Source organism: Amblyraja radiata, chromosome 30 (assembly GCF_010909765.2).
Source record: "Amblyraja radiata isolate CabotCenter1 chromosome 30, sAmbRad1.1.pri, whole genome shotgun sequence".
Taxonomy (NCBI): domain Eukaryota; kingdom Metazoa; phylum Chordata; class Chondrichthyes; order Rajiformes; family Rajidae; genus Amblyraja; species Amblyraja radiata.
Genome location: NC_045985.1, coordinates 7,520,492 through 7,592,142, shown reverse-complemented (window position 1 = coordinate 7,592,142; position 71,651 = coordinate 7,520,492). Strand labels below are relative to the sequence as shown.

General features: G+C 47.8%; 2 protein-coding genes across 6 annotated transcripts in view; one reads left to right on the top strand and one right to left on the bottom strand.

Moving 5' to 3' along the window:
• LOC116990107 (zinc-binding protein A33-like) overlaps positions 1–16,858 on the bottom strand; it is a 37,492-nt gene extending 20,634 nt beyond the window's left edge. The window contains exons 1-6 of one of the 4 annotated variants that reach the window (XM_033047639.1): positions 16,414–16,850; positions 16,226–16,321; positions 15,378–15,611; positions 13,944–13,966; positions 13,736–13,854; positions 9,369–9,406 (exon numbers count right to left, since the gene is read on the bottom strand). In XM_033047639.1, the coding sequence (XP_032903530.1) occupies positions 9,384–9,406; positions 13,736–13,854; positions 13,944–13,966; positions 15,378–15,611; positions 16,226–16,321; positions 16,414–16,824 (906 nt within the window). In that variant the 5' untranslated portion in view covers positions 16,825–16,850 and the 3' untranslated portion in view covers positions 9,369–9,383. Of the gene's footprint in view, positions 1–9,368; positions 9,407–13,735; positions 13,855–13,943; positions 13,967–15,377; positions 15,612–16,225; positions 16,322–16,413 lie in introns of those variants that run through there. The other 3 variants (XM_033047637.1, XM_033047638.1, XM_033047636.1) reach the window with 3 other exon arrangements.
• Positions 16,859–44,403: 27,545 nt separating this feature from the next.
• On the top strand, positions 44,404–57,401 carry LOC116990108 (prostate stem cell antigen-like). 2 transcript variants are annotated; one of them, XM_033047642.1, is made up of 3 exons: positions 44,404–44,588; positions 56,171–56,278; positions 56,970–57,401. In XM_033047642.1, exons 1-3 carry the CDS (start codon positions 44,537–44,539, stop codon positions 57,149–57,151), a joined length of 342 nt encoding a protein of 113 aa, XP_032903533.1. In that variant the 5' UTR covers positions 44,404–44,536; the 3' UTR covers positions 57,152–57,401. The 2 variants fall into 2 exon arrangements, with proteins under 2 accessions (XP_032903533.1, XP_032903532.1); XM_033047641.1 differs by lacking the exon at positions 44,404–44,588 and adding an exon at positions 54,898–55,129 and having other exon boundaries at positions 56,970–57,398.
• Positions 57,402–71,651: the final 14,250 nt, after the last annotated feature.

Sequence of the window (71,651 nt, the reverse complement as noted above, 5' to 3'; positions counted from 1 at the left end):
AGTTCTTCCTGATGTTCCTCGCACTGAAGTTTACTTTCCTTCTCTGTCCGATTCAGGCTCAGTGTTCGAAATTTGTCAGACAGTCTCGCCAAGGCCCGACTAACCCTGAGGGTGCGGTCTGTAAACACCTCTCTACATTCCGGGCAGGAGTTTCTCCCCTCCCTGTCCCAACTCTGTGTGATACAGGACCGGCAGAAGTTGTGCCCACACTCCAGTGATACCGGATCGGTGAAGAAATCCAGGCAGATGGGACAAACTACCTCCACGGTCCAACTCTCGACCTGATCTTTCGAAGCCATTTTAACATTTGATTTTAACCATCCATTTCCTGGTTTAAAACGCATTCCCATTCGCTGAAACTGCTGACACTGCGCACGCAGCCGTCTCGGGGAATGAATGTAATTCGGCTGCAAGTGTTCAGTGTGAAGTTGCAGAAACAAGGCCGAGGGGAGGCGGAGCTCAACCCCGTCAATCACAGCCCTGACCAAAAAGCCGATGTCATTTGTAATCAGCTTCGGGTAAATTTCATTCCCTTAAACTAAATACATCCGTGTTTCCTCTCGTGAATTGTTCATTAAATTAGGCTGCACAATAATATTCGTTCTATAGCAAACACTGTTATTTTATTTAACAGTCTCATGTGCAAACTTGAATTCAACTCAATGATTCAATTATACTCTATTGTCACATGTATCAAGGGACGGTGAAATTCTTTGTTTTTCCATGTAATCCGTTAAATACAGACCTCACCCAGGCAGTACAGAGAGAGTCGCCACGTTTCTAGCGCCGACAAAGTTGCGATAAGTTCAGTGAATTCAACGTTATTTTCCTCTCATGGATTATTTTTTTCCAATTTCATTCCCTGCTCCCATTTACATATCCTCAATAAGACCTGTACTGTCCTCGTCTGATCAACATCAACACCAATTCATTCACTCTGGTTCAGCGGACTCGTAATTCTTCTAAGTTTCAGACATGCCAAACTTCCTCGGTCTTCGGAGGAAGTAGAGGCGTTTAGATGGAAAGGAGGCCACATCGAGAGAACCGAGTGCCATAGACGAGGATGGAGGAGATGTAAGTGAATCTCTGCCTCCCATGAAAGGGCTGTTTGTGTTCCTGAATGGTGGTGAGGGTCGAGGTGTAGGGACAGAGAGGCGCCTCCTCTGGTGGGTTGTAGGGGAAAGCGCCTGGGGATGGGATGATGGGGTGAAAGATGAAGACCAGGGATTTCTACGCTTATTCAATCTGGAGGGGAGGGAGGTGAGATCTGATGTGCGGATAGTGGGTGGAGATACAAGTGAGGGCACCATCAATAGCAGTAGAGTTGAAGCCCTGTTTCCTGAAGAAAGAGGACACCTCCGATGTCTTGGAGTAGAAGACCTCTCGCTGCTCCCCCTCTGTGATCCTGAACCAGTCTGAAGAAAGGTCTCGACCTGAAACGTCACCCATTCCCTCCCTCCAGGGAGGCTGCCTGTCCCACTGAGTTACTCCAGCTTTTTGTAACCCAGTCTATCCTCGGTTTAAACCAGCACTGCATTTCCTTCCTACACACTTCTTCTAGAGCACTGATGTAGCGGGGACGGAGGAACTGAGAGAAGGGGATGGCATCCTCACAGGAGGCTGGGCGGGAGGAGGCACAGACTGGGTAGCTGTTGGAGTGAGTGCGTTTGTGGTCAATGTTCCGATGTCCAAGGAAAAATGGAGCCCACAAGAGAGTGGTGAGTATAGGAGCAGGGAGGTTCTACTGCAGTTGTGCAGGGTCTTGGTGAGACTACACCTGGAGTATTGCGTACAGTTTTGGTCTCCTAATCTGAGGAAATACATTCTTGCCATAGAGGGAGTACTTAGAAGGTTCACCAGACTGATTCCTTGGATGGCAGGACTTTCATATGAAGAAAGACTGGATAGACTCGGCTTGTAACTGAATCAAGGAATATGGGGAGATAGCAGGAAGAGGGTACTGCATTCAGATGATCAGCGAATTATATGGGCAGAATGGCCTACTCCTGCACATAATTTCTATGTTTCTACGTTTCTATGGTAACATTTTGGAGAGTGGATCCATTTGTCTGGGATGGAACAAGATTTTTATGAACTGGGCCAATGTGTGGATTAAAGGATGAATTATCTAACTCGGACAAATGTGATGCAAGTTGGAAAAACAGGCCAGGGCACATTATACACATTTAAACGTTACGCCCTGTGTTATTTTTAGCAGACTAGAGAGACATTGGAAAGCAGACACACAGCTCCATGACAATTGCACCGCGGATGGGCAGGGTGGTGACGAAAGCGTTTGGCACATTTGCTGGGTCCGTGAGGGTATGAAGTACAGGATTTAATACAACTGTACAGGCCAATAGTAAGATGCACACCTCCAGATTCAGGGACAGTTTCTTCCCAGCTGTTCTCAGGCAACGGAATCATCCTCCCACAACCAGAGAGCTGAACTACTATCTACCTCATTGGTAGATCTGCATCACACAACAGCCTGTCCGTCTTTTCATCTTTTTTATTATTATTTTCAGTGTGTTTCAAAATTGTGGGTTAATCTTCTCTGGTGTCTTTAATGTGGGGGGTGGGGGAGGGGTCGGGGAAAACTTATTTTCAATCTCTTACCTTGTCGGAAATGCGATTGTTTTCCGGATCATATCTCCGGTCGCTCTGCGGCCTAACATCATGGAGCTGGCGGCCTAGCTTATGATTATGATTATTATACCCTGTAATGGTTCGATTGTAATCATGCATTGTCTTTACGCTGACTGGAGTGCACGCAACAAAAGCTTTTCACTCTACCAGATTTTAAAACCAAGCTCTAAAGTCCATACAGTTTGGGGAAAGCACTTGGCATCAAATTCGAATAAACAAGTCTTATCTATTAGGTTATTGTGCATTTTACTGGTTGTGCAAATTATCCAAATTCAACAAAGGGGGGTTAATCTATTAATCTATTAATGTATTAATTCGTCATGTTTAGGGGGTCTTTACCCTCAAAGAAGATCCGCTCATAGCTGACACAAATGCTTCTTGATCAATTAAATTCTACCAGAAGTTCACGTCTCGCTCCTGCATTGAGGGTCTCTCCACTATTCCACCTCATGCATGCGCCGTATCTGCAGACTCTGTCCCAGTGAAATCTGGACACCAACAACGATGACCCAAGTATTATAAATGATTACATTAAACAAATCACATTCTTGTAGAACTTCAAAATAGCAGAATATGGTTAAAAAATATGCAGCACGTCGAGAATGTTAGCACAAATTTCATGCATGTTCAGTTCAGTTCAGTTCGCTGCAGTGCCGCTTTCAACTGATGCCGAGCTGTTTAAATGTTTAAGAAAGAACTGCAGATGCTGGAAAAATCGAAGGCAGACAAAAATGCTGGAGAAACTCAGCGGGTGAGCAGCATCTATGAAGCGAAGGAATAGGTAACGTTTCGGGTCGAGACCATTCTTCAGGCTGCCCCACCCGCTGAGTTTCTCCAGCATTTGTGTGTACCTCCGAGCTGTCTAAATGCTTGCGCGGCGCAGGGTCCCCACCCGTTGCTAAAAATCGATATTGCGGAAACGGACGATATGCCCGTGGGGATGGTGAATCTGGGGCAGAGAGAATGAACAGATTCCGATGCTGGAGGCCGGCATCGACATGGGAGCAGCGGCGGTGACTGAGACACAATCCGGCATGACGAGAGAAACGAACAGGAGAGACCGCAAGCGCTACCGGGTTGTCTAACTTGAGTAATACACTGTGCTGTTAATGTGTGTGTGTGTGCGCGCGCGTGCGTGTGTGTGTGTGTGTGTGCGTGCGTGCGTGTGTGTGTGTGTGAGTCTCTGTGTGTGTGTGTGTGTGATGTCTGTGTGTGAGTCTCCGTGTGTATGTCTGTCCGTGTCTGTGTGTGTGTGATCTATGTGTGTGTGTGCGTCTGTGTGTGAGTCTGTGTCTCTGATCTGTGTGTGTGTGTGTGTGTGTGTGTGGGGCCAGAGCGAGCGCGTGTGTGTGTGTTTGTGTGTGTGTGTGTGTGTGTGTGGTGCCAGAGCGAGCGCGCGTGTGTGTGTGTGTGTGTGTGTGTCTGTGTGTGTGTGTGTGTGTGTGTGTGTGTGTGTGTGTGTGTGTGTGTGTCTGTGTGTCTGTGTGTGTGTGTGTGTGTGTGTGTGCGCGCGCGTGTGTGTGTGTGTGTGTGTGTGTGTGTGTGTGTGTGTGTGTGTGTCTGTGTGTCTGTGTGTCTGTGTGTGTGTGTGCCTGTGTATTTTTTTTTTAAACCAGCATCTGCAGTTCTACTTATTGCTAGCAAATGGAATCAGCAGTGAGGCATCGAGGGCGAGATGGGCCGAAGGGCCTGTCCCTATTTCCCCCGTCTCTGGGGAAACACAGAGTGCTGGAGTAACTCAGCGGGTCAGGCAGCATTTGTGGAGAACATGGATAGGTGACGTTTCACAGAGTGCTGGAGTAACTCAGCGGGTTAGACAGTATCTCTGGAGAACGTGGAGAGGTGACGTTTCAGTTCGAGACCCTTCATCTTCTTACAAACCAGCATTTAAACTGGAGGTGGTCAAGGGAGGGCTTAAGCCAGAAAGGGTTATTGGGAAGAAAGAGCTACTTTAAATTTAGTTGCATCTGGTTGGGTAACTATAATTGGGTGGAGATTATTCCATGCTTTAATTGTGCGGGGGAAGAACGAATTGCTGTACACATCTGTCTTTGTAGCTGGGATCACAAATTGGATCGAATGCCCTCGGCTGCTCCTAATTGGTTTGGGTTTGGTGTAGGTCTTGTAGTCTATGTCGAGCTGACCATTTAACATTTTGTGAAAACAGGTCAAACGGTGAGCTTCACGTCTGTCTTGGAGAGGGTTCCTTCCACCCCAGAGAATTCAGGAGTTTGGTGACACTCGCTTCTCTCTCATAGGTGTTAGTAACAAATCGGGCTGCCTGTCTTTGGACACGTTCGATGGAAGAAATGTTTTTATTTGTGTATGGGTCCCATGCTGCAACTGCGTAGTCCTTTCTCTCCAGAGATGCTGCATGACCCGCTGAGTTACTCCAGCGCTATGTGAAGCGTCACCTGTTACTTGACCCGCTGAGTTACTCCAGCACTTTGTGATTTTTGCTCCAGAGTCCAGCGCCTGCAGTTCCTGGTGGCTTGGTTTCCTCGGTGGAGGGTGAGGGAAGCTTCTATGTTGGACTGAGAAGATCCAATATGACCCTCAGCGTATTCTCTCAGGCTCAGTCCGTGGAGCGACACCACCACCTGCAGGTCACGGCCGGTGCTGCAGGGGCCAGTGGGGACTCTCAGGCTCTGTCCGTGGAGCGACACCACCACCTGCAGGTTACGGCCGGTGCTGCAGGGGGGAGTGGGCTCTCTCAGGCGCTGTCCGTGGAGCGAAATCACCACCTGCAGGACACGGCCGGTGCACAGGGGACAGGATCTTGTGCAGTGTGGGCGGAGGTCTCTGTGGTTTCCCCGTTGACCCAGTCTGTGTTTGTCTCCCACAGACCCCGGTGCTGCCTCCCACCATTCCCGACCAGGAGCGGCTCTGGAAACTCGAACGTGACCGGCTACAGTTCAACGAAGGCAGGTTCACCGTGTGTTGGCTGCACCGGGGAGAGGTTGGGGGGGGGCTGGGAGAGGGATGGGACTGGGGGGGTCAAGGATGGGGGACGCGGGGCGGAAGGAGGGGGGGGGAGGGGAGAGGAGGGGGATGGAGAGAGGGGGATGGGGGTGGGGAGGGCAGAAGGGGGGGTGGGACGGGGAGGATGGGGGTGATGGAGAGGGCTGGGGAGAGGGGAGGGGAGGGGAGGGGGAGGGGAGACGGGGGGTGGGAGGGGGGGGGGGTGGTGAGAGGGAGTGGGGTGGTAGATGGCGATGGGATCAGAAGGGACGGGCAGAAAGCAGCCTCGAGATCTCGCGGCGAGTTAGAGTGTCTCCCCCTTCTCATTGTACCCTCCTACTTCCCCCCCCCCAATCCACTTTTTCTCTCTCCCCCACAGGTGTGCTGTACAACAGTTCTGTCGCAGGTGGACTTTGAGTTGCTGCGTGACTATGCGCGGGACCTGGGGGTGCTGGTGTGGGAGAATCCCCCCAAGCGGCTGATGGTGGTCACCCCCAACGGCCACCCCGACGTCAAACGCTTCTGGAAACGGCAGGAACACAACTGACCACCCGGGGTATCTCCCCCCATTCCCGCCCCCCCCCCCCTCTCCCCCATTCCTGCCCCCCCACCCCAAAGCCCAGACTAGAGTAACTCTCCCAGCTTTGTCTCCCCCTCCCGCACGTTCAGTCTGAAGAAGGGTCTCGAACCAAACCGTCACCTGTTCCTTTCACTTCAGAGACGCTCACAAGTTATAGTAGAATTAGGCCATTCGGCCCATCGAGTCCACTCCACCATTCAATCATGGCTGATCTCTGCCTCCTAATCCCATTTTCCTGCCTTTATCCCATAACCCTTGACACGCGTTAAGGTTACCTGACCCGCTGAGTTACTCCGGCACTCTGTGTCCTCTCCATGTTCCCCAGAGATGCTGCCTGACCCGCTGAGTTACTCCGGCACTCGATGTCATCTCCATGTTCCCCAGAGATGCTGCCTGAGCCGCTGAGTTACTCCGGCACTTTGTCTCCATCTCCCACCCATATTCCACAAAGATAGGCACAAAAAGCTGGAGTAACTCAGCGGGACGGGCAGCATCTCTGGAGAGAAGGAGTGGGTGACGTTTCGGGTCGAGACCCTTCTTCAGATTTGCCTCTCCAGCTGAGTTACTCCGGCACCCTGTGTCCTGTCCATGTTCCCCAGAGATGCTGCCTGGATCCTCCCCTACCCCCCACCCAGGTCACGGGGAGGATTGTTGGGGGTGGGTGGGGGTGTCCACTGGGTCCAGTCCCCAGCACCCCCTCCCCAAGTTGGGCTGGGCAGCGGGAACCGTCCCACCCTCCCGACCACGCGTGATCATGGGACCGGCGAAGTTTCACCATCGACAGAGGCGGCCGCTGTTTCTGTGTGTTTTTGCATTTTCTTAATAAAAGGTGGATGAAGAGAAGTCTGTCTCAGTGCACGTTGCCAACGCCAGCCCAGAGAGCAGAGAACACGTTGTAAAATAAAACTTCATTCACAGAAGTATTCACGTGTACACACCAGCGCCCAGCGTTCAACACATTCATATTATGCCGGAAGGAACCGCAGATGCTGGTTTAAACCGCAGATACACACACACAAAATGCTGGAGTAACTCAGTGGGACAGGCAGTATCGTTTAGTTTAGAGATACAGCACGGAAACAGGCCCTTCGGCCCACCGGATCCACACCGACCAGCGATCCCCGCACACTAACACCATCCTACACCCACTAGGGACAATTTGTACATTCACCAAGCCAATTAACCTACAAACCTGCACGTCTGTGGAGTGTGGGTGGAAACCGAAGATCTCGGAGAAAACCTACGCAGGCCAGGGGGAGAACGTGCAAACTCCGTACAGACAGCGCCCGTAGTCGGGATCGAACCCGGGTCTCCGGCGCTGCATTCGCTGTAAGGCAGCAACTCTACCGCTGCGCCACCGTGACCGATTTGTGGAATTCTCTGCCTCAGATGGCAGTGGAGGCCGATTCACTGGATACGTTCAAAAGAGTTAGATGGAGCCCTTAGTGCTGGTGGAATCAAGCGATATGGGGAGAAGGCAGGAACGGGGAACTGATTGTGGATGGCCTCCTCCTGCACCTATTGTCTATTTATCGATGTATCCCATCTTGTCCCCCTCCCCTAAACCTCTCCTCTTCCCCCTCCCCTCCTTTCTCACCTCTCTTGCCCCCCACCCCTCCTCCCCTCTCCGCTTTCCCACCCTCCTTCTTCGCCCCCACCCCTCAGCCATCCCCCTCACCCACCCCCACCCCCCTCACCAAGGAAAGGTTTCGAGGATAGACACAAAGTGCTGAGTAACTCAGCGGGTCAGGCAGCATCTCTGGAGAGAAGGAGTGGGTGCCGTTTCGGGTGCAGATCCTTCTTCAGACTGAGAGTCGGGGGGAGAGGGAAACGAGAGATATAGACGGTGATGTAGAGAGATATAGAACAATGAATGAAGGATACGCACAAATAGTTTGCATGATACGGTGTTGTGCAATGTGTTGTGAGAATTGAGTAACGGACGAGGTTACGCCAGGTGGCAGCCTGTTTGAACTTCCTCATTCGGGAGGAAGTGGATGTACTTGTGGATACAAAGTGCTGGAGTAACTCAACGCTTTGGGTGTCATTCTTGGGGGAAACCAGCTGAGTTACTCACTTTGCACTTTGCGAAATTGCTCGCAATTTGTTTAATTTGACGACACAGAGTGGAAACGAGCCCCTCGGTCCACCAAGTCTACGCCGACCAACAATTTCCGCACACTAACACCATCCTACACGCACTTCGCGTAACTCTAACAATCTCCCTCATATATACCAATTTCTAAAACACCTCTATCCATCTATCCGCTATAAATATTATGTCGGATCTTATTTGTAAATACATTTTAGTTTATATCTATATCAAAAGTAAGATCTTGACCACTTCCGATGTTATTCCGCCCTTCTATCTCCACCTATCCCCAAAATCGCCTTTACGCCGCTGTTGAATTCCGCACCAACACCGCTTGTGTCGCGTTGTTACTCGGGGGGGGGGGGGGAGTTTCGGACCCGGGGGAGCCCGGAGCTCAGGATCCGCCGCCCACCCGCGGCTGCTGCTGAACCCGCGGGAAGGGAGATTGTTTCAATCTTTATATTTTCACTAAAGTAATTTCTGTTCCGTTGCCGGACGCGGTTAACGCGTTAAAATGAACGGATCGACAGACAAACAGACAGCTCTGATTTCAGTTGCTGATTATTTCACTCTTCCCACATTTACATTATTTTACACACCCGGAGTGGAACCGGAGCAGATTCTCAGCCAGTTTCTATCCCAAGGCCCGAAGAAAGGATAAATTTTCTCCGTGAATTTATTCCCAGTGAAGGTGTAGAGATGGGACTTGATGTCCGCGTCGTAAAATGAAACTGTCCCGGACTCGTAACTGAGATAAACTCCCACCCTCCCGGGGATGAGACGGGCGGGGAGAGGGGATGGAGGGGAGGTGAATGCATCAAACCCGTCACCCCGCCCCCGCCTGATGCTCCAGACTCCAGTCTCCGGGGTCATGTCGACCGGTTTCTTCCTCTCCACAGACTCTGCGGCGACTCCCAGACACCAGCGCCCATTCCTCGCCACCTCTACCTCCCAGTAATGTCTCCCCGATGTGAATCCCTCCGATCCCAGCACACACTCCCAGCCTGTAAACCTCTTCCCGCTGTCAGGGAGACTACTCCCGGTCCGGGTACATCTCACCCTCTTCCGATCCTCAGACACCTCGAGCCGCGGATACGCTGTTTACACATCCAGGGTGACGGAGACTGGGGGGAGAAGCAGAGAATCAGAGAGTCCCCGGGGGTCGGGGGGAGAATCGGGCAGCGCGGCCCCGGGACCGGGGGAGAAGCCGCTCGGCCTCAGGCACAGGTGGGCGGACAACTGAAACCTTGCCCGGGGTTTCACCCACAACAACATCCGGTGGACAACATACATCTTTCCCAGAGTCTTTATCCAGGGAAGGAGAGGGGAATTTCGTGAGGTGGGGGAGGGTGGACGGGGAGGACGAGTGCGAAGAGTGAGGAGAATTGTGAGATTGCAGTGGGGATGGAGAAATGAAGCGGGCTATTCAGATATGGAGGCAGATTGGAGCAAGAGGAAATTCAGGTGAGCGGTAGTTTGAGGTTGTTAAATAGGAGGTAGAGGTGTGGGGTGGAGTCACCATGATCATAGTGAATGGGAGGGGGAGACATGAGGGGCCAGAAGACCTGCCCCTGTTGCTTTGAGTGGAGGGTTAGGGGGGGGGGAGGGGTGGCTTGGACCATGGAAGGAAGCAGAGGTTGAATGATCGGGTGTTGGACAGAATGGGTGGGGACTTATGGTTGTAGGGTCGCTGAAAGAGAGGGGATTCACGGGTGGATTTGATGGGTGTGTACAAGACCACATTGATCTCATTGTGAAACAATTTATGAAATTCACTGAGGGGGCATGACAATGTTGCGCATGTAAGGCTGGTCCAGAAAGTGAAGGCAGGTGGGATCCAAGGCGAGCTGGTGAAATGGATCCACAATTGGCTTGGTGGTTGGAGGTAGAAGGTAGCGGTAGAAGGATGAGTTTTCTGCTTGGAGGTCAGTGACTGGTGGAGTGCAGCAGAGATCGGTGCTGCAGCAGGGATATCAAATCAAGAGTGCAGGTTTATCTAGAGAGCAAGGAATTTTAAAGTGGTTCTGAGTAGTAAGTTTTCTTTACACTGAGAGTGGTTGATATCTGGAACATGCTACAGAGGAGGCGGTGGTGAGATATAATCATTATATTTGAGGCACTTATCTAGGTGAGGTGCAGAAGAATACCAATGTAATGTGGGCAAATTGATTAGTAAAGCTGGGAAATAGGTGAACATGGACGTGATGGGCCGAAGGGCCTGATTTTGTAATGTACAACCATGGCTCTCAGCTCCAAGAGCACTGAATAACTGAATCACCACAGCCACCTGTGCAGGGAATTCCAAAGGTTCTCCAGTCTCTGCGTGCAGTAATGTCTCCTTATCTCTGTCCTACATGGTGCAGCCCACATTCTGAGAGGGTGCCCGTTTTCCAGACCCCACAGACAGGGGAAACATCCTCCCTGCATCCAGCCCACTGAGCCCTGTAAGAACTTTGTGTTTCACTGAGGTCTCCTCCAATACACCCAAACACTCGAGTACACATGCCTAGTCTACTCAATCTCACCCCGCACAGCAAAATCATTGTCCCAGGAACAAGTATTGTTAATCTTTGCAACATTACCTTGGTGTCAAGTCTGTCTATTTATCGGTATACAGGAGCATAGGAACACAAGAAAACAGAAGCAGGATTAGGATCCGCTCCTCAGGCTTGCCCCTCCGTTCAATATGATCATGGCTGATCTAAGCTGGCACCAATTCCTCTTCTGTGTGAGTTCCCCATAATCTTAAATATTCGATCAATCAAATATTTATTTGTAGCCAAGTTGCACATATCCAATAACTCAGCCTTTTACCACCACCTTGGGCACAACATTCCAGATATTCACTGCCCTCTGAGAGATGCAACTTCTACACACCGCATGAGAGGCCGCTCAGTAAGGTTGGATCTCATGGAATCCGGGGTGAACTAGCCGATGGAATACAACATTTACCTGAAGGTCGCAGACAGAGGATGTTGGTAGAGGATTGTTTTTCAGACTGGAGACAGAGTCCACTGTTGTTCCTTATTTATATACACGATTGGGTGTGTATGTAGGTTGCACGGTTAGTCAGTTTGCAGATGTAACTAAAATTGGTGACATTGTGGAGAGTGAAGAAGGTTATCTGAGAGTAAATGGGATCCCTGTGAACTGGGCCAATGGGCTCAGGAACGGCAGGTGGGATTTATTCATGTGAAGGTGTGGTGATGCACTTTGCTGAGACAAACCAGGGCAGGACATACACAGTATAGGGGGAACTTTATAGAACTGAGAGATCTCGGGCTGCAGGTACACAGTGCCATGGAAGATGCAACAGGGACAGGCAGGGTGGTGAAGAATGTGTTTGTCACTCATGCTTTCATAGGTCAGGATATTAAATACAGCGTTTGACACAATACTGTTATTAGCAAATTAGAGAGGGTGCAAAATGATTTACAATAATTTCCTCAGGTCTGAAGGGCTGGGTTATAATGAGACGTTGGACAGACAGGGACATTTGTCTTTGGAGCCCATCCGGCTGTTTTTATAGATGTTTTCACAGATAGGGTGAATAGCCTAGTATTTTACCCAAGGTAGGAGAGGCTAAACCCAGAGTGCATCAGTTTAAGGTGAGAGTGGAAACAGTAAAAAGGAGCAGCTTTTTCAGTCAATGCGTAGTGTAGCTGGGGTCCCAGTTAGTTTCAGTCAATGCGTAGTTAGACCAGTTAGTCTAACATCGGTAGTGGGGAAACTGCTAGAGTCAGTTATTAAAGATGGGATAGCAGCACATTTGGAAAGTGGTGAAATCATTGGACAAAGTCAGCATGGATTTACAAAAGGTAAATCATGTCTGACGAATCTTATAGAATTTTTCGAGGATGTAACTAGTAGCGTGGATAGGGGAGAACCAGTGGATGTGGTGTATCTGGACTTCCAGAAGGCTTTCGACAAGGTCCCACATAAGAGATTAGTTTACAAACTTAAAGCACACGGCATTGGGGGTTCAGTATTGGTGTGGATAGAGAACTGGCTGGCAAACAGGAAGCAAAGAGTAGGAGTAAACGGGTCCTTTTCACAATGGCAGGCAGTGACTAATGGGGTACCGCAAGGCTCAGTGCTGGGACCCCAGCTATTTACAATATATATTAATGATCTGGATGTGGGAATTGAAGGCAATATCTCCAAGTTTGCGGATGATACTAAGCTGGGGGGCAGTGTTAGCTGTGAGGAGGATGCTAGGAGACTGCAAGGTGACTTGGATAGGCTGGGTGAGTGGGCAAATGTTTGGCAGATGCAGTATAATGTGGATAAATGTGAGGTTCTCCATTTTGGTGGCAAAAACAGGAAAGCAGACTATTATCTAAATGGTGGCCGACTAGGAAAAGGGGAGATGCTGCGAGACCTGGGTGTCATGGTACACCAGTCATTGAAAGTGGGCATGCAGGTGCAGCAGGCAGTGAAGAAAGCGAATGGTATGTTAGCTTTCATAGCAAAAGGATTTGAGTATAGGAGCAGGGAGGTTCTACTGCAGTTGTACAGGGTCTTGGTGAGACCACACCTGGAGTATTGCGTACAGTTTTGGTCTCCAAATCTGAGGAAGGACATTATTGCCATAGAGGGAGTGCAGAGAAGGTTCACCAGACTGATTCCTGGGATGTCAGGACTGTCTTATGAAGAAAGACTGGATAGACTTGGTTTATACTCTCTAGAATTTAGGAGATTGAGAGAGGATCTTATAGAAACTTACAACATTCTTAAGGGGTTGGACAGGCTAGATGCAGGAAGATTGCTCCCGATGTTGGGGAAGTCCAGGACAAGGGGTCACAGCTTAAGGATAAGGGGGAAATCCTTTAAAACCGAGATGAGAAGAACTTTTTTCACACAGAGAGTGGTGAATCTCTGGAACTCCCTGCCACAGAGGGTAGTCGAGGCCAGTTCATTGGCTATATTTAAGAGGGAGTTAGATGTGGCCCTTGTGGCTAAGGGGATCAGAGGGTATGGAGAGAAGGCAGGTACGGGATACTGAGTTGGATGATCAGCCATGATCATATTGAATGGCGGTGCAGGCTCGAAGGGCCGAATGGCCTACTCCTGCACCTAATTTCTATGTTTCTATGTTTCTATGTATGTATGGAACAAATTGACAGAGGAAGTGGACAAGGCAGCGACAATTACGACATTTTACAGACAGTTGGTTAGAGACATGAATAAGAAAGACTTGGAAGAATATGTGTCAGACTCAGGCAAGTGGGACTAGCTTGGTTGGGTAACTTGGTTGGCATAGTCATGTTGGGTTAAAGGGCCTGTTTCTGGGCGACATCTCACTCTGATTCTGTGATGCTTTTCTGCAGCGGTGTTTGGTGGAAAATCAAATCTTCAATTTCCCTTCAGTCCAAAATACCATTAATGTTTGCATCTACACATTAACTTAAAGATTCCAGAAACAAAAACAATGCAAAGGGAAGAAGCTTTACCTTGCTTGATGCCATCAGGTGTTTCTGCCAATACCGTGTTGTACAAAAAAGGATGATCAAATTTTTCAATCGGCAAGTTAACATCTACCACCGACAGTGGTTTGGCTTCATCACGAACCCTGCAAATATTTAACAGCGGGATATCATCTGATCATTAGAAATATATTCAGCAAAACCTTACAATGCTGCCATCAAGACAATTTCCTACCTTTGCTTGCGACCAGCTTCCTCCTGAAATAAATAAAACACAAATCTCAATTGACTGAGGGACCAAATTTCTACAACCCTCTGATAATTCCCATTTTCCAACTCTTATTGCCGTTGCCATGCAGAGATAAAGCGGATATTGCCGCAGAGATGTAGAACGATGGGGGAAAGCACAAGGAATGTTCATGAGAATGACGCCATAACTGAGAGGATGGAACTCAATGCAAAGATCGACACAAAAAGCTGGAGTAACTCAGCGGGACAGGCAGCATCACTGGAGAGAAGGAATGGGTGACGTTTCGGGTCAAGACCCTTCTTCAGACTTCGGGTCCCAACCTGAAACGTCACCCATTCCTTCTCTCCAGAGATGCTGCCTGTCCCGCTGAGTTGCTCCAGCTTTTTGTGTCTATCTTTGGTTTAAACCAGCATCTGCAGTTCCCTCTTGCACAGAACTCAATGCAAAGACTGGGCAGGTCATGGGATTTTATCTGGAGAACATGTCAGGAATGATGAGATAGAATTTAAAATTATCAGTGGATTTTAATGGGTGGGGGTGAAATAATATCTCTACTTGTGGGGAGACCAAAAATCAAAGCTGGAATGTAACGGTATTCAACAAGTACTGAAAAGAATGCAGTGTTGGGAACATGGACCTCACTTGCATTGGAGGGACTGAAACCAACAGCAGAGATACATTTAAGTGCAAGCGGGATAAACACATTAGGGCTCCTGGAATTTGGGGTATTGTTACCGGGTGTGGGGAGTAGATGGGAGGGATGATGAGTGGAGCAGAAAACTTGACTGGCTAGGATGGGCCAAATGGCCTGTCTATGATGTAGAATGTGATGTCATTCTATGGTGAAACAAGATGGACAAAACAAACAGAGCAAATTCTCCCAAGGTGACCACCCACTGCTGATGGGAACCGGATATAGATGATCAATCTGATGTGTGCGCCACGTTCTAGATTTCAATGTTAATCCCCACAATGTGGTCATGGCTGATCTAGACCAGGACTCAACTCCTCCTCTTTGTCACATTCCCTTCAATTACAATCCCCCGAATGTTTAAAATGTATCTTCCTCTGGTTTAAATACGTCTCACAGGTTAAACCTCTCAGAGTCTCTTGGTTGGAGAATCCCAGAGATTTACTGCCCTCTGTCCATTCGTGGTCCTTGGGATCAGATATAGGATCACCTGTCTTTGTTCTGAACGCTAAAGAATACAAACACCTCTCTACATTCCCGCCAGATAGTCCTGAGATCCCATAGATTCAGCGGGAGGCCAATTAGTTTGAGAACAACAAAAGCTGGAACTGATGAAACATTTACTCAGTTCTCAATTACTGGTAAATGCAGCATTTATTTCTGAAATGTCACCCACCATTTTGGGACTGTGCACTTTCACTTCACCAAACTGTAGTGTAACCCCTCACCTTCAGAAACTCCGCACTGCCTTTCTGATCCATCTGATGCTGCAACTTTAAGAGTTCCCCCTGAATGGAACTTAAATTCTCCTGAATATTTCCAAGATTTGTCTCCATTGTATTTAGAATCTTCTTCTCTTCCTCCCGGATATCTGCCAGTGTGCGCTGCTCTTTCTCAGTGAGAATCTGGTGCAGTTCAGCATACTGGGATGTGATCTTGGACTGATGGTTGAGTGACTGTTCCTGTGAAATAAAAGGTGAAGATCAATATATAATGTCACTGGTTGTGTTTCCTCACGACTTTAACGGTGACATTTGGCCTGTGCATTTTTCATTTGCTTTGGCAATTCAATAGTTTGTGTAATGTAGACAAAAATGCTGGAGGAACTCAGCGGGTGAGGCAGCATCTATTGAGAAAAGGAATAGGCGACGTTTCGGGTCGAGACCCCTCTTCAGACTTCAGAAACATTTAGATAGTTTGTCTAAAAGCTTCTGAAATGTCGTGAGGGTAATGTTATAACCCATCAATCCTCTACCCCAATACAATTCCATGCTGCCTATTCCTTTTCACATGCCCATTAATTCCCATTCATCCGTCCACCACCCACTTTCCCAGGGATTATAACAGTCACCGATTGACCATTGAACCAGCGTGTATTGGGGACGTAGAAGGAATCCGACGCGGTCACAGGGAGAAGGCGTGAACCACACGGGCAGCACCCGAGGTCAGGATCGAACCCGCTCACCAGAACTAGGAGACAGCAGCACTACTTGTGTCACTGCGCTGCCCTATTATTACACGCGTCACAGCGATCAAATCTACACAAGATCAGGAAATCGAAACTTAAAAGCCTCACCAGAACTCCAGAAATCTTCTGTTTCTGTTGCTGCTCCATTTGCTGGATCTCTGATTCCTTTTTTGTGAGAGACTGGAAGGAATCTTTAACCTGATCCTGGGATTTTGTTTTAAAATCAGAGAATAAAAGTGTTAGACAATAAAAACAGGAATTAAACAATGATGCGATCAACATCGATTTGCTTTTACCTTGTAGAATTCAGCAGCTTCTGCTATCAGCGTGAAGTTGTGAGACTTGTGTTCCTGCCCGGCTGCACAAATCACACAGATCAGCTTCTTGTCAGTTTCACAAAACAGCTTCAGTTCTTCCTGATGTTCCTCGCACTGAAGTTTACTCGCCTTCTCTGTCCGAACCAGGCTCAGAGTTCGAGCTTTCTCAGACAGTCTCGCCAAGGCCCGACTCACCCTGAGGGTGCGGTCTGTAAATTCCTCTCTACATTCCGGGCAGCAGTTTCTCCCCTCCCTGTCCCAACTCTGTGTGATACAGGAGCGGCAGAAGTTGTGCCCGCACTCCAGTGACACCGGATCGGTGAAGAAATCCAGGCAGATGGGACAAATTATCTCCGCGGTTAGACTCTCGACCTGCTCTTTCGAAGCCATTTTAACATTTGAATTTAACCATCCACTTCCTGGTTTAAAACGCATTCCCATTCGCTGAAACTGCTGACACTGCGCACGCAGCCGTCTCGGGGATTGGATGTAATTCGGCTGCAAGTGTTCAGTGTGAAGATGCAGAAACATGGAACTGCAGATGCTGCTTCACAACAAAAAAGCACAAAGTAGTGGATTAACTCAGCCGGTCAAGTAGCACCTCTGGAGAACATGGACAGGTGATGTTTCGGGTCTGGACCCTTCTTCCGACTGATTGTAGGGGCGGTGGGTGGGAGATGGAAGAACGATGGAAGGAAGGGGGCAGGACAAAGCCTGGCTGGTAATAGGTTGACACAGTTGAGGGGGAGAGGGGGGAGTTGATCGGCAGACGGTTGGACAAAGTCCAGAGATGAAAGGCAGAAAGTGTGTGACAAAATGATCGAGGACTTGCGAATTGTGTCCTGATCTTCAAACACTCTTCTCCTCAGACGGTCAAAGGTTGTGCAGGTGCACTGAAGGCGCTGGTGAATTTCACCATCAATGTCTGCCTTCCTCTGGGAAGAGGAGCGCCGGCCACAGGACCCGAGGGCCACCATCGTTACGACCATTTTAAAGGATGGAGGCAAATCCACCCGCGGAAACTATGGAGGGTTCTTCTCCCGCTCTCTACCACAGGGAGGGGTCAGTTACACGTTAAACTGTCCTGAATATAGATGACAGCGGAGAGTAGCGCTTGGGACAATATAAGGCAGGATAAAGAGCTGGGAAAACTGCAGAGTAGATTCACGAAGTTGGTGCCAGGATTTGAGGGCCAGAGCGAAAGGGAGAGGTTGTGCAGGGAAGGATTTATTAATTGGAGCGCCGGAGGCTGAAGTGCATGGGATTAAGAGGTGAATGGATAGGGTGAATGCACAGTCTTTTACCCGGAGTAGTGGAATCGAGAACTAGAGGACACAGGTTTGTGGTGAGAGGTGCAAGATTTAATCGGAACCTGAGGAACAATATTTTCACACAGAAGGTCGTGGGTGTAGATCAGTGCATGCTCCTTCAACATAGTGACCTCACCACTACTAACCACTCCCCATTGTCTCTTGTATAATTGTAGCTTCCCCACCTCCAGCTCACTCTCTAGCTCCAGTGATGACCACGGACAGCTAGGGCATAGTGTGTGTAGTGCCTATAATAAAGTTATGTAGTAAAATACTTTGTGTGTCAAGCAAGGCCTTTTACATGGTGTCAGCGCGGTAGACTTGCGTCTCCTGTTCATCGGCTTTATTTTATTATTTGTTTATCCTAGTTGTGTCCCCACCTCAACATTTTTACTATGTCCAACTCGTGTCGTCGTCCCGACACGCTCGTTTTTGACGCGGACTGCGTGCACCGCTGGACTGTCTTCCAGCGCGACTACGAACACTATATCGCGATCGCTCATCCTGGTGCCATTCCTGCGGTACAGGCTCACCTACTACTCAACCTGGCTGGTCCGGAGGCAATGGAACATTATGCCTCGTTCGAGTTCGCCCCTCCGGAAGACCGCAACGACCCGGTATGTCTCATAGCCAAATTCACTGCCCTGTGCGATATACCCACCAATAACATTATTGAGCGTTTTAAGTTATTCCAAAGGCGTCAGACTCCCGGTGAGCACATTGACGCTTTCATTGCCTCTTTGCGACATATGGCTCGGCGGTGCCGCCTTGAAGCGATTACACCGGACGAAATGATCAGGGACGTCCTGGTCAACGGTCTCCTAAACTCTAAGCTGCGTGACGAGCTCCTGATGAAGCCTGATCTAACGCTAAGGGATGCCATGCATGCCGCTCGCATGGCCTCTGCTGTTGGCTCCGTATCTCAACCGGTGTCCCAGGACATCAATTTCACCGGTACCACTGGCCGCCGGCGGATCAATTGCCCGCCACGCCGGTTCACCCTCTCTGCACCCGCTAAGGTCACCCCTCGTCGCTGCCCAAATTGCAATTTCTCTTCCCACCAGTTCAACGTTTGCCCAGCGCAGGGTAAAACTTGTAATTCCTGCCGGAAGCTGAACCACTTTTCTGCGGCTTGTCGATCGCGTGGGAAACCTGTCCCTGCTCCTAGAAGGAGTCTAAACAACCTTGCGGACTGTGATAGCGCGCCTGGTTCCCAGTACCAGCAAGATGAACTCCCCGATTCGGATACGAGTTCCTCCCGTGGTGATTCAACTGTGTTTTCGCTTTTGGGTGCACCTGCATTGATAACAGATCCTTCTGTACATGTTACTGTCAATGGACACTCCTTCCCTGCGAAGGTCGATACTGGTGCGTTTGCCAATGTTATGTCTGTTAGCCTCTTCAAGCAGATAAGCTCGGGGGAGAGGGTGACTCCCGATGACTCCCGCCTTCATGCCTATGGGGGAGGTATTCTGGTCGCCGTGGGGAAGGCCACGGTTATCTGTACAGTTCTTGAGACCTCTCGGCCCCTCACTTTTCTCCTGCTGGAATCTGAAAACGTCACCCTGCTGGGCGCCCGTGCATGCCAGGACTTTGGTTTGGTCTCTTTCCACCGCGACATCCACCTGGTGCAGGCTCCCATGGACCCCCTGATAGAGTATCCCGACCGTTTTGACGACGTTCTGGGCAAACTGCCCTGTGCCTACAAAATCGTTGTTGACCCGGGGGTCAACCCGGTAATTAGACCGGCCCACCGTGTGTCTTTTGCCATGAAGGGCCGCGTGGAGTCCATACTGCGTGACATGGTGGCCACGGGCATCCTCAAGGAGGTGAGCGATCCCACCCTGTGGGTCTCCACCATGGTCGTCGCTGCCAAGAAGGATGCGAGCGAGATCAGGATCTGCATCAACCCGAAAGACCTGAACCTTGCTATCAAACGCCCGCACTACCCCATGCGGACGGTGGAGGACGTCGCTGCACAGGTCGGTCCGGCCACAGTCTTCTCGGTCCTAGATGCCAAGAGTTCCTTTTGGCAGATCCCTCTGGATGAACGTTCCTCCTTCCTGACTACCTTTAGCACACCTTTCGGCAGGTTCCGTTTTCTCCGCATGCCTTTTGGGATCAACTCAGCAAGCGAGGTTTTCCAGCGCACCATGGAACAGCTGTTTGCCGGGTTGCCGTGCGCTATCATCGTGGATGACATCCTGGTGTACGGGAGGGACGTCGCTGAGCACGACCTGCACCTCCGCCAAGTCCTGGACAGGGCTCGTGAGATCAATCTCAAACTTAACCCGAAGAAGTGTCGGTTCTGCGTTCAGGAAGTCACTTATGTAGGTCACGTTTTCACGGCCGGGGGACTAAAGCCAGACCCCCAGAAGACGGCAGCGGTCACCGAAATGCCCGCTCCCACCGACGTGCCCGGCCTGCAGCGCTTTCTGGGCATGGTCAACTACCTGGGGAAGTTCATACCCGACCTCAGCGAACTGAGTGCCCCCCTGAGGGAGCTGACCAAGAAGGACAATGCCTGGGTCTGGCTCCCGCACCACCAGTCGGCATTCGTAGCCCTGAAGTCCAAGCTCGCACGCACCCCGACTTTAAAGTACTTTGACCTGAACAGGCCAATTGTCCTCACCTGCGATGCATCTCGGTTCGGCCTCGGTGCCGCCTGCCTGCAGCTCTATGACAATCGGCAGCTGCCAGTTTCCTATGCCTCTCGCACCATGACCCCTGCTGAGCAGAGCTACGCTCAGATCGAAAATGAGCTCCTTGCCGTGGTGTTCGCATGCTCAAAATTCAAGGACTACATTCTGGGCAACTCCTTCACCATTGAAACTAACCACCAACCGCTGGTCTCTATCTTGAACAAGCCAATCCACGCGGCCTCTTCACGTTTGCAGCGAATGATGCTGCAGCTCCAACGTTTCACATTCGAAATTGTGTACCGCAAGGGCAAGGAAATGTTCGTGGCCGACACATTGTCCCGTGCGCCGCTCCCTTCCGTTGCCCGCCATCCATACGAATCGTCTGACCTGATGGTACTGAACGTTAACATTGTTCCCTCTTGGCAGATGCAGTCCCTGGTCAAACACACTGCCGCTGATCCTGCCCTGCAACAGCTTGTGGGCGTCATCCGCCGTGGCTGGCCTGACCGACGCTCTTCCCTACCGGCTGGTGCCGTGCCCTACTTCCTGGTTCGGGACGAATTGGTGCTGCACAACGGCGTGGTGATGAAGGGTCACAAGGTCGTGGTGCCGGCCGCGCTGCGGGATCATTACTTTCAAACCGCCCACAACGGCCACCCCGGGGTGGAGGCCACTTTGTCCCAGTCCCAAGCCCAGTTTTACTGGCCTGGCATGGTTCAGGACATCCGGGACAGGGTCTCCGCCTGTGCTGCCTGCAACAGTCTCCTGCCTCATCAACAACGCCAACCTCTCATGCAGCAACCGGCTCCCGAGTTGCCGTGGATGGCTGTCGCCACTGACATATTCGAATGGCTTGGCAAACACTTCCTGGTCCTGGTGGACTCCTACTCCAGCTGGTTCGAGGTGAACCAGCTGCCTTCCCTCACGTCTGCTGCCGTCATCGGGAAGCTTCGCCGCCACTTTTCGACCTTTGGTTCCCCGGTGACTCTCCAATCCGACAACGGCAGCCAGTTTACCAGCGCGGAGTTCGGCGCCTTCGCCAGCCGATGGAACATTCGCCACATCACCAGCAGCCCCGAGTACCCGCAAAGCAATGACCTTGCGGAGCGCGCTGTCCGCAGCGCCAAGCAGCTGCTGGAACATTGTCGGCTTGCTCATTCTGACTTCTACCTTGCCCTCCTCAACCTCCGCAACATTTCCCGGGACCCCGCACTCGGTTCGCCTGCCCAGCGCCTCATATCCCGCACCACTCGACCCCCTCTCCCCGTCTCTCAGCAATCCCTAAAGCCCGCGGTCCGCAGCCCTGCCGCTGTCAAGGAGCGCATCATCGAGAAGCAGGTCATCCAGAAGCGCTCCTTTGACAAATCTTCCCGTCTGCTTCCCCGTCTGTTCCCAGGCCAGGTTGTCCGGATGAAGTCCACCTCCGGTCATCACCGGCTGGCCGTTGTCGTTGGCAATGCTGACTCTCCCCGGTCATACCTGGTTGACTACGAGGGCACCGTGTACCGTCGGACACGCCAGCACTGCCTAATGTGGATTTCCTTCAGTTCCTCTGTCACCCCAGATCATATGGCCACTACTATACCAGGGAGATTGTTTGTGTCCTCCTTAGTGAAGACAGATGTGTGGTGGAGTTGCCGTGATCATACTGAACGGGAGGGGACTGGACAGGTGAGGCAATCTACTGCTATTTACTTGCTTTCTTTAGTGTAGGGTGGTTTGATGCGTCTGTACAACCAAGAACACTATAATCTCATTGTGAAGCAATATATGAACTTCACTGAGGGACTTGACAATGTTTTGCATGCAAGGCTGGTCCAGAAAGCGAAGGCAGGTGGGATCAAAGACAAGTTGGTAAAATGGACCCACAATTGGTTTAGTGGTTGGAAGTAGAAGGTGGAGGTTGAAGGATGATTTTTCTGCCTGGAGGGTCTGTGACTGCTGGAGTGCAGCAGAGATCGGTGCAGCAACCATTGCTGTTTATTTTATGTTTTCATGGCTTGGATGTGAATGTAGGAGGTGTTTGGGAAAATGGCGGCGCACCTGAATGCAGCGGCTTTGCTCTCCCCCGTGTGGATGTTGTTGTTTTTGTCTGTCTTGTCCGTCTGTCTGTGGACCTGCGACTCAAAACACAACCGGCAGGACCTTTTGAGGATTGGGACGCAGTGTAGCGAACTAGAGTTCGCGAGGAGCTCCCACAACGACGAAATACCGGCAGAAATCACCCGCCCAGCGGAGTCCGAGGGGATCATCCTACCGAAAGGACGGTGCGGGAGGCGGCGCAGGCAGAGGCGGCAGAAGCGCGGTTGTCGAGCCGGCATTCAAGCTAGGCTAAAGAAAGATCCTTACAGACCAGCGCTACCCAGCATCTTTCTGACGAACGCCCGATCGCTCAACAACAAGATGGACGAGCTGGAGCTGATCACTGAAGAAAACAAAACTTTAAAAACCTGCTCTCTCATGGTGGTAACTGAGACCTGGCTTCACGCTGGGATCCCGGCCGAGGCCATCAGTCTGGTAGGTCGCACAGCATACTGGGCCGACAGGAGCAGTGACTCTGGTAAGAGCAGAGGGGGGGGGGGGGGGGGCTATGTATTTACTCCTATGACAAGTGGTGTACGAATGTAAACGTTGTCGAGAGACATTGTTCACCAGACATGGAGTTTATTACACTGAAATGTCGACCCTTCTACCTGCCGCGGGAGTTCACAGCTGTTGTTATTCTGGCTGTTTATATTCCACCAAGTGCCAACATCAAGCTAGCACTGAACACCCTGCTAGCATCAATCAACAAATTACAGACTGCGCATCCTGATGGGATTTTCATCGTGGCTGGAGATTTCAATCAGGCTAATCTAAAAACTGTCCTCCCTAAATTCCACCAGCATGTCACGTGTCCGACGAGAGGTCAAAATACACTGGATCACGTGTACAGCAACATTAGGGATTGATACAAAGTCCCCTCTCTCCCTCACCTCGGCCAGTCTGACCATCTATCACTCTTTCTCACCCCGGCATACAGACCTCTCATTATGAGAACCAAGCCCAGTGTGAGAAGCATAAAGACTTGGCCCGAGGGCGCTGCCGCCCAACTTCAGGACTGTTGTGAGCGCACCGAGTGGGACTTGTTTGCAAACCAGGACATACATGAATATACATCCACAGTCATGTTCTATATACAGAACTGTATTGACAACGTCACTGTCAACAGGGAGGTCAGGTGCTACCCAAACAACAAACCATGGATGACCAGGGATGTCAGGAACCTGCTGAGAGAACGGAACTCAGCCTTTAGATCTGGCAATGATGAATTGTACAGCACTGCCAGATCTAAACTAAAGAGAGACATTAAAGAGGCAAAGACAGCCTATGGAAGAAGTATAGAGGGGTATTTCAACGAGAGGGACCCTCGGCGTGTCTGGCAGGGCATTCAGCAACTCACAAACTATAAGGGCAAGGAGGGGGCGATCATCTGCAGCAGTAACAACTCGCTAGCTGAGGAGCTCAACCATTTTTTCGCCCTTTTAGAGCTGAATGAGGCGGAGCCTGCACCTGCAGCCGCACCCAGCACTGACAACCCGCCACTCGCTGTGAGTACGGAGGACGTCAGAAGAACACTCCGCAGGGTCAACCCCAGGAAGGCTGCTGGACCAGATGGCATCCCAGGGAGAGTATTGCGGGACTGTGCAGACCAGTTGGCGGAGGTATTTAGCAAAATCTTTAACCTCTCTCTGTTAACGTGCACTGTCCCTAAATGCTTTAAGACTGCTACCATCGTGCCTGTACCCAAACAAACAGCCATTACCAGCTTGAATGACTATAGACCTGTTGCTCTCACTTCAACGGTGATGAAGCGTTTTGAACAGCAGGTCCTGGCCCACATTAAGTCCTCACTCCCATCCACCCTGGATCAGCATCAGTTTGCATATAGAGCTAATAGGTCAATGGAGGATGCCATCAACACAGCTCTACGTTATGCACTGGCACATCTGGAGCGTCCTGGCTCATATGTGAGGATGTTATTTGTAGATTTTAGTTCTGCATTTAATCTTATCATCCCCAGCAGAATGGTGGACAAACTGTCTGATCTGGGTGTTAACGCAAACACATGCGGATGGATTAAGGACTTTTTAACAGACCGCCCACAGACTGTCAGGATGGGGTCCAATTACTCCCCAGTCCTGACGTTCAGCACAGGAGCGCCACAAGGATGTGTGCTGAGTCCCATCTTGTATATAATATACACTTATGACTGTATCCCAACACACAGTACAAACAGGATCATCAAGTTTGCGGACGACACGACTGTGGTGGGACTGATAAACAACAACGACGAGTGTGCATACAGGGGTGAAGTCCAAAAACTGACCGTCTGGTGTACCAAAAACAACCTGGTACTCAACCCATCAAAGACAAAAGAACTGGTCGTCGACTTCAGGAGGAAGAGGAGAGAGGAACCTGCTCCCTTATACATCAAAGGAGACACGGTGGAGAGAGTCACTGGCTTTAAGTTCCTGGGAATACACATCTCCCAGGACCTCAAATGGCAAATGAACACCGTCACTCTCGTGAAGAAGTCTCATCAGCGGATGTATTTCCTGAGGTCTCTGCGGAGAGCAAACGTTTCACAGCCGCTGCTGTTGTCCTTCTACCGATGCGCCGTGGAAAGTATCCTCTCCTATGGCATCCTGGTGTGGTTTGCTAGCTGTACTGTGGCTGAGAGGAGGGCGCTGCAGAGAATTATAAAAACTGCACAGAGCATTATAAACGCTAATCTGCCCTCCTTGAATGATATATACAGGGCCTGATGTTTGCGTTGGTTCACAAACATCAAGCAGGACACATCCCACCATGCCAACCACCTTTTCACTCTGCTACCCTCTGGGAGGCGATACAGGTCTCTGTAGACTAAAAAATAGTTTCTACCCATGTGCGATAAAAGACTACAAGACCTACACCAAACCCAAACCAATTAGGAGCAGACGAGGGCATTCGATCCAATTTGTGATCCCAGCTACAAAGACAGATGTGTACAGCAATTCGTTCTTCCCCCGCACAAATAAAGCATGGAATAATCTCCACCCAACTATAGTTACCCAACCAGATGCAACTAAATTTAAAGTAGCTCTTTCTTCCCAATAACCCTTTCTGGCTGAAGCCCTCCCTTCACCACCTCCAGTTTAAATTCCATTTGGAATATTTTGTAGAACCAAGAAACCAAGAACTTAACTCTAACAGAGAATACTGGGGGAAGCACAATATAATTTGGGGTGCAAGATAATGCGCTATATTCTTTTAAAATATTTTTAATACCTATTTATTATTTTCTTTACTGATCTTGTATACATGTGAGTCAATGGCTGTTGTGTTTTGTTCTTTTTTAATCTTTTATCCTGTGTCTTCTATGTACACACCGAATGAGATGCAATAGAATTTCGTTGTACAGTTGTTATGCAATGACAATAAATGTATTCTATTCTATTAATCGAATAATTTGCCATTTAGTTCAAAGATTCAAAGATAAAAGGTGACAATATTGTGCAGGAGTTACCCAAAGCCCAAAGCTGTTGTGGAGGTTCCGCCTCACAGCGCCAGAGCCCCGGGCTCGGTCAGGCAGTGGATGTGAAAGTGGGATAACATAGAACTCGTGTCAGAAGGTCATAAGTGATAGGAGAAGAATAAGGCCAATCGGCCCATCAGTACTCCGCCATTCGATCGTGGCTGATCTATCTCTCCCACCTAACCACATTCTCCTTCCTTCTCCCCATAACCTCTGACACCTGTACTAATCAAGAATCTGTCAATGTCTTAAAAATATCCAATGACTTGGACTCCACAGCCTTCTGTGGCAGTGAATTCCACAGATTCACCCCCTCTGACTAAAGAAATTCCTTCTCGTCTCCTTCCTGAAGGAGCGTCCTTTAATAAGCGAGTTCGGTATCTCGATAAACGCAAGGAAACATGGGATTTGTCAAAAGTCATTCGGGATAAACAAGCGGGCTCAATGCTGAATAAACAGTGTATAAATTGTGAACTATTCTACGAAGGAAGTAATCTAGAATTCTGTCAACTTAACAGCTTCCTGTCCTTGTTCTGTTTAAGAAAGAACTGCAGATGCTGGAGAAATTGAAAGCAGACAAAAATGCTGGAGAAACTCAGCGGGTGAGGCAGCATCTATGGAGCGAAGGAATAGGTAACGTTTCGGGTCGAGACCCTTCTTCAGACTCCTTCTTGTTCTGCTGTTCACACACTAATCACACAGTCCCAGTTATAGTTCAGTTCATTCATTTGCAATTATGAGATATTCATAAAGTTAAAGAATTTATTATTTTCATTTAATCCTTGATGTGTTTGCTACTGGAATAAGAAAATATTACTTGTGTTTGAAACATTTTCTTATCTTTATTCATAATTTATGTGTAAAAATATATTGAATCTGAGGCAGGCAGCGACTGTATCAGTGTGATGTGGGCTGTTGCTTCACCTACAGGTGGTGTGGATGTAGATGCATGAGACCTGGGTGTAATGGTACACCTGTGGCGGCTCCCAAGGGTCGTGCCATCATACTGTCGAACCCCTCGGCACGGGAGTGGTTCAGTCCGGAGGCTGCCATTAGCCAGAGGGTTTAAAGGCAGGGGTTTGGGTGCCATCTTTCTCTTGTTTGGTCTTCCCTACAACCGGGAGGAACATAATAAAAGGTGCCTCTCAAAACACTGGACTTCGTGCTTCCTTTTGAGACCCACGCACTACACACCAGTCATTAAATGTAGGCATGCAGGTGCAGCTGGCAGTGAAGAAGGCGAATGGTATGTTAGCATTCATAGCAAAAGGATTTTAGTATAGGAGCAGGAAGGTTCTACTGCAGTTGTACAGGGTCTTGGTGAGACCACACCTGGAGTATTGCGTACAGTTTTGTTCTCCTAATCTGAGGAAAGACATTGTTGCCATAGAGGGAGTACAGAGAAGGTTCACCAGACTGATTCCTGGGATGTCAGGACTTTCATATGAAGAAAGACTGGATAGACTCGGTTTGTACTCGCTAGAATTTAGAAGATTGAGGGGGGATCTTATAGACACTTACAAAATTCTTAAGGGGTTGGACAGGCTAGATGCAGGAAGATTGTTCCCGATGTTGGGGAAGACGAGAACAAGGGGTCACAGTTTAAGGATAAGGGGGAAATCATTTAGGACCGAGATGAGGAAAACATTTTTCAAACAGAGAGTGGTGAATCTCTAGAATTCTCTGCCACAGAAGGTCGTTGAGGCCACTTCATTGGCTATATATAAGAGGGAGTTAGATGTGGCCCTTGTGGGTAAAGGGATCAGGGGGTATGGAAAGAAGGCAAGTACAGGATACTGAGTTGGATGATCAGCCATGATCATATTGAATGGCGGTGCAGGCTCGAAGGGCCGAATGGCCTACTCCTGCACCTATTTTCTATGTTTCTATGTTACTCTTTGTTTCCTGTCTGCCAACCAGCAGTGTGATGCTTCACCTACATGTGGCGTGAATGTACCTTTAAGGCAAAGATTCATCTCCGAGGAAAACAGAGTCCAGTGTTGTCCCTGTGAAGGAGCCGCCAATCTGATGTAAAACATTTAACTGTGAAATGCCTGCCCTTTAGTATTGGATAGATTGAGTGGAGGGTGTGTGTTGTTCCTAGTTTGCGGTGGGTGTGGTGCGTTTCCCCCAGCCATCTCGCCCAGTGCACGTTGACCGGCACAGTTCACCAGCCCTTGTTAGCAGAGGCTCTTGGTGCAGGTGTTACCCGAAGCACAAAGGTTTTGTGGAGGTTCTGCGTTAGGATCGGGCACGCAGCGAGCTAGCGAGAGGGTGGTCAGATCAGATCAGCCCAGCTTGCCGAGTGGCCGAAGGGCAGATTTTAATGTGTCGTTATTAAACTGTTCCATTTGTGCGGCATCTCTGGAGAACACGGATAGGTAAAAAGTGCTGGAGTAACTCAGCGGGTCAGGCAGCATCTGTGGAGAACATGGATAGGTACAGAGTGCTGGAGTAACTCAGTGGGTCAGGCAGCATCTGTGGAGAACTTGGATAGGTACAGAGTGCTGGAGTAACTCAGCGGGTCAGGCAGCATCTGTGGAGGATACAGATAGGTATAGAATAGAATAGTTTCTTTATTGTCATTGTAACATGAACCATGTACAACGAAATTGTAAAATGTCAGCCAGTCAGTGCACCATTCAAACATTTCTAAAAGCTAACGATACATACAAAGTAAAATATTTAAAAAGATAAACAACTAAAATAAATATCATAAAAATAGCACGCATAAACACCCAGCCCTACATCCTTCTGTCGATTTCATGTATGCATGTATCGCCCCTGCGTTCCTTGGCGGCTACATTTAGTGCCTTTATAGCAGTGGGGTAAAAACTGTTTTTAAGTCTGTTTGTCCTTGTCCTTGTAGATCTGTACCGTCTGCCTGACGGTAACAGTTCAAACAGGTAGTGTCCGGGGTGGGAAATGTCCTTTATAATACTCTGGGATTTTTTGATGCAGCGGGAACTGTGTAAGTCCTCCAAGGTAAGGAGAGGGCATCCGACAATCCTCTGGGCGTTGTCAATGGCCCTCTGGAGCGCTTTCCTCTGAGCCGCTGTGCAGCTGGTGTACCATACGCATACACAGTATGTTAGGAGGCTCGCAATGGAGCACCGATAAAAGGACAGCAGCAGTCTCTGAGTGATGTTATTCTTCCTGAGCACCCTCAGGAAGTGCAGTCTCTGCTGGTCCTTTTTCAGCAGCGCAGAGGTGTTCACGCTCCACGTCAGGTCCTCCTCAATATGGATTCCCAGGAAGCGGAAATCCGCCACCCTCTCCACACAGTCCCCTCTGATAATTAATGGTACCATGTCCGTTTTATTCTTCCTGAAGTCTATTATTATCTCCTTGGTCTTTAAGGTGTTAAGGAGCAGGTTATTTTCTCCACACCACACTGTCAGCTGCTCCACCTCATCCCGGTAGGCGTACTCGTCCCCCCCGGAGATGAGTCCCACCACCGTAGTGTCATCCGCAAATTTGACAATGGTGTTTCTGTGGTGGGCGGGGATGCAGTCATGTGTGTAGATGGTGTAGAGCAGGGGGCTCAGCACGCAGCCCTGTGGAGAGCCGGTACTGAGGCTGAGGGCCGTGGATGTGTGATGGCCCACTCTGACTCTCTGGCTGCGACCCGACAGGAAGCTATTTATCCACATGCAGGTGGAGTGTGGAAGTCCCAAGTCCCCCAGTTTGTCCACCAGTTTGTGGGGAAGGAAGGTACAAAGTGCTAGAGTAACTCAGTGGGTCAGGCAGCATCTCTGGAGAACATGGATAGGCAATTCCGTTCAGGACTCTTTTTCTGACTCCACCAAGTGCTGGAGTCACCTGTCCACATTTTCCAGAGATGCTGCCTGACCCGCTGAGTTACTCCAGCACTTTGTGTCTTTTATCCCAAGCCACGTGAACAATCTTTTTGCTGCTTTCAGTTTTGATTCAGATTTCCAATTAGTTTTTCTTGGAACAGATCACATCTCCGCGAGGCAGACTACCTTGACTGAAGGGCTGTTACACAACACGAATAACACATTTCCAAGCTGCCGGAAGCAATCTATCTCTGTCCTGCACCTTGTTTTTACACTTGAACAGATATACAAGGGGATTAAGGGCAGCACAGTGCAGCAGCGGTAGAGTTGCTGCCTCACAGCGCCAGAGACCCGGGTTACATCCTGACCACGGGTGCTGTCTGTACAGAGTTGGTACATTCTCCCCGTGACCTGCGGGGGTTTCCCAGCAGTTATTTGAGCTGCTTCGAAGACATCGTTGATGGAACATTTCAAGTTTCCAGATGGCGTCACTTTGTACAGAACCCTCGTCAGGGGCCGGAACCCTGTCATGTGAAAGTAGACCTGGCTGTTGACAGTGGTCAGTTGTCCAGCTTGTGTTCTTCAGATGCCCGTGTAGTTTAAATTTTGTCTCACTACATTGGTGACCCCGACGGTCTGAACGTATTCGGATCCGCCGTTATGGATGCAGCCAATAACCTCGATTCCAACCCAGCCCAACAAAATGCAGTCCCACTAAAGCTGTGATTCCTTTGAGCCTTTAGGGGACTGTATTTGGAGCTTGCAATAGACAATACGCAAGAGTCAAGAGTGTTTTATTGTAATACGAGACTAAGTGGGACCTTAGTGAGGATAAATGGGGATACTGTGGATAGGGTGAGCTGTTTTAAATATCTGGTAGTCCGCATCTCTGAGGATATGACATGGACATCACACGCCGCAGCACTCGTGAGTAAGGCAAGGCAGCGCCTTTACCACCTCAGGCAATTGAGGAAATTCAGAGTGTCTCCGAGGAGCCTCCAGTGCTACGCAGCGGCTGTGGAAAGCATCTTGCATCTTTGGGAATTGCTCTGCCCAGGACAAGAAAGCTCTGCAGAGAGTAGTGCGTTCGGCCGAACGCACTATGGGAACTTCACTCGCCCCCCTGCAGGAACTATACATCAGGAGGTGCAACTCCAGAGCCAATAAAATCATGGAAGACCCCTTCCACCCCTGCAACGGACTGTTTCAGCTGCTACGGTCAGGCAAACGCCTCCGTTGCCATGCGGTGAGAACGGAGAGGTTGAGAAGGAGTTTCTTCCCAGAGGCCATTCGGACTGTAAACTCCTACCTCACCAGGGACTAACTCTACTGAACGTTTTTCCTTCCATTATTTATTATGTAAAAGAATATGTGTGTTATGATTGTGTTTATAGTTTGTTTGTTTGTTTGTTTGTTTGTCTTTTTGCACAAAGTCCGCGAGCATTGCCACTTTTCATTTCACTGCACATCTCGTATGTGTATGTGACGAATAAACTTGACTTGACTTGACTTGGCCCATTGCGTCCCATGTTCGCACGGGATGGCTGGTTCACTAACGTAATATTCCACCTCTACACCACCTCCAATATTGGTGGCCAGTGGGGGGTGGGGGGGGGGGGCTTTCTGGAGTGCTAGCATGGGTGTTGTGGGCCAAAGGGACTGGTTTCCAGAGGGCTAGTATGGACATTGTGGGCCCAATGGATTCTTGGGCTGGCAGCTCAGTCACTCGGGCCTGATGGGCTGGCAGCTCAGTCACTCAGGGCTGGTTGGCTGGCAGCTCAGTCATTCAGGGCTGGTGGGCTGGCAGCTTAGTCACTATAATTGCGCAAAAACAGTACACGGTGGTGGTACAATCTTTGCACCACCTTATTCATCATTGTCCTCGTGATGTGCACAAAATAGGTTTTGCTCAGATTGATGCCATATTTTGCAAGTTATTCACGTTTAAAACAAAAAAACCTGTCTTCCCCTCATCGGTGTTCCACCCCACAATGACATCACAATGGGATCTCTTTTTTTGGAGGGAGGGAGTGTGAAGGAGGAAAAGGGAGATCAAGGGTTAATGCTCACGTGACCAGGAGCTAAGTGTTGAAACATGGCATAACTAAATTGTGGAACTATAGAAACTTACAAGGCTCACATCAGGCTCCGTTAGACCACGAGAGGTAATATCTGGACACAGGACAGGGAACTGTTACGAGAATAGGGAAGTGACACAAGAACATAGATGTACAGAATATAGATAGGTTCACATAGGTCCATGTTGGGATCTCAGCTGCCAATCAACAGTGTTCCAGCCTGTGCAATGAGAGATTTCTTACATTGTTGTGAGGAGAGGGGACGGAGTGTGTTAGGGGAGGAGGAGAGGGGAGAGAAGAGGGAGGGTGAAGAGGAAGAGGAGGGAGTGTTGGGGGATGAGGGGATATGAGCCACATCTGCACAGTTGGGGGCTATGGGTGAGTGGTGGAATATTACGTTGGGGGAACGGGGCCCAACGGGTCCCACTTGTTTGTTCTATATCTCGCTACATCACCGTATATTTCTCTAATTTCCCTTTCCCTGAATCACAGTCTGAAGAAGGGTCTCAATCCGAAACATCTCCTACGGGTCTCACTTAGTCTAGTTTATTGATAAATCTCATTGAAATGAATATGCAGGTCCGTACACACACAGTCGCTCAGCTGGCGAGAATGTTTATCCCGCATGAACTATGACCTGGGCATGCGCATTTGTAATAACGAGTCCGCTTATTAAAGGACGTTCCTTTAGGAAGTAGAGTTCCTTTGAGGGTAGAGTGCTGACACGGATAGAAAATCGGTTGGTAGACAGGAAACAAAGAGCAGGGATTAACGGAACCCTTTCAGAAGAGCAGGCGGTGACTAGTGGGGTACCGCAAGGCTCGGTGCTGGGACCGCAGCTATTTACAATATACATCAAGACAATGCAAGAGACATTTATTGCCACATGTACCAATTGGTACAGTGAAATTTGTGGTCACCATACTGCCATACGAATAAAAATGAACACAGAACAAAATAGTCTTTAACATAGACATCCCTACACAGCAGAATCAAAGTTTCCCACAGTGAGGGAAGGCACCAAAGTGCAGTCCACCTCCTCTGTTGTCCTGTTGTTCAGCCGTGGTCGGGGTCCCGAACCCTCCGTAGTCGCCGCTATGGGTGACCCCCGGCAAAGGGTTCCCAGGACTCATGAGAGTGTTGGTCAGCGCCGCCCGTGATGGGAGCACCGCAAACCACAGTTGCAGCAGGCCCAACACTCCGGAGCTTCAAACGGCGATCCAGGTAAGGCATCGCCTGCTCCACGATGAATCGAGTGCTGCGCCGCCGCTGTGGCTCTGGTCCGCTCTCCGGTCTCCGGTCCCCGGCATGAAAGGATTCGCCAATCCAGTTGGTAGGTCGCGAGAGGGGGGCGAGGACCAGATTCTGAAAAGAGTCGCTTCCTCGCCAGGAAGTGACTTGGAAATGGTTTTCCCCTTACCCTACCCCCCTCCCCCACATAGAAAAACTGAAACAATCCTCCAGAACATTTTTTTAACAAACTAAAAATTAAAAAAAGTTAGAAAAACAAACAGACTGTAGGCAGAGGCTGTCATCATGTGGCATTAAATCCATGATTTGAATGAAGGGATTTAAAGTAACATTAGCAAATTTGCAGATGACACAAAGCTGGGTGGCAGTGTGAACTGAGGATGCTATGAGAATGCAGGATGACTTGGACAGGTTGGGTGAGTGGGCAGATGCATGGCAGATGCAGTTTAATGTGAGGTTATCCACTTTGGTGGCAAAAACAGGCAGGAAGATTATTATCTAAATGGTGTCAAGTTGGGAAAAGCGGAGGTACAACGGGATCTAGGGGTCCTTGTTCATCAGTCAATGAAAGTAAACATGCAGGTACAGCAGGCAGTGAAGTAAGAGAATGGCATGTTCAGAACAAGAGGAGTTGAGTACAGGAGCAAAAAGGTATTTCTGTAGTTGTATGGGGCCCGAGTGAGACCACACCTGGAGTATTGTGTGCAGTTTTGTTCCCCTAATTTGAGGAAGGACATTCTTGCTTTTGAGGGAGTGCAGCGTAGGTTTACAAGGTTAATTCCCGGGATGTCGGGACTGTCATATGCTGAGAGAATGGAGCGGCTGACCTTGTACACTCTGGAATCTAGAATGATGAGAGGGCATCTTATTGAAACACATAAGATTATTAAGGGTTTGGACATGCTAGAGGCAGGACTCGTTTTCCCGATGTTGGGGGTGTCCAGAACCTGGGGCCACTGTTTAAGAACAAGGAGTAAGCCGTTTAGCACAGAGATGAGGAAACACTTTTTCACACAGAGAGTGGTGAGTCTGTGGAGTTCTCTGCCTCATAGGGCGTAGGAGACCGGTTCACCGGATGCTTTCAAGAGAGAGCTAGAGAGGGCTCTTAGAGATAGCGGACTCATGAATCATTCAGTTATCCCTAATGGCCCATGACCTGGGCAGTTCGAATACGGAGTTTGCTTATTAAAGGACATGCCTTTAGGAAGGAGATGAGGAGCAATATCTTTAGTCAGAGGGTGGTGAATCTGCGGAATTCATTGCCACAGACATCTGTGGAGGCCAAGTCAATTGATATTTTTTAAGGCATAGATAGATTCTTGATTAGTAGGGTTGTCAGAGATATGGGGAGAAGGCAGGAGAATGGGGTTAGAAGGGAGAGATAGATAAGCCACGATTGAATGGCGGAGTAGACTTGATGGGCCGAATGGCCACATTCTGCTCCTTATCCCTTATGACCTTCTGACACGAGTTCTATGTTGTCCCACTTTCACATCCACTGCGTGATGGAGTCCGGGACTCTGGCGCTGTGAGGCAGCAGCTCTACCCGCTGCATGCCGTGGAGCAAATGTTGAAATCTGCTGTGTGTTGCATGTGTATGAATCAATAACCTGGCCGTTCATCGTGTGAAATGTGACCACACCCAGGCTGGATGGGAGTAGTTGTTGGATTTTACACGTTGTATGTTGAGACTTGTACTTATCCTGCAACACTTAGAGATAATTTAGAGATATATTCTTAGAGATAAAAAATATTATATAAATACAGGGATCTACCATGAGAGCATGAGCTTCACCTTGGGGAGAGAAAAGACCGAGAGATAGAGGAAAAGCTTGGACCATGATGTGTAGACAGGAGACTCGAATACGCAGAGGGGCGTAAGAGTTATTTTGTATTGTTTCTTTATTGATAGTTTTTGTGTTTTAATTGTGTTTGCTTTAATAATTAATAATTTGTGCTCTTCAAGACATTTGGCTCTTTGTGCTAACGGAATCAAGGGATTTGGGGGAAAAGCAGGAACGGCAGCAAATCTTGTGCCACGTTCCCTAAAATCTGGAGAAGTGACCCGTCACCAGTCTACGTTCTCCAGAGATGTCGCCTGACCACCCGAGTCACTCTGAAACTTTGTGGGAGGATATTTGTTACCAGTACCAGCAGTTCCTTGTATCAACTTCCTTGATTCCTTCTCTCCACATATGATTGGTTTGGTAATTTTAGCATTTCGTGCAAATCTCTTTCGCAATTACCAGAGCCAGGATGTTTTGGCACTAAACAACTCTGAAATAGGCAGGCAAAAAGGCATAATAAAAATCACAAAAAGGCATTTATTTACAAGCAAAGGCATGTATTTCCACCACCAAAATATGGCTAAAAATGATAACATAAAGGTATACTATATTTAATGATCAAAGTTGCCTGATTGCACATAATTACTAGCATTTTTTTCAAATTATCTGCTGTTAAACTATGCCATCTGCCAGACAGAATATTCTTCAGTTGAGAAAAACGTCTTTCTACCTCAGCAGAGGTAACTGGTGCATACCTGAAACAAGCTACAGACTATATTCATGTCGATATCTTATGCATTACAACGACCTTTGAGAACTTTAGCTATGAGGAAAAAAGATTCCAAGGGGAGTAAGGGGCTGACAAGGGACGTCAGGGACAGCATAAAAATAAAAGAGAAGTAGTACAACGAAGCAAAGATGAGCTGGAAGCAAGAGGATTGAGTAATGTTTAATGAGCAACGGAAGATAACTAAAAAGGCAATAAAGGGAGAAAAGATGAGTTATGAAGGTAGGCTAGCCAAGAATGTAAAGGAGAATGGTAAAAGCTTCTTAGGTATGTGTAAAGGGAAAAAATAGTCCAGACCAAAGTTGGAGCCTTGAAGACTTAAAGATGAATTTATTATGGGGAACAAGGAAATTGCAGATGACAGGTACTTTGGATCTGTCTTCACTAAGGAGGACACAAACAATCTTCCTGATGTACCAGTGGCCAGAGGATCTAGGGTGATGGAGGAACTGAAGGAAATCCACGTTAGGCAGGAAATGGTGTTAGGTAGACTGATGGGACTGAAGGCTGATAAATCCCCAGGGCCTGATGGTCTGCATCCCAGGGTACTGAAGGAAGTGGCTCTAGAAATCGTGGATGCATTGGTGATAATTTTCCAATCTATATTACTAAAACTAAGATCTTGACCGCTTTCTGACTTTCTGTTTCATGATTTCAAAAGAACACGCGACTTACGGCTGTCATTTTTGGCCACCTCGCTCAGTCCCCCTCCGCCGGATTGGACTGGAGGATTTTTCCCATTGAATAAAAATCAGAGAGTTATTAATGTTTTTTTAAATGCCGCCATTCTCTCTGCTGCCCCCGCTGGCGGCAGGGGGGAGGGACTATAAACCCGGAAGTGTCGTACCTGACTCAGTATCTGCGAGACGGAGGAAGCGAGAGGGTCACGGCTCTCTGAGCTGCGAATAACACTGAACGCACGTCTACTCAACGGTGAGTCCCCTCGATCTGCTTGTAAAGTGTTTGCCAAATTGGCTGTCTTTGTTTTTAAAATCGTTGCAACAGTTTTCGGATGGATAAAGCGTGAATAAATATTTTATTAGTTCAGGACTGGGTTTAAGTGCAAAATCGGCGCTCATTCCGTGACTTCTGCTTAGTGGCAAGATGGCGGCGATTACGTCATTTCCAGTTAGCGGCAAGATGGAGCTGAGAGCGTCATTTCCGGTTAGTGGCAAGATGGCGCTGACTGCAAAAGGCACAGATTGAAGACGCCATTGAATAATTCAAGAGAGCTGTCTGCTCTGTCTATGGTGAGTGGCATTGTTGGACGTTATTTAAAGCACTTTTTGCTTCAGCAGCAGCCTCCACAGGAGGCTTTAAACGTTTGAATCATTCGGTTTACACACTGTATGTTTACCATGTTCTGAAGTTACTTGGCATTTTAGTGTTGGATTAGACTAAGTGGGACCCGTTGGGTCCCAGCATCACACGGGCGGGCTGGTCACCAACTCAATATTCCACCTCTCCACCAATTCCAATATTGCTCGCAAGTGGGGAGGGGGGGGGCTGTCTGTTGCGCTAGTATGGGTGTTGCGGACCGAAGGTACTGGTTTCGAGAGGACTAGTATAGACATTGTGGGCCGAATGGATTCTTGGACCGGTAGCCAACTGTTGCAACAATTTTAAAAGCCAAGGCGAGGCCAACAATTGGGCTGCAGCCACCTGACAACCAAAATTCATTTTGTGAACACAAACTTTTTTTAAAAGGTGGGGCAAACAATTGGACTGCAATCACTTTCCAGCCGCATCGAGGGGACTCACTGTGGAGTAGACGTGCGTTCAGTGTTATTCGCAGCTCAGAGAGCCGTGACCCTCTCGCTTCCTGGGTCTGGCAGAGACTGACTGAGGCACGACACTTCCGGGTTTTATAGACCCCCCCTGCCGCCACGGGGGCAGCAGTGAGAATGGGGAATATTTAAAAAACATTAATATCTCTCTGATTTTTCATCGATAGGAAAAATCCTCTGGTCCAGGAAGACGGAGGGGTCTCTGAGATAAGTGTCCAAAAATGACGGTCGTAGGTGGCGGCGTTCTGTTGGAAATCGCCGCCACCTGGAGGGATGGAGGGAGTGATTGAGGGCACGGGAAAGGAGAGGAAGTGAGAAATGAAGGAGGGAGTGGAGGAGGAGAGGAGGAGGGGGGAAGGAAACATAGAAACACAGAAACACAGAAAATAGGTGCAGGAGTAGGCCATGGAGAGCGTCTGTGAACAGCAAATTTCAAGTCTTGCCAGAGATTCTCAATTGGATTTAGATCTGGACTTTGACTGGGCCATTCTAACACATGAATATGCTTTGATCTAAACCATTCCATTGTAGTTCTGGCTGTATGTTTAGGGTCGTTGTCCTGCTGGAAGGTGAACCTCCGCCCCAGTCTCAAGTCTTTTGCAGACTCTAACAGGTTTTCTTCCAAGATTGCCCTGTATTTGGCTCCATCCATTGTTCCCATCAACTGCGACCAGCTTCCCTGTCCCTGCTGAAGAAAAGCATCCCCACAGCATGATGGTGCCACCACCATGTTTCACAGTGGGGATGGTGTGTTCAGGGTGATGTGCAGTGTTAGTTTTCCGCCACACATAGCGTTTTGTATTTAGGCCAAAAACTTCCATTTTGGACTCATCTGACCAGAGCACATTCCTCCACATGTTTGCTGTGTCCCCCACATGGCTTGTGGAAAACTGCAAACGGGACTTATTATGGCTTTTTTTCAACAATGGCTTTCTTCTTGCCACTCTTCCATAAAGGCCCGATTTGTGGAGTGCACGACTAATAGTTCTCCTGTGGACAGATTCCCCCACCTGAGCTGTGGATCTCTACAGCTCCTCCAGAGTTACCATGGCTGCTTCTCTGATCAATGCTCTCCTTGCCCGGCCTGTCAGTTTAGGTGGACGGCCATGTCTTGGTAGGTTTGCAGTTGTGCCATACTCTTTCCATTTTCGGATGATGGATTGAACAGTGCTCCGTGAGGTGTTCAAAGCTTGGGATATTTTTTTATAACCTAACCCTGCTTTAAACTTCTCCACAACTTTATCCCTGACCTGTCTGGTGTGTTCCTTGGGCTTCATGATGCTGTTTGTTCACTATTGTTCTCTAATAAACCTCTGAGGCCTTCACAGAACAGCTGTATATATACTGAGATTAGATTACACACAAGTGGACTCTATTTACTAATTAGGTGACTTCTGAAGGCAATTGGTTGCACTGGATTTTATTTAGGGGTATCAGAGTAAAGGGGGCGGAATACTTTTGCACGCCACACTTTTCAGTTTGTTATTTGTAAAAAAATTTGAAAACCATGTATCATTTTCCTTCCACTTCACAATTATGCGCCATTTTGTGTTGGTCTATCGCATAAAATCCCAATAAAATACATTTACGTTTGTGGTTGTAACTTGACAAAATGTGGAAAAGTTCAAGGGGTATGAATACTTTTGCAAGCCACTGTATGTGTGTGTGCGTGTCTGTGTAATTGTGATCACGGAACCACTCCAAAACGGTTCCCAATAGCGCTAAAGAAATTGCACCACCTTATTCACAATTGTCCTGTGGTGGTTTGTATCAAGTTTCGTTCTGATTGATGTGATATTTCACAAGTTATTTCACTTTTTTAATAAAAAAAAACATATTTGAGACACATTCTTCCCTCTGCAGCTATGACTTCACAATGGGATTGTAACCCTACCAGTTACAATGTTGTGATCCTTGACACTCAGTCCTGCCAGCACTAGCAAGTGTAATGGCAAGCTACAATATTGGAATCCTTGACACTCAGTCCTGCCAGCACTAGCAAGTGTAATGGCAAGCTACAATGTTGCAATCCTTGACACTCAGTCCTGCCAGCACTAGCAAGTGTAATGGCAAGCTACAATATTCGAATCCTTGACACTCAGTCCTGCCAGCAATAGCAAGTGTAATGGCAAGCTACAATGTTGCAATCCTGGGACACTCAGTCCTGCCAGCACTAGCAAGTGTAATGGCAAGCTACAATATTGCAATCCTGGGACACTCAGTCCTGCCAGCACTAGCAAGTGCAATTGCAAGCTACAATATTGCAATCCCTTTTAAAAATATCCTTGCAGCAAGTATATTCCTGGCAGTAAAGATATTTTTAAAGTACAATTGCATTTTTTTAAAGTCACAGTACACCGAGTTCTGTCAGCTAGCAAATGCAATTGCATTATTTTAAGTTTAAAATGAGGGAGGGTAAATATGACAAATTTAGCAGCCCCTGCGAAGTTGGAGGCTATGGGTGAGTGGTGGAATATTGTGTTGGGGGAACGGGATGCGTGGGGGGACCATGCCTCCCATCTTCCAGGTGTCCCACTTGGTCTATTATCTATACCATTACTAAAGGTCTCATCTTGACCACTTCCTGACTACGTTATCAATACATTTTAGAAAAAACGCTACCATATATCACTATGATTGTTTTGTGCATCTTACCCGCTGTCCTCGTCCGCTCCAACCCCACAAGTATTTTTACGATTGGTGAAATTATTTTTTTTAAAAGAATGTTTAAAAAAGATTGGTCTTCTCGCCCGTCAGTCACCATGATGAAGGTAACGCCCCTTCCTGGGAGGCCAGGAAAATAAAGCCACATGGCTGGACGTTTGTCAGTCACCAGTAAGATGGTGAGTGAGAGTTGAGTCCAGAACTGTGATTCTACGCTGTAAGTGAACTGAATTGTGAGTCTGCACTGTGCCTGAAATGAAATGAATTGTTAGCCTACCCTCTGCTTGAAATGAAACGAATTGTTAGCCTGCTGTATGCTTGAAATAAAAGGAATCGTTATCCCACACTGAGCTTGAAATGAAATGAGCTTTTGGCCTGCACTGTGTTTGAAATGAAATCTATGCTTGGCCTGCACTGTGCTTGAAATGAAATGAATTGTTGGCCTGCACCATGCTTGAAATGAAATGAATTGTTGGTCTGCACTGTGCTTAGTCCAAAGGTCCCGCTCACTCCAGAAGCCGCGTGAGTAGATTCAAGAGAGCTTTACTGTCCTATATATGTTGTGTGTTAGTGTGTGTGTGTGATGGATGGTGTGTGCGCGAGTGTGTGTGTGTGTTTGGGTGTGTGTGTGTGTGTGTGTGTGTGTGTGTGTGTGTGTGTGTGTGTGTGTGTGTGTGTGTGTGTGTGTGTGTGTGTGTGTGTGTGTGTGTGTGTGTGTGTGTGTGTGTGTGTGATGGATTGTGTGTGTGCGTGTGCGTGTTTGGGTGTGTGTGAGATGGCTGGTGTCTGGGTGTGTGTGGCAGTGTATGCGTGTGTGTGATGGATTGTGTGTGTGTGTGTGAGATGGAGTGTGTGTGTGTGTGTGTGAGTGTATGTGTGTAATGGAGGGTGTGGGTGTGTGTGCTTTTGAGAGTGTGATTGTGTGATGGAGGGTGTGTGTGTGTGAGCCCACAGGCATGAGTCAACTGCCAGCCGTAAGTGAGTGAGTGAACTGCCAGCCCACCAGGGCTGAGTGAATGAGTTGCCAGCCCACTAGGCCAGAATGACTGAGCTGCCAGCCCATCAGGCATGAGTGACTGAGCTGCCAGCCCATCAGGCATGAGTGACTGAGCTGCCAGTCCACCTGGCCTGAGTGACTGAGCTTCCAACATACCAGCCATGAGTGACTGATCTGCCAGCCCACCAGCCCTGAGCGACTGAGCTGCCAGCCCACCAGGCCTGAGTGACTGAGCTGCCAGCCCACCAGGCTTGAGTGACTGAGCTTCCAGCCCACCAGGCCTATGACTGAGCTGCTAGCCCACCAGGCTTGAATGACTGAGCTGCCAGCCCACCAGGCTTGAGTGACTGAGCTGCCAGCCCACCAGGCCTGAGTGACTGAGCTGCCAGCCCACCAGGCCTGAGTGACTGAGCTGCCAGCCCACCAGGCCTATGACTGAGCTGCCAGCCCACCAGGCTTGAGTGACTGAGCTGTCAGCCCACCAGGCCTGAGTGACTGAGCTGTCAGCCCACCAGGCTTGAGTGACTGAGCTGCCAGCCCACCAGGCCTGAGTGATTGACGTACCAGCCCTAGAAACCATTCGGCCCACAATCTCCATACTAGCCCTCTGTAAACCTGTCCCTTCAGCCCACAACACCAACACTAACGCTCCAGAAAGACCCATCTCCCAATTAGTCTTTTATATTATTAAATCTCCCATCTTGTTTCTATATTTCTGTGCCTGTTTGTACCTATAATTGCACAAAAACAGTACACGATATAGGTACATTTTTGCACCACCTTATTCACCATTGTTCTGTGATGTGCAAAAATTAATTTTGTTCCGATTTGTGCCATATTTTGCAAGTTATTCACGTTTAAAACAAAAAAAAAACACGTAAAGAAACCTGTCTGCCGCTCCTCAGTGTTCCACCCCACAATGACATCACAATGGGATCCCATTTTATGGAGGGAGGGAGCGTGAAGGAGGAAAAGGGGAAACAATATTTAATGCGTTCGTGACCAGGAGCTAAATGTTGAAAAATGGCATGACTAAATTGCTGAACTATAGAAACTTGCGAGGCTCAAGTTAGTCTCCGATAGACCAAGAGTGGTAATATCTGGGCACAGGACTGGGAACTGATACGAGAATAGGGAAGTGACACAAGATTCAAGATTGAAGGGAGCTTATTGTCATGTGTCCCAAATAGGACAATGAAATTATTTCTTTTCTTCAGCACAACAGAATATAGTAGGCACAAATAAATACAGAATAGATCAGTGTGTCCATATACCATTGAAATATATATTGCCGATTTCTGCCGTTTTTCTAATCCAGGCATGTTGGCCTTCATAACAACAGGAGTCGCGTATAGGAGCAAAGAGGTCCTTCTGCAGTTGATAAGGCCCTAGTGAAACCATACCTGGAGTATTGTGTGCAGTTTTGTTCCCCTAATTTGAGGAAGGAGATTCTTGCTATTGAGGGAGTGCAGCGTAGGTTTACAAGGTTATTTCCCGGGATGGCGGGACTGTCATATGCTGCGAGAATGGAGCAGCTGGGCTTGTACACTCTGGTGTTTAGAAAGATGAGAGGGGATCATATTGAAACATATAAGATTATTAAGGGTTTGGACACGCTAGAGGCAGAAAACATGTTCCCGATGTTGGGGGGAGTCCAGAACCAGGGGCCACACAGTTTAAGAATAAGGGGTAAGCCATTTAGGACGGAGACGAGGAAACACTTTTTCTCACAGAGAGTGGTGAGTCTGTGGAATGCTCTGCCTCAGAGGGCGGTGGAGGCCGGTTCTCTGGATGCTTTCAAGAGAGAGCTAGATAGGGCTCTTAAAGATAGCGGAGTCAGGGGATATGGGGAGAAGGCAGGAACGGGGTACTGATTGGGGATGATCAGCCGTGATCACAGTGAATGGCAGTGCTGGCTCGAAGGGCCAAATGACCTACTCCTTCACCTATTGTCCATTGTTTTGTATTTCTTCAAGATCTTTGTGGCCAAAATCACTCTCTCACATTTTCCTTGTATGTCTTTACCTCAATCGCCAGGAACTTTACGAATATCGTCAGTGATTTTGTTGAAAACCTGCAAGTTATTCGCTAATGTTTCGCCACGTTTCTCAAGGGAAGTGGAAGCTTGTGGGAAGTTTGCAAAATTGGAAGCAATTAATAGACTTTGGAGAAGACTGAAGCAACGGGCAGCGGCACGAATGAACGAACGATCGACGGTGGGGTCCCCAGTTTCGCCCTGGTGATGGAAATGTTCTTGTAATTAACACGTTAATAATAACATTAATAATAATGTGTTAACATAGAAAACGTCATTTGGAAAGAAAACGTCAAAAGGATTTGTGTATAGGAGCAGGGAGGTTCTACTGCAGTTGTTCAGGGTCTTGGTGAGACCACACCTGGAGTATTGCGTACAGTTTTGGTCTCCTAATCTGAGGAAATACATTCTTGCCATAGAGGGAGTACAGCGAAGGTTCACCAGACTGATTCCTGGGATGTCAGGACTTTCATATGAAGAAAGACTGGATAGACTCGGTTTGTTCTCGCTAGAATTTAGAAGATTGAGGGGCGATCTTATTGAAACTTACAAAATTGTTAAGGGGTTGGACAGGCTAGATGCAGGAAGATTGTTCCCGATGTTGGGGGAAGTCCAGAACAAGGGGTCACAGTTCAAGGATAAGGGGGAAATCTTTTAGGACCGAGATGAGGAAAACATTTTTCACACAGAGAGTGATGCATCTCTGGAATTCTCTGCCGCAGAAGGTAGTCGAGGCCAGTTCATTGGCTATATTTAAGAGGGAGTTAGATGTGGCCCTTGTGGCTAAAGGGATCAGGGGGTATGGAGAGAAGGCAGGTACAGGATAGTGAGTTGGATGATCAGCCATGATCATATTGAATGGCGGTGCAGGCTCGAAGGGCCGAATGGCCTACTCCTGCACCTATTTGCTATGTTTCTATGTTTCTATGTCATTGTAATCACAGTACAACTAGAGAAAATAGCACGATCTTTTAGCAAAACGGCAAAAAATGTCTGATTTAGGCACTGGATCGTGATAAATGCGTCATCTTGGTGAAATCATCAAAAAAGGCATGAAAAGGCACATGGCATTTATGGCAAATCCTGGCTCTAGTAATTACCGTTACATTATCATCTCTTCCAGTAATTCATGTTTTCTTGCAGTCATCACAAATTCGATCTTTTCCTTGCCTCCTCCCCCTGCCTCTGTAAGACCTTCCCACAGTCAAATTCACAAGGGATTTTCAATAAAGGCTCAGAGTGCTGGCGTAACTCGGCGAGTCGGACAGCATCTCTGGAGAACACGGACTGGTGACGTTTCCAGTTGGGATCCTTCTACAGATTTCAGGGAATTTGACGAATTCTGTTTCAAAATTTTACCAGTTCTCTCTCTTGCCCTCGAAGCTCAGCTGTTCAAATCCAAAGATGAATTACCTTGTGGTCCTGGTAGTTGGTCTCATTCTCAGTGCCTCTCCCGGTAAGGAAATATAACTATGTTGTTGTCCTCTAGTTTAACTGTGGAAAGGCATTTTAGATTCTCAAGTGGGATTGGAATTCTTGGTTAAACATTTAGCTGTGTGTTCGTTCACATGTAGAGAGTTTGTTACTGAATATGGAGTTAGTTATTGTCAAGTCCAGAGTGTTTTATTGTTATTTCGCTAGAATTTACAAGATTGAGGGGGGATCTTATAGAAACTTACAAAATTCTTAAGGGGTTAGACAGGCTAGATGCAGGAAGATTGTTCCCGATGTTGGGGAAGTCCAGAACAAGAGGTCACAGTTTAAGGATAAGGGGGAAATCTTTTAGGACCGAGATGAGGAAAACATTTTTCACACAGAGAGTGGTGAATCTGTGGAATTCTCTGCAACAGAAGGTAGTTGAGGCCAGTTCATTGGCTATATTTAAGAGGGAGTTAGATGTGGCCCTTGTGGCTAAAGGGATCAGGGGTATGGAGAGAAGGCAGGTATAGGATAGTGAGTTGGATGATCAGCCATGATCATATTGAATGGCGGTGGAGGCTCGAAGGGCCGAATGGCCTACTCCTGCACCTATTTTCTATGTTTCTATGTTATATGTCCCAGATAGGAATGGTGACGTTTCATGTCGATACCAAAGTTCCCTCTAATGTTTAATAGTTCGTGTGCGCAGAAATCTTGCATAGTACAATTTTTATGCTGTATTGCCATGTTTTAATCTAATACAAATATCATATTTGTAGAAATATGAATCAATTTATGAAGTTATGTGTTCAGTTAAGATTTTATCCTGTACTTTGAAGTTTGAACTCATTTATTCAGTTTGTTGTGCCATTAAATAAAATATCAATGAGTATTTGTTCTCCTCCCCCTCTCTCCTTCCCTTTCCCCATACCCACTCCACCCACCTCTCCCTTTACCTCATCCGCTCCCTCCGCACCTCCCTCTCCCTCCTCTCCAAGGTCCAGTGCCGTGTATTCACTCAGCGGGACTGGCAGCATCTCTGGAGCGAATGAATAGGTGATCGTTTGGGTCGAGACCCTTCTTCAGACTGAGAGTCAGGGGAAATGGAAAGGACAGAAATAGACGGTGATGTAGCGAGATATAGAACAAACAAGTGGGACCCGTTGGGCCCCGTTCCCCCAATGCAATATTCCACCGCTCACCCATAGCCCCCAACTGTGCAGACGCGGCTCATATCCCCTCATCCCCCAACACTCCCTCCTCCTCCTCTTCACCCTCCCTCTTCTCTCCCCTCTCCTCCTCCCCTGCCCCGCTCCGTCCCCTCTCCTCACACCAATGTAAGAAATCTCTCATTGCACTGGACGGAACACTGTTGATTGGCAGCTGAGATCCCAACATGGCCATATGTGAACCTATCTATATTCTATACATTTCTGTTCTTTTGTCACTTCCCTATTCTCGTAACAGTTCCCTGTCCTGTGTCCAGATATTACCTCTCGTAGTCTAACAGAGCCTGATGTGAGCCTTGCAAGTTTCTATAGTTTCACAATTTAGTTATGCCATGTTTCAACACTTAGCTCCTGGTCACGTGAGCATTAACCCTTGATCACCCTTTTCCACCTTCACACTCCCTCCCTCCAAAAAATGGGATCCCATTGTGATGTCATTGTGGGGTGGAACACCGATGAGGGGCAGACAGGTTTTTTTGTTTTAAACGTGAATAACTTGCAAAATATGGCATCAATCTGAACAAAACCTATTTTGTGCACATCACGAGGACAATGATGAATAAGGTGGTGCAAAGATTGTACCGCCATCGTGTACCGTTTTTGAGCAATTATAAGTACAAATCTATAAGATCCCCCCTCAATCTTCTAAATTCTAGCGAGTACAAACCGAGTCTATCCAGTCTTTCTTCATATGAAAGTCCTGACATCCCAGGAATCAGTCTGGTGAACCTTCTCTGTACTCCCTCTATGGCAAGAATGTCTTTCCTCAGATTAGGAGACCACACCTGGAGTATTGCGTACAGTTTTGGTCTCCTAATCTGAGGAAAGACATTCTTGCCATAGAGGGAGTACAGAGAAGGTTCACCAGACTGATTCCTGGGATGTCAGGACTTTCATATGAAGAAAGGCTGGATAGACTCGGTTTGTACTCGCTAGAATTTAGAAGATTGAGGGGGGATCTTATAGAAACTTACAAAATTCTTAAGGGTTCGACAGGCTAGATGCAGGAAGATTGTTTCCGATGTTGGGGAAGTCCAGAACAAGGGGTCACAGTTTAAGGATAAGGGGGAAATGTTTTAGGACCGAGATGAGGAAAACATTTTGCACACAGAGAGTGGTGAATCTCTGGAATTCTCTGCCGCAGAAGGTAGTTGAGGCCAGTTCGTTGGCTATATTTAAGAGGGAGTTAGATGTGACCCTTGTGGCTAAAGGGATCAGGGGGTATGGAGAGAAGGCAGGTACAGGATACTGTTGGATGATCAGCCATGATCATATTGAATGGCGGTGCAGGCTCGAAGGGTCGAATGGCCTACTCCTGCACCTATTTTCTATGTGTCTATGTTTCTAAACAGGCACACAAATATCTAAATAAGATGAGATATAGTAATATACTAGACTAAGTGGGACCTGTTGGGTCCCATGTTCACACAGGAGGGCTGGTCCCCCAACGAAATATTCCACCTCTCCACCAATTCCAATATTGGTGGCCAGTGGGAGGGGGGGGGGCTTTCTAGAACCCTAGCATGGGTGCTGTGGGCCGAAAGGACTGGATTACAGAGGGCTAGTATGGATATTGTGGGCCGAATAGATTCTTGGACTGGCAGCTCAATCATTCAGGCCTGGTGGGCTGGCAGCTCAGTCACTCAGGCCTGGTGGGGTGGAAGCTCAGTCACTCAGGCCTGGTGGGGTGGCAGCTCAGGCACTCAGGCCTGGTGGGGTGGCAGCTCAGTCACGCAGGCCTGGTGGGCTGACAGTCCTCTCAATCACTCACGGCTGGTGGGCTGGCAGTTGGCTCATGGCCAGTAGGCTCACACACACACACCTTCCACCACACACACACACACACTCACACCCACACACACACACACATTCACACCCACACACACACACTCACACATCCTCACATCCACACACACACCCACACAATCCATCACACACACACTGACAGCCACACACACAGACACCCTCCATTTCATTCACACACACACACACACACACACACACACACACACACACACACACACACACACACACACACACACACACACACACACACACACACACACACACACACACACACACACACACACACGCTCACACACACAATCACTCACACACACTATCACTCACACACACTCACACTTACTCACCCACACACTCACACACAATATATATCTGACAGTAAAACTCTCTTGTATCTACCCATGCGGCTGAGCGCGGCATCTTCACTGAGCAGGAATTCCAGAGTGAGCGGGACTTCCTGAGGGAGCGGGATTTCCAGAGTGAGCAGGTCCTTTGGACTAAGCACAGTGCAGGCCAACAATTAATTTCATTTCAGGCACAGTGCAGGCCAACAATTCATTTCATTTAAAGCACAGTGCAGGCCAACAATTCATTTAATTTCAAGCAAAGTGCAGGCCAACAATTCATTTCATTTCAAGCACAATGCAGGCTAACAATTCATTGCATTTCAATCACAGTGCATACTCACAGTTCAGTTCACTCACGGCGTAGATTCACAGTTCTGGACTCACCTCTCACTTACGATCTTCCGGGGTGACTGACACACGTCCGGCCTCCGGGGCTTTATTCTCCTGGCCTCCCGGAAGGGGCGTTATCTTCATCATGGTGACTGATAGGCGAGAAGAACAATCTGCTGATCTCACAATTTTTTAAACATTCATAACATTTTTATTATTTCACCGATCAGAAAAAACCTTGCGGGGTTGGAGCGGAGGAGGACGGTGAGTAAGATGGCGAAAGAATCATAGCGATATAGGATAGCGTTTTTCCTAAAGTTTATTTAAGACATAGACAGGAAGTGGTCAAGATGAGATCATTAGTAATAGTATAGATAATAGACAAAGTGGGACAGTAAGGTCCCTGTCAGATGGGAGGCTTGGTCCCCCCCCATGCAACCCATTCTCCCAACGCAATATTCACTGACCCATTGCCTCCAACTGCGCACGGGCTGTTTATTTCGCTTTATTTACCCTCATTCATTAAAACATTTAAAAACTTTGGGTTTGGTCTCCTAATCTGAGAAAAGCCATTCTTGCCATAGAGGGAGTACAGAGTACAGAGAAGGTTCACCAGACTGATTCATGGGATGGCAAGACTTTCATATTAAGAAAGACTGGATAGACTCGGCTTGTACACGCTGGAATTAAGAAGATTGAGGGGGGATCTCATAGAAACTTACACAATTCTTAAGGGGTTGGACAGGCTAGATGCAGGAAGATTATTCCCGATGTTGGGGAAGTCCAGAACTAGGGGTCACAGTTTAAGGATAAGAGGGATGACTTTTAGGACCGAGATCAGAAAATCATTTTTTACACAGAGAGCGGTGAATCTGTGGAATTCTCTGCCACAGAAGGTAGTTGAGGCCAGTTCATTGGCTATATTTAAGAGGGAGTTAGATGTGGCCCTTGTGGCTAATGGGATCAGGGGGTATAGAGAGAAGGCAGGGATGGGATACTGAGTTGGATGATCAGCCATGATCATATCAAATGGCGGTGCAGTCTCGAAGGGCGGAATGGCCTACTCCTGCACCTATGTTCTATGTTTCTATGTTTCTATCATGGCTGATCATCCCCAATCAGTACCCCGGTCCTGCCTTCTCAAATTTCACTGCACAAAATTGGTGTATGTGCCAATAAATGTCCTTTGTCCCCATATCTCCTGACTGCGCTACCTTTAAGAGCCCTCTCTAGCTCTCTCTGCCACGTATACAGATAATGTCATACACAAGAAAGGGCAGATGCTGGTTGACTAAAAGTGAACACACAGTGCTGGTGTAACACAAAGACGCAGCAGACATTTTGAAAAGTCATCCCGTCACCCATTCTTTCTCTCCAGAGATGCTGCCTGTCCCGCTGAGCCAACGATAGGATCACGAGTCACTACGGTAAACTCACGGGCCTACTACATTCACACAACGAGCTTAAAAGTTTTTACTTCAAGAGTAAATTTGACTCGTGGAAATCTTTCATCATGTTGAAAGATTTTCACGAGTTAACAGGTTTCCCGAGTACCTGCCGTTAGTTTTACGAGCTCCGACATTCCCGCTACGTTAATTCTACGCGATTACCACGAGTTTGATTTGTTTTAAACTCGGGATCACTCGTGGGTGGACTCGCACCGTGAGACAGGGGTTTAAAACTCTCTCTTAAATCCATCCAGTGACTCGGCCTCCACTGCCCTCTGTGGTGGGGAATTCCACAAATTCACAACTCTCTGGGTGAAAAAGTTTTTTCTCACCTCTGTCTTAAATGGCCTCCCCTTTATTCTAAGACTGTGACCCCTGGTTCTGGACTCGCCCAACATTGGGGAAATTTTTCCTGCATCTAGCTTGGCCAGTCCTTTTATAATTTTATATGTTTCTATAAGATCTCCCCCCCCCCCTCATCCTTCTAAACTTCAGTGAATACAAGCCGAGTCTTTTCAATCTTTCCTCATATGACAGTACCGCCATGAGGGGAGTCAGGGGATATGGGGAGAAGGCAGGAACGAGGTACTGATTGGGGATGATCAGCCATGATCACATTGAATGGCGGTGCTGGCTCGAATGGCCTACTCCTGCACCTATTGTCTATTGTGTTCGGGTTCAGCAGGCAAACTCTCAAAAACATATGCAAATATTAGAATGCAGTCACGTTTATCGTTGGTAATTTGGAAGTCAAAGAGTGTGGTCTGGACAAAACAAAGGCATTCACAGTGTGATGGCGAGGGATATTTGTAATTGAAACACTATTCACATTTATTACCGAAACTCAACAATGGAATCTTGCAAGGCAATGTGGTTTATGGAATCAAGTGACAGTATGTGTTTTGTCCGGGTGCTCCAATTTCTTTGCACTACAAAGCCAAACTTACAAACTTACAAAATGATTAATGGGTTGGACAGGCTAGATGCAGGAAGATTGTTCCCGATGTTGGGGAAGTCCAGAACTGGGGGTCACAGTTTAAGGATAAGAGGGAAGTCTTTTAGGACCGAGATGAGAAAATCATTTTTTACGCAGAGACTGGTGAATCTGTAGAATTCTCTGCCACAGAAGGTAGTTGAGGCCACAGTTCATTGGCTATATTTAAGAGGGAGTTGGATGTGGCCCTTGTGGCTAAAGGGATCAGGGGGCAGGTACAGGATACTGAGTTGGATGATCAGCCATGATCATATCGAATGGCGGTGCAGGCTCGAAGGGCCGAATGGCCTACTCCTGCACCTATTTTCTATGTTTCTATGACACACAATGGTCAAATTGTAAAAAATATTTACATTGTTTTGCCGAGGTTACTGATGCAAATTCTTTGCCTTTCATGCAAAGTTCAGTTCTCTCATTTAATTACATTTCCTGTTTTGTAGATGGAAGAAGGTCTACTTTTAGTCCAAAATATATCTGTGGTGGGGTAATGTGGAAGACGATGTTCCTCTAGACCAGTGGTTCTCAACCTTTTTTCAGTGATGTACCCCCTGTGAAATATTTTTTCAGCCAAGTACCCCCTAACCAGCGCAAAGCATTTTTGGTTGAAAAAAAAAAGACTTAAAACAGAGCACTGTGCCAAGGATTTTTGCATGGATGCTACTTTTTAAATACATGTAGGCCTATATTTTTAAATCTCACGTACCCCCTGCAGTGCCTTCACGTACCCCCAGGGGTACGCGTACCGCCATTTGAGAACCACTGCTCTAGACAACAAGCAACAGTGGGGCGTATCTGCAGCACAAAGGAACTGCAGATATTGGATAATACCAAAGATAGACACAGAGTGCTGGAGTAATTCAGCGGGTCAGGGAGTGTCTTTGGTGGAAAAGGACAGGCAACGTTTCGGATCGGGAAGGTTTAGTTCAGTTTAGAGATACAGCGCGGAAACAGACCCTTCGGCCCACCGAGTCCGCGCCGGCCAGCGATCCCCGCACATTAACACCACCATATACACACTGGGGACAATTTACACTTATACCAATAGACAATAGACATTAGACATTAGACAATAGACAATAGACAATAGGTGCAGGAGTAGGCCATTCGGCCTTACGAGCTAGCATCGACATTCAATGTGATCATGGCTGATCATCACCAATCAGTACCCCGTTCTTGCCTTCTCCCCATATCCCCTGACTCCGCTATCCTTAGGAACCCTATCTAGTTCTCTCTTGAAAGTATTAGCTTTGCCTTTATCAACTTATAAGGTCATGCAGTAGGTGATAGGAGCAGAACTAGGCCATTCGGCCCATCAAGTCTACTCCGCCATCTCTCTCTTAAAAGTAACCAGAGAACCGGCCTCCAACACCCTCTGAGGCAGAGAACTCCACAGTCTCACAACACTCCATTCTAAAAGCCAATTAATCTACAACCCTGTACGTCTTTGGAGTGTGGGAGGAAACCGAAGATCTCGGAGAAAACCCATGCGGTCACGGGGAGAAGGTACAAACTCCGCACAGACAGCACCAGTGGTCGGGATCGAACCCGGGTCTCCGGCGCTTCAAGGCAGCAACTCTAGCGCTGCGCCACCGTGACGCGTTTTGGCTTAGTTAATGCAAAACTTGGATGAGTGGGTTGCTTGGGTGGGGACCAAAAGATGCCAGAGTCTATGAAAGGCAGTGAAACAGCAATAGATTCGACAAGGCATTTTCTGAACTATCCATTGAGTGGGCATTGGTGGCGTGGTTATTGATAATGGTTTGATAATGGACGCGGAGAGGATATTTCCACCAGTGGGAGAGTCTAGGACCAGAGATCATAACCTCAGAATTGATAGACAATATGTGCAGGAAGAGGCCATTCGGTCCTTCGAGCCAGCACCTCCATTCAATGTGATCATGGCTGATCATCCCGTGAGACTTGTGACTAAAGTTAGAGCATATGGTATTGGGGGTAGGATGTTGACATAGATAAAAAAATTGGTTGGCAGACAGGAAGCAAAGAGTAGGAGTATACGGGTCCTTTTCAGAATGGCAGGCAGTGACGAGTGGAGTGTCGTAAGGCTCGGTGTTGGTGCCGCAACCGTTTACCATCTATCTATATTACTAAATCTCTGTTCTTGACCGCTTTTGGCCTTCTGTGCTGCGAATTCCGAGAGAACGCCGCCACCTACGGCCGTCATTTTTGGCCACCTCGCTCAGAGCCCCCCCCCCTCCGCCGCATGTGTGCCGAGGATTTTTCCCGTCGATGAAAAATGACGGATATATTAATGTTTTCACAAAATTCCCCATTTTCTCTGCTGCCCCTGTTGGAGGGAGGGGGAGGGACTATTAAACCAGGAAGTGGTGTGCCTCAATCAGTCTCTGCAAGTGGTGTGCCTCAATCAGTCTCTGCAAGTGGTGTGCCTCAATCAGAGCTCTGAATAACTGAACAAATGTCTCCACAGCTGTGAGTACCCATAATGTGGTTTGAAAATGAAAATATGGTTAGTTTGAGGGGAAAAAAGCACTGCCTGCAAATGGTTGTTTGGGTTGAAGTAAAAAGGCACCCTCTCTCTCTCTCCCCTCCTCTCTCTCCGCACCTCTCTCTCTCCCTATCCCTCTCTCTCTCTCCCTCTCTCTCTCTCCCTATCCCTCTCTCTTTCCCCCCCCTGTCTCTCTCCCTTACTCTCTCTCTCTCCCCTCCTCTCTCTCCCCCCCTCTTGCCCCTCTCTCTGTGTCTCTGTCTCTCTCTCTGTCTCTGCCCCTTCTCTCTCTGCCCTCACTCTAAAACCCCGCCCCTCCCTCTCTGGATGTGACTGCAAGTTGGGGGCTATGCGTCAGTAGTTAGGGTGGTTATGGGGTAAAAGGAGCAAATTAATAATATTAATATAATATCAAGGGGGGTAATTAGTGTGAGTGCGGGGGGGGAATAGTCAGTGTGTGTGACGCTGCATGCAGCCTCCCCCCCCCCCACAACCGCACGTTGGGGGAACAGACCCAACGGGTCTGCACTTGGTCTAGTATATACTAGACTAAGTGGGACCCGTTGGGTCCCAGCATCACACAGGGGGGGGGGGCTGGTCCCCCAATGCAATATTTCACCTCTCCACCAATTCCAATATTGGTGCCCAGTGGGGAGGGGCTTTCTGGTGCACTAGTATAGATGTTGTGGGCTGAAGGGACTGGTTTACAGAGGGCTAGTATGGACATTGTGGGCCGAGTGGATTCTTGAGCTGGCAGCTCAGTCACTCAAGCCTGGTGTACTGGCAGCTCACTCACTCACGGCTGGTGGGCTGGCAGTTGAGTCACGGCTATTTCATTTCAAGCAGGGTGCAAGACCACCAAATTCAAGTGCAGTTTCATGCCATTTCAAGCAGGGTGCAGGGCCTCCAAATTCAAGTGCAGTTTCATACCACTTCAAGGAGGGTGCAAGGCCACAAATTCAATCAGTTTCCTACCACTTCAAGCAGGGTGCAGGGCCGTCAAATTCAAATGCAGTTTCATACCACTTCAAGGACTGCTGACATATTTGACAGATACATTTATTTATGAATCTCATTGAAATTAATACGCAGGTCCGTAGTCCTCAGCCGGCGAGAGTGTTTATCCCGAATGACCTATGACCTGGGCATGCTCAGTTGTAATACCGAACTCGCTTATACGCAGAAGGGAGTAAGATTGCTTAATATTGTTTCTTTATTGATAGTTTTCTGTGTTTTATTTGTGTTTGCTTTAACAAATAAACATTTGTGTTCTTCAAGAGAGAATTAGATTTAGCTGTAGGGCCGAACGGAATCAAGGGATTTCGGGAAAAAGTAGGAACGGCAGCAAATCTATCGCCATGTCCCCTAAAATCTGGAGAAGTGACCCGACAGGAAACGGCACCAGTCTACGTTCTCCACAGATGTTGCCTGATCACCTGAGTTACTCCACAGATGTTGCCTGTTCACCTGAGTTACTCCGGAACTTAGTGGGGGGGATGTTTGTTACCAGCACCTGCTGTTCCTTGCATCAACTTCCTTGATTCCTTCTGTCCAGATGACTAGTTTGGTCAATTCAGCATTTCGTGCGTATCTCTTTCGTAAATATCGTCCCATTCTCATCTCTTCCAGTAATTCATGTTTACTCTATCATGTAGTCATCAGTAACTCGATCTTTTCCTTGCCTCCTCTCCCTACCTCTGTAAGACCATCCCATAGAAATTACAAGGGATTTTCAATAAAGGCTCAGAGTGCTGGCGTAACTCGGCGAGTCGGGCAGCATCTCTGGAGAACACGGACTGGTGACGTTTCCAGTTGGGATCCTTCTACAGATTTCAGGGAATTTGAAGACTTCTGTTTGAAAATTTTCCAGTCTCCCTCTTGCCCTCGAAGCTCAGCAGTTCAAATCCAAAGATGAATTGCCTTCTGGTCCTGGTAGCTGGTCTCATTCTCAGTGCCTCTCCGGGTAAGGAAATATAACGATGTTGTTGTCCTCTAGTTTAACTGTGGAAAGGCATTTTTGATTCTCAAGTGGGATTGGAATTATTGGTTAAACATTAAGCTGTGTGTTCGTTCACAAGTAGAGAGTTTGCTACTGAATATGGAGTTAGTTATTGTCAAGTCCAGAGTGTTTTATTGTTATATGTCCCAGATAGAAGGAATGGTGACGTTTCAGGTCGAGACCCTTCTTCCTTCTCTCCAAAGATGCTGCCTGTCCCGCTGAGTTACTCCAGCATTTTATGTCTATCTTCGGTGTAAACCAGCATCTGCAGTTCCTCCCCCCCCCCCCCACACACACACACATATATAAAACAAACAATAGTGCAAAAAGGCAAAACCGTAAGTGTATAGGTAGTTCTTAAGATAGCACTTAGCATTGTGTAGGAAAGTGCCCGTGTACGGGGTGATCACTGGTCCGCGCGGACTCGGTGGGCCGAATGGACTGTTTACATGCTGTAAACATCAGAGGGCTCTACAGCACTGAAGTGTAGGAAAGAACTGCAGATGTTGGTTTACACCGAAAATAGACAAAGTGCTGGAGTAAATCAGCGGGGCAAGCAGCATCTCTGGAGATAAGGAATGGGTGACGTTTCGGGTCGAGACCCTTCTTCAGACTGAGGGTCAGGGGAAAGGGAAACGCGAGAGATAGACAGTGATATCGAGGGATATTGAACAAATGTATGATAGGTATGCTGAAAGGAAAAGATGATAAAGGAAACAGGCCATTGTTAGCTGTGGACGCGGTGAGAGCAAGTTACAGATAATGAGAGTCGAGAAGACGACTTTTAAACCAGTACAACCAGTTGGGATTTGGGAGGGTCTCGACCAAAACATCACCTGTACCTCTTCTCCAGAGCAGCTGCCAGAACCGCTGAGTTACTCCAGCATTTTGTGTCGGTATTGTTCTATGTTTATTGAAAGGAGTTGCTCGTTTTCAGAGCAGCGGCAGAACGAGCTGCAGGTGTCTCTCACACAACCTCCTGTGTTTTAACCTCTCAATGTACAGGTAACTGTTTGCGGTGTTACTCCTGCTCAGTATCAACGGAAAGATGCGTGACTAATACTATTAACTGCTCTGCCGGGGAGCGATGCTATCTTTTGCTCGCAGGGGCTGGTAAGTACGAATGAATTTGAGATGCACACCTCTAGTTTAGATATACAGATTCCTATTACATCTTTTGCCCTTCACCTTGAACCTATGACCTCTGGTCCTCGATTCCCCTACTCTGGGCAAGTGACTCGGAACATCTACCCAATCTATTCCTCTCATGAATTTATACACCTCTATAGGATCACCCTTCATCCTCCTGCGCTCAATGGAATAGAGACCCAGCCTGATCAACGTCTCCCTATAGCTCACACCCTCTAGTCCTAGCAATATCCTCGTAATGATGTTAAGACTGTACGATTCTGTGAATAAATAGCTGATTTACTCATAGAAATGTGAAAACTCAGTGGCATTCACACAGGCCCTTCAGCCCAACTTGCCCACACCGGCCAACATGTCCCAGCTACACTAGTCCCACCTGCCTGCGCTTGGTCTCGGTGGGTGTATGGAACAAGCTGCCAGAGGAGGTAGTTTAAGTGTAGTTCAATGTTTAAGAAACAGTTAGACAGGTACATTGATCAGTCAAGTTTGGAGGGATATGGACCAAGTGCAGGCAGGTGGGACTAGTGTAGCTGGGACATTGTTGGCCGGTGTGGGCAAGTTGGGCTGAAGGGCCTGTATCCACGCTGTAACACTCTAAAATGATACATGAACTATGAATATAGAAATTATTTAACTGACCATTCTGTTTTTCCAGCTGGTGCAAAGGCTTACAGCGCTGGATGTGCTCCCCCTGCTGCATGTATTGTCCAGCCAAATATCCCAGGAGCCTCTTTCAGCTGCTGTAATACTGACCTCTGCAACGCGAGTGACCAAGTTAAATTATCTCTTCTGCTGTTCCCTGCTCTGGTCTCAGTCTGGTTTGCAATATTTATGTGAAGCAAGTGCATAATAATAATGCACAGTGCAATCTTCTGGGTGCTTTTTGTCTGAAGATCAGGGATAATGAGTTTTAACACTTGATTTCCAAGTGATGAGCAACTTAATCTAACAGATGTGCAAATCCTTTTCATTCCAAAATCAGTAACCCTCATCCAGGTTCAGGATTAGTTCATCGATGGTGGTTAGTTCTATGGGTTCTGTAATTTCTCAATCTTCCAATTTACTATTTAGTTTGTTATTGATTGGAATTATGTTTGGAGCAGGTTACATATATATATACAGCTTCAGTAACTCCAACACAAGGCTGTGGAGGCCAAGTGAATTGATATTTTTACAGAAGAGATAGATAGATTCTTGATTAGGGCGGGTGTCAGGGGTTACGTGGAGAAGGCAGGAAAATGGGGTTAGGAGGGAGAGATAGATCAGCCGTGATTGAATGGCGGAGTAGACTTGATGGGCCGAATAGTCTAGTTCTGCTCCTATCACCTACTGCATGACCTTATAACTGTGTTTATCTCAGGAGGCTAGACAAGCATGTTATGATGGCAGCACATGGACAACCTCCTTCAAGTTGACAAAGGCAAAGCTAATACTTTCAAGAGAGAGCTAGATAGGGCTCCTAAAGATAGCGGAGTCAAGGGATATGGGGAGAAGGCAGGAACGGGGTACTGATTGGGGATGATCAGCCATGATCACATTGAATGGCGGTGCTGGCTCGAAGGGCCGAATGGCCTCCTCCTGCACCTATTGTCTATTGTCTAATACACCATGCTTGATATTTGCAATCTTTTAATAATTTGTATAATAATAATAATAATATAACTTGGAGCGTGTACCATTATTCTGTTCATCTGTTGCCGCATCTCAATAAAGTACTGATTTAGTTTTAAAATGTGAGCGTAAACCTTTCTTTCATAAGTTCCAGGAGCAGGATTAAGCCATTCGGCCCATCAAGTCTACTCCGCCCCTTCAATCATGGCCAATCTATCTTTCCCTCTCAACCACATTCTCCCCATAACCCCTGACATTTGTACTAATCAAGAATCTGTCAAAGCCTCTGTCAAATTCTGGAAAGCAATTTTATAAACTGCCTCACGTTATTATTACTACACTGTATAATTCAGCGGCACGGTGGCGCAGCGGTAGAGTTGATGCCTCGTGGCGCCAGAGACCCGGGTTCCATCCTGACCACGGGTGTCGTCTGTTTGGAGTTTGCACGTTCTCCCCGTGACTGCGTGGGGTTTCTCCGGGTGCTACTCCAAATACGTACAGGTTTGTAGGTTAATTGGCTTGGTACAATTGTTAATCTCATTTTGTCTGTGAGTGAGCGTGTTTGTTTGTTTGCCAGCTTCTCATCATCTGATCCACGCCTAAACGGTGCACGATAGCGCTAAAATATCACCTTACTCACCATTTTCCTGTGTCAAGTTTCGTTCAAATTGATGTTATATTTTACAAGATATTTAAAACTTTACAAAACCCCACTTTCTGTTATATTACCAAAACACTCACCGTGCGTGCGTGTATGTGATGTCCTGAATTACGCCAAAGTGGTACGCAGTAACGCTACAATTTTTGGACCACCTTACTCACAATTGTCTTGTGTGTTTCATCAATGTCGTTCAGATTTATGTTATATTTTACAAGTCATTCACATTTTTGACTTTACAAAACCCCACTGAGAACAATAACTTCAAGTGCAGTGGCAGTTGGCCGCTATGTAGTCACAATGCGATCTAATTTACATAAACACCATTACATCACAATGGAATCTCATTAAGTTGCAAATCTGGGATCGCTAATCTCATTTAGAATGTTCCTTGTGGGGGGGATGGGATCTGGGGGAGGTGAGAGCCGACGCCGCCCCCCTCCCCCACGTGGGGACGATTGATTGGCACCGGGGAGCGCCGACGCCGCCCCCAACTTGAGGGTTCATTTAAAATGCATCGCGCTTTTCATTGTGGAGGGGTGGAATAAGGGAGAGGTTTCATTTACAAAAATAATTTGAGATTTTAATTGTTTAGAATGCCTTTATTGTCATTCAAACAAACAAAGGTTTGAACGAAATTTCATTCCCTGCAGTCATAACAATAAAATAAACAATTAGCACCCTGCTTGAAGTGGCAGGACACTGCACTTGAATTTGGTGGCCTTGCACCCTGCATGAAGTGGCAGGACACTGCACTTGAATTTGGTGGCCTTGCACCCTGCATGAAGTGGCAGGACACTGCACTTGAATTTGGAGGCCTTGCACCCTGCATGAAGTGGCAGGATACTGCACTTGAATTTGGTGGCCTTGCACCCTGCTTGAAGTGGCTGACCACTGCACTTGAATTTGGAGGCCTTGCACCCTGCATGAAGTGGCATTTCAAGGAATGGCCGTGAGTCAACTGCCAGCCCACCAGCCGTGAGTGAGTGAGCTGCCAGCACAACAGGCTTGAGTGACTGAGCCGACAGCCCAAGAATCCATTCAGCACACAATGTGCATACTAGTCCACTGGAAACCAGTTCCTTCAGCACACAACACCCATACTCGTGCTCCAGAAAGCCCCCCCCCCCAAGTGGCCACCAATATTTGAATTGGAGGAGAGGTGGCATTTTGTATTGGGAACCAGCCCTCCCGTGTGAAGCTGGGACCCAACGGGTCCCACTTAGTCTAGCATTGTTGTAAGGAGAGGGATGCAGTGGAGGAGGGGAGGAGGAGAAATGTTATTTAAACATTGTGTTTCGTGGGGGAACGGGTGAGGAGTGGGGGAGCAGGGAGATAGAGGGAGAGGAGGGGGGTTGGGAGGGGAGAGGGATTATGGAGAGAGGGCGGGAGTGACTGAGAGTACGAGATAGGAGAGGAAGGGAGAGGTGATGGAGTGTGTGGAGGAAGGAGGTGGAGAGAGGAGAGAAGGGGGAGGGTGAAGATAAGGGGAGGGAGTGTTGGGGGACGGGGGGAAATGAGCCGCGCCTGCGCAGCTGGGGGCTATGAGTGAGTGGTGGAATATTGCGTTGGGGAAACGGGTTGCGCTGGGGAATGGGTGAGTGGTGAAATATTGTGTTGGGGGAACGGGGCCCAACGGATCCCACGGTCTAGTTACACCTAAAATCCAGTCACAGGACCACAAAAATACTGTAGGCGCCATTTATATTTAGGCCAGTTACTGTTGGCATATTATGTTATTTTGTCTAGATATTTCTAGCAGTATTATTTCGGGGGCAGTCATTTAACGGTAGAGGGGGGTAACATTTGGGCTTGGGGGACAGGAACTCAGACAAGGCATAGGAGGTGGAGACTACACAGTTCTCATCATATCGGAGATAATTGAAAGTTACAATATGTATAAGCACAAGGAGAACCTGGAATGTTCATCTCTTTGTTCGTACAACTACTTCAATGAAGAACCAATTAAACTGGAAATAATGACTGGAAGATCTGTACTTTTTGGTTTGTGTAAGATCACTCCACAAGGTCACTGTGTAGTAATGGCAACGGAAAGTTGGACATTGGAAAAGAAAGAAATTGCCATTGCAATTAAGTGGGAACTAGCTCTATAAGTGAAATTGGAGCTTGTGAATCATTCAAACGGAACAAAGGGTTGTTTTATTTCACAAGCCTGACGTCGCAACTCCCGATCAACTGGGCAATGTCTCCACCTGTGCTAATCTGACTAACGAAGATTGAAGTCCTCATAAGTCAAGGAGCAGGTAGGGAGAGAGTACGTACAGCATTGAGCTTTATTGGAAGACTGTATTTATGTGATAAGCTGTATTGAAAAAATGGTTGCTAAAATGCAGCATTTTGAAGTACATAGAAACATAGAAAATATGTGCAGGAGGAGGTCATTCGGCCCTTCGAGCTAGCACCGCCATTCATTGTGATCATGGCTGATCGTCCCCAATCAATAACCCGTGCATGCCTTCTCCCCGTATCCATTGATTGCACTAGCCCCTAGAGCTCTATCTAACTCTCTCTTAAATCCATCCAGTGATTTGGCCTCCACTGCCCTCTGTGGCAGGGAATTCCACAAATTCACAACTCTCGGGGTGAAAACGTTTTTTCTCACCTCAGTCTTAAATGGCCTCCCCTTTATACTAAGAATGTGGCCCCTGGTTCTGGACTCCCCCAACATTGGGAACATTTTTCCTGCATCTAGCTTGACCAGTCCTTTTATAATTTTATATGTTTCTATAAGTACCCCCTCATCCTTCTAAACTCCAGTGAATACAAGCCTAGTCTTTTCAATCTTTCCTCATATGACAGTCCGGCCATCCCAGGGATCAATCTCGTGAACCTACGCTGCACTGCCTCAATCACAAGGATGTCCTTTCTTCAAATTAGGAGACCAAAACTGTGCACAATACTCCAGATATGGTCTCACCAGAGCCCTATACAACTGCAGAAGAACCTCGTTACTCCTATACTGAAATCCTCTTGTTATGAAGGCCAACATTCCATTAGCTTTCTTCACTGCCTGCTGTACCTGCACGCCAACTTTCAGTGACCGGTGTACAAGGACACCCAGGTCTCGCTGCACCTCCCCCTTACCTAACCTAACCCTTAGCTTACCAAACGACCTTGAGGATCTGAGCGATATCAGTTGTCTTGGAATACCAGCTGCAGACTTACAGCTTTACGTCAACACGTCTCAAGGGAATAGTGATCCAATATGTATGAAGCTCAGTCACAAGAGGGCGATGTTGGACAGGATTCTGGAAAGGAAAGAAGAATCACTGAGCAAGGGAATTGTTTATGGAAAAGTGTCAGAAGTCAAGAAACTCGATATGTAAACAAGTTAACAATTTAATTGAGAAGCTGAAAGAGCTCAGGAAATCAGATGAAACTGTAAATTAAGTGCAATCTAACCTGGTTCAATTTAATCAAGCTCTGTAATGAAGTCAGAGAAAAGGCCAAGTCGTAGAGGAAAGTACCACTGCCTGAAAAGGAGCTTGAATGGCAACAAACAGTGGTTTCAACAAAGAAAGGAAACTGTTAATGGTTTTATACAAGACAAGTGCGGACCCGTTGGGTCCCGTTCACCAAACTGCGTATACGTGGATGACGGGCCCGCACTAACGGCAGAAATCAAGTTAAAGTTATAAACTTTGCGTGTAATATTTCCATTACCTCGCCATTCCTCTTCCTATCCCTATCTTCCTCAATTCCCTCACATCCCCCAGCAATCCAACCCCTTCCTCTTCACCCTCCCTCTTCTTTCCCCTCTCCTCTTCCACTCCCTCCCTCACCTTTCCCTCCCTCTCCTTTCCCCTACCCTCAGTCATTCCCTCCCTCCATAACCCCTCTCCCCTCCCTACCTCCCTTATCCCCCACTCTATCCCCCTCCTCCCCCACTCTATCCCCCTCCTCGCCCACTCTCCCTCCTCACTTCCCTCATTTTCTCCTCCCTCTTCCTCCCTACCCCTACTCTCCCTCAATCCCACCATGCTCCCTCCCAACCCCTTCCTCTCCCTTAATCCCTCCACTCTCCCACCTCACCTCCCCAGGATGTCGATGTACAGCACCGCCGGCCCCGTTTTCTCCACCACATCGGTGATGAAGTTGTACGTGAGGCAGGGGCTATCGGGGGAATGGGCCGAGCAGCCTGGAGCTGGGGGATGGGTAGGGAGAAGCTGAGGCCGCATCCTAGTCCTTGCCCCGAATCCCGGTCCTCTCCGTCCCCGCAGGCCCGGAGCAGCAGCAACGGCGCCCCCAGATCCGGCCCCAGAGCCCAGGCCCCAGGACCCGGGCGCGGCCACTCCCCACCCATGGACCTTGGACCCCGCAACGTCTCCAACCCCAGATTAGGGCCTTGGGCCGTGGTCAGGGCCCAGTCTGTGTCTGTGTCCGCTCCCCAAGTTAAAGGGTCCAACTGCGTAGGCATGGATAACAGGCCCACTGCGTACCTGCAGGGGTGATGGGCTTCCCCCAACTGCGCAGGTGCGGCCAGCAAGTGGGCGCGTTGTTTTAAGTATATTTAAGTTTTAATGTCAATAACGTGTAAAATATATCATCAATCTGAACGAAACTTCTTTCATTTACATCACAGGACAATGATGAGTAAGGTGGGCCAAAAACTGTAGCGCCATCGTGTACCGTTTTGGCAGGGTTTTGAGATCTCACACGCATGCATACAAACAAACAAACAAGATGAGCGTTTTAGTAATATTTCGATGTATAGAGGTGGTTTTCTGAAGTTGGGCAGCAAGTGGGCGCGTTGCTCACGTCGCAGCGCCCCCTACAGCCTGTCTGTCTTTTTTTTATTTTTTGTCTAGTTAAATGTAGTTGTTTGTGTGTTTTAATACTGTTTTTAAATGTGTATATGTGGGGGCGGGGGGGGGGGGGGGGGGGGGGAAACTTAAAAAAATATCTTCCCTGCACGGGAGACCCGACCTTTTCCCTGACGGGTCTCCGTTGTCGTTGGCGCCTAGCACCGTGGAGCGGCCTCCAACCGGGACGACCTGGGGGCTCCAGTCGCGGAGCTGCGGACTTACCATTGTGGGGCTGGCCGGCCTCGGAGCGTGGGGAGCGGTGGTGGGTCGCTGCTGCGGCCCGACCCCGGTTCTCGGAGGCTCCAGCTACTGCTGCAGGTCCGGTGGACTGGGACATCGGGAGCTCGCGGGTCCGGGTGGGAGACCGCTTTTCGTAGCTCCCGCAACGCAACTTCTCCAGCCCGTGTCGCGGGGTTGGAACGACCCGGAGCGGGGCCGTACATCGCCCGGCGCGGTTTTAATGGCCGCGGGACATTCCAGCGCCCGCCGGGGGTTCCATCTTTGTGACTTTTGGGCCTGGGGACTTACCATCGCCTGCCCGGGGCTTCAACATCGGGAGAGAAATGGTGAGGGGAGAGAAAAGTATTTGCCTTCCATCACAGTGAGGAGGAGATTCACTGTGATGGATGTTTGTGTAAATTGAATTGTTTGTATGTCTTGTAGGAATTGTCTTTGCTTGTATGGCTGTGGAAATAGAGTTTCATTTGAGCCTCACTGAGGTTCAAATGACATGTAATAAATATTATATTATATTATTATTAAATTACACACTCTATAGCTAAAAGTGCCATACAACAGAGTGTTGTAGAATCAGAAGAAATTGGACCCGAAGACAGCGTTCCAAATCTCAAAACGAAGATCAAGCTACAAATCTAATTCTTCATCATGCGCATCTTCTACCGCCTCTGCTCGGTAGGCCTCTGCCAGGCTGAAAAGGCTGCTCTGCAGGAACGGGCTGCCACCATGAACAAAAAGCACAAGCTTGAGGCACCAAAAGAGCAATTGAAAAGGGAGACGGAGTTGGCAGCAGCCAATGCCAAGCTTGAGTTACAGGCACAAGAGGAACAATTCAAAAGATGGAACAACTGGAACTAGAGACGGAGCTGGCATAAGCCGATGCAGAGATCAACATACTTGAGGCCAAGGGATCAGGAAGCAGCAGCAGCGTATCTCACGAGATGAGTTCTTATGCGAGTAATGCCCCTGTCCCACTTAGGAAACCTGTACGAAAACCTTTGGAGACTTTGCGCCCCACCCAAGGTTTCCGTGCGGTTCCCGGAGGTTTTCGTCAGTCTCCCTACCTGATTCCACTCTGGGAGGCGATTCAGGTCTCTGTAGACTAAAAAATAAATTCTACCGATGTGCGATAAAAGACTACAAGACCTACACCAAACCCAAACCAATTAGGAGCAGACGAGGGCATTCGATCCAATTTGTGATCCCAGCTACAAAGACAGATGTGTACAGCAATTCGTTCTTCCCCCTGGGTGGAGATTTTGGAATAATCTCCACCCAACTATAGTTACCCAACCAGATGCAACTACATTTAAAGTAGCTTTCTTCCCAATAACCCTTTCTGGCTTAAGCCCTCCCTCCACCACCTCCAGTTTAAATTCCATTTGGAATATTTTGGAGGACCAAGAAACCAAGAACTTAACTCTAACAGAGAACACTGGGGGAAACACAATATAATTTGGGGTGCAAGATAATGCGCTATATTCTTTTAAAATATTTGTAATACCTATTTATTATTTTCTTTACTGACCTTGTGTATATGTGAGTCAATGGCTGTTGTGTTTTGTTCTTTTTTAATCTTTTATCATGTGTCTTCTATGTACACACCGAAGGAGATGCAATGGAATTTCGTTGTACAGTTGTTATGCAATTACAATAAACGTATTCTATTCTATTAATCGAATAATTTGCCATTTAGTTCAAAGATTCAAAGATAAAAGGTGACAATATTGTGCAGGTGTTACCCAAAGCCCAAAGCTCTTGTGGAGGTTCCGCCTCACAGCGCCAGAGCCCCGGGCTCGATCAGGCAGTGGATGTGAAAGTGAGATAACATAGAACTCGTGTCAGAAGGTCATAAGTGATAGGAGCAGAATAAGGCCAATCGGCCCATCAATACTCCGCCATTCGATCGTGGCTGATCTATCTCTCCCACCTAACCACATTCTCCTGCCTTCTCCCCATAACCTCTGACACCTGTACTAATCAAGAATCTGTCTATGTCTTAAAAATATCCATTGACTTGGACTCCACAGCCTCCTGTGGCAATGAATTCCACAGATTCACCCCCCGCTGACTAAAGAAATTCCTCCTCATCTCCGTCCATTAATAAGCGAGTTCGGTATCTCGATAAACGCAAGGAATCATGGGATTTGTCAAAGGTCATTCGGGATAAACAAGCGGACTCAATGCTGAATAAACAGTGTATAAATTGTGAACTATTCTACCAAGGAAGTAATCTAGAATTCTGTCAACTCAACAGCTTCCTGTCCTTGTTCTGCTTAAGAAACAACTGCAGATGCTGGGGAAATCGAAGGCAGACAAAAATGCTGGAGAAACTCAGCAGGTGAGACAGCATCTATGGAGCAACGGAACAGGTGACGTTTGGAGTTGAGACCCTTCTTCAGACTCCTTCTTGCTCTGCTGTTCACACACTAATCACACAGTCCCAGTTCTAGTTCAGTTCATTCATCTGCAATTATGAGATATTCATAAAGTTAAAGAATTTATTATTTTCATTTAACCCTTAATGTGTTTGCTACTGGAATAAGAAAATATTACTTGCGTTTGAAACATTTTGTTATCTTTATTCATAATTTATGTGTAAAAATATATTGAATCTGAGGCAGGCAGCGACTGTATCAGTGTGATGTGGCTGATGCTTCACCTACAGATGGTGTGGATGTAGATGCATGAGACCTGGGTGTCAGGGTACTCCAGTCATTAAAAGTAGGCATGCAGGCGCAGCAGGCAGTGAAGACGGCGAATGGTATGTTAGCATTCATAGCAAAAGGATTTGAGTATAAGAGCAGGGAGGTTCTACTGCAGTTGTACAGGGTCTTGGTGAGACCACACCTGGAGTATTGCGTACGGTTTTGGTCTCCTAATCTGAGGAAAGATATTCTTGCCATAGAGGGAGTACAGAGAAGGTTCACCAGACTGATTCCTGGGATGTCAGGACTTTCATATGAAGAAAGACTGGATAGACTCGGTTTGTACCCGCTAGAATTTAGAAGATTGAGGGGGGATCTTATAGCAACTTACAAAATTCTTAAGGGGTTGGACAGGCTAGATGCAGGAAGATTGTTCCCGATGTTGGGGAAGTCCAGAACAAGGGGTCACAGTTTAAGGATAAGGGGGAAATCATTTAGGACCGAGATGAGGAAAACATTTTTCATACAGAGAGTGGTGAATCTCTAGAATTCTCTGCCACAGAAGGTAGTTGAGGCCACTTCATTGGCTATATTTAAGAGGGAGTTAGATGTGGCCCTTGTGGCTAAAGGGATCAGGGGGTATGGAGAGAAGGCAGGTACAGGATACTGAGTTGGATGATCAGCCATGATCATATTGAATGGCGGTGCCGGCTCGAAGGGCCGAATGGCCTACTCCTGCACATATTTTCTATGTTTCTATGTTACTCTTTGTTTCCTGTCTGCCAACCAGCAGTGTGATGCTTCAACTACATGTGGCGTGAATGTACCTTTAAGGCAACGATTCATCTCCGAGGAAAACTGAGTCCAGGGTTGTCCCTGAGAAGGAGCCGCCAATCTGATATAAGACATTTAACTGTGAAATGCCTGCCCTTTAGTATTGGATAGATTGAGTGGAGGGTGTGTGTTGTTCCAAGTTTGCGGTGGGTGTGGTGCGTTTCCCCCAGCCATCTCGCCCAGTGCACGTATACCGGCACGGTTCACCAGTCCTTGTTAGCAGATGGCTGGTGAAATGTAACTCAGTGGGACAGGCAGCAGCTCTGGAGAACATGGATAGGTACAAAGTGCTGGAGTAACTCAGCGGCTCAGGCAGCATCTGTGGAGAACATGGATAGGTACAAAGTGTTGGAGTAACTCAGCGGGTCAGGCAGCATCTCTGGAGAACATGGACAGGTACAAAGTGTTGGAGTAACTCAGTGGGTCAGGCAGCATCTCTGGAGAACATGGATAGACAATTCCGTTCAGGACTCTTTTTCAGACTCCACCAAGTGCTGGAGTCACCTGTCCACATTCTCCAGAGATGCTGCCTGACCCGCTGAGTTACTCCAGCACTTTGTGTCTTTTATCCCAAGCCACGTGAACAATCTTTTTGCTGCTTTCAGTTTTTATTTAGATTTCCAATTAGTTTTTCTTGGAACAGATCACATCTCCGCGAGGCAGACTACCTTGACTGAAGGCTGTTACACAACACGAATAACACATTTCCAAGCTGCCGGGAGCAATCTATCTCCGTCCTGCACCTCGTTTTTACACTTGAACAGATATACAAGGGGATTAAGGGCAGCACGGTGGAGCAGCGGTATAGTTGCTGCCTCACAGTGCCAGAGACCCGGGTTACATCCTGACCACGGGTGCTGTCTGTACAGAGTTGGTACATTCTCCCCGTGACCTGCGTGGGTTTCCCAGCAGTTATTTGAGCTGCTTTGAAGACATCGTTGATGGAACATTTCAAGTTTCCAGATGGCGTCACTTTGTACAGAACCCTCGTCAGAGGCCGGAACCCTGTCATGTGAAAGTAGACCTGGCTGTTGACAGTGGTCAGTTGTCCAGCTTGTGTTCTTCAGATGCCCGTGTAGTTTAAATTTTGTCTCACTACATTGGTGACCCCGACGGTCTGAACGTATTCGGATCCGCAGTTATGGATGCAGCCAATAACCTCGATGCCAACCCAGCCCAGCAAAATGCAGTCTCACCAAAGCTGTGATTCCCTTGAGCCTTTAGGGGACTGTATTTGGAGCTTGCAATAGACAATACTCAAGAGTCAAGAGTGTTTTATTGTAATACTCGACTAAGTGGGACCTTAGTGAGGATAAATGGGGATACTGTGGATAGGGTGAGTTGTTTTAAATATCTGGTAGTCCACATCTCTGAGGGTATGACATGGACATCACACGCCGCAGCATTCGTGAGTAAGGCAAGGCAGCGCCTTTACCACCTCAGGCAATTGAGGAAATTCAGAGTGTCTCCGATGATCCTCCAGTGCTTCTACTCAGCGGCTGTGGGAAGCATCTTGTCCGGACATATTACAATCTGGTTTGGGAACTGCTCTGCCCAGGACAAGAAGGCTCTGCAGGGAGTAGTGCGTTCGGCCGAACGCACTATGGGAACTTCAGTCGCCCCCCTGCCAGACCTATACATCAGGAGGTGCAACTCCAGAGCCAATAAAATCATGGGAGACCCCTTCCACCCCTGCAACGGACTGTTCCTGCTGCTACGCAGGCAAACGCCTCCGTTGCCATGCTGTGAGAACGGAGAGGTTGAGAAGGAGTTTCTTCCCAGAGGCCATTCGGACTGTAAACTCCTACCTCACCAGGGACTAACTTTACTGAACGTTTTTCCTTCTGCCCACTATATTAATATGTAAAAGAATATGTGTGTGGTTATGATTGTGTTTATAGTTTGTTTGGTTGTTTGTTTGGTTGTCTTTTAGCACAAAGTCCGCGAGCATTGTCACTTTTCATTTCACTGCACATCTCGTATGTGTATGTGACGAATAAACTTGACTTGACTTGACCCATTGCGTCCCATGTTCGCACGGGATACGGGATGGCTGGTCCTCTAACGTAATATTCCACCTCTCCACCACTTCCAATATTGGTGGCCAGTAGGGGGTGGGTCTTTCTGGAGTGCTAGCATGGGTGTTGTGGGCCAAAGGGACTGGTTTCCAGAGGGCTAGTATGGACATTGTGGGCCCAATGGATTCTTGGGCTGGCAGCTCAGTCACTCGGGCCTGATGGGCTGGCAGCTCAGTCACTCAAGGCTGGTGGGCTGGCAGCTCAGTCATTCAGGGCTGGTGGGCTGGCAGCTTGGTCACTATAATTGCGCAAAAACGGTACACGGTGGTGGTACAATCTTTGCACCACCTTATTCATCATTGTCCTCGTGATGTGCACAAAATAGGTTTTGCTCAGATTGATGCCATATTTTGCAAGTTATTCACATTTAAAACAAAAAAAACCTGTCTGCCCCTCATCGGTGTTCCACCCCACAATGACATCACGATGGGATCCCATTTTTTGGAGGGAGGGAGTGTGAAGGAGGAAAAGGGAGATCAAGGGTTAATGCTCACGTGACCAGGAGCTAAGTGTTGAAACATGGCATAACTAAATTGTGGAACTATAGAAACTTACAAGGCTCACATCAGGCTCCGTTAGACCACGAGAGGTAATATCTGGACACAGGACAGGGAACTGTTACGAGAATAGGGAAGTGACACAAGAACATAGATGTACAGAATATAGATAGGTTCACATAGGGCCATGTTGGGATCTCAGCTGCCAATCAACAGTGTTCCATCCTGTGCAATGAGAGATTTCTTACATTGGTGTGAGGAGAGGGGACGGAGCGGGTTAGGGGAGGAGGAGAGGGGAGAGAAGAGGGAGGGTGAAGAGGAAGAGGAGGGAGTGTTGGGGGATGAGGGGATATGAGCCACATCTGCAAAGTTGGAAGCTATGGGTTAGTGGTGGAATATTACGTTGGGGGAACGGGGCCCAACGGGTCCCACTTGTTTGTTCTATATCTCGCTACATCACCGTCTATTTCTCTCATTTCCCTTTCTCCTGAATCTAAGTCTGAAGAAGGGTCTCAATCCGAAACATCACCTACGGGACCCACTTAGTCTAGTTTATTTATAAATCTCATTGAAATGAATATGCAGGTCCGTACACACACAGTCGCTCAGCTGGCGAGAATGTTTTTGCACACAGAGAGTGGTGAGTCTGTGGAATTCTCTGCCTCAGAGGGCGTAGGAGGCCGGTTCTCTGGATACTTTCAAGAGAGAGTTAGAGAGGGCTCTTAGAGATAGCGGAGTCATGAATCATTCAGTTATCCCGAATGACCCATGACCTGGGCAGTTCGAATACTGAGTTTGCTTATTAAAGGACATTCCTTTAGGAAGGAGATGAGGAGGAATATCTTTAGTCAGAGGGTGGTGAATCTGTGGAATTCATTGCCACAGACGTCTGTGGAGGCCAAGTCAATGGATATTTTTAAGGCAGAGATAGATTCTTGATTAGTAGGGGTGTCAGAGATATGGGGAGAAGGCAGGAGAATGAGGTTAGAAGTGAGAGATAGATAAGCCACGATTGAATGGCGGAGTAGTCTTGATGGGCCGAATGGCCATATTCTGCTCCTATCCCTTATGACCTTCTGACACGAGTTCTATGTTGCCCCACTTTCACATCCACTGCGTGATGGAGTCCGGGAACATGGCGCTGTGAGGCAGCAGCTCTACCCGCTGCATGGCGTGGAGCAAATGTTGAAATCTGCTGTGTGCTTGCATGTGTATGAATCAATAACCTGGCCGTTCATCATGTGAAATGTGACCACACCCAGGCTGGATGGGAGTAGTTGTTGGATTTTACACTTTGTATGTTGAGACTTGTACTTATCCTGCAACACTGACAAAGATCATAGTATCTCTCTGGTATCTTTGCTGACAACCCACACAGCCTAGTTTGAGATGTCTGCAGCTAAATACAGCACCCTCAAATATATAATGTCTGGGACATTATTTATTTATTTGCTTCTGTACTCCACAATTTGAGATTTGTAATAGAAAAAAAATCTCATGTGGTTAAAGTGAACATTGTCAGATTTTAATGAAGGAAATATTGATACAGTTTGGTTTCACCATGTTGTTCTTAGAGATAACAAATATTATATAAATACAGGGTTCTACCGTGAGATCATGAGCTTCACCTTGGGGAGAGAAAAGAGAGAGAGAGAGAGAGAGAGAGAGAGAGAGAGAGAGAGAGAGAGAGAGAGAGAGAGAGAGAGAGAGAGAGAGAGAGAGAGGAGTCGAGAGAGGAGAGAGAGATAGAGGATGAGCGCGGAGAGCGATATAGATATCGCGCCTCTCCTCGCTCGCTCTCTATCTCTCATCTCTCGCTATCGCTCTCTGCGCTCTCTCTAGTCTCTCTCTCTCTCTCTCTCTCTCTCTCTCTCCCTCTCTCTCTCTGTGTCTTTCTCTCTTTCTATCTATCTCTCTCTCTCTCTCTGCTCTCTCTCCTCCTCTTGTT

Coding starts and splice junctions, on each gene's coding strand:
- LOC116990108 (XM_033047642.1), top strand. CDS start 44,537: ATGAATTACCTTGTGGTCCTGGTAGTTGGTCTCATTCTCAGTGCCTCT. Junction 44,589..56,170: donor CATTCTCAGTGCCTCTCCCG/GTAAGGAAATAT, acceptor CTCAATGTACAG/GTAACTGTTTGCGGTGTTAC. Junction 56,279..56,969: donor TCTTTTGCTCGCAGGGGCTG/GTAAGTACGAAT, acceptor CTGTTTTTCCAG/CTGGTGCAAAGGCTTACAGC.